General features: G+C 44.2%; 1 protein-coding gene and 1 pseudogene across 1 annotated transcript; one reads left to right on the top strand and one right to left on the bottom strand.

Annotated features, from left to right (window-relative positions):
- Positions 1-41,918: 41,918 nt before the first annotated feature.
- LOC542750 (signal recognition particle protein subunit 9) lies at positions 41,919-50,414 on the bottom strand. Its single transcript, NM_001406480.2, has 4 exons — positions 50,173-50,414; positions 50,018-50,086; positions 42,414-42,507; positions 41,919-42,313 (listed from the first exon to the last, which is right to left on the bottom strand). The coding sequence occupies exons 1-4, from the start codon at positions 50,242-50,244 to the stop codon at positions 42,237-42,239; spliced, it is 312 nt and encodes a 103-aa protein (NP_001393409.1). The 5' UTR covers positions 50,245-50,414; the 3' UTR covers positions 41,919-42,236.
- Positions 49,470-49,649, top strand: LOC111589702 (uncharacterized; annotated as a pseudogene).
- Positions 50,415-72,089: the final 21,675 nt, after the last annotated feature.

Genomic DNA, 72,089 nt, shown 5'->3' with positions numbered 1-72,089 from the left:
TGAAGGTTTATTATATGATATCGTTGAGTGCTATATAGACGATATAGTCGTAAAATCCAAGCATGAGCAAGAGCATTTAGAAAATTTAGCAATAGTATTTAAACGACTTAGGCAACATAAGTTGAAAATGAACCCCATGAAGTGCGCTTTTGGAGTTGCGTCGGGCAAATTCCTTGGCTTCATAGTCACAAAGCGTGGCATTGAGATTGACCCAGCCAAAATAAAGGCAATCGTAAATATGCCACAACCTAGAAATTTGCATGAATTAAAAAGCCTCCAAGGTCACTTGGCTTATATTAGGAGATTTATCTCAAATTTATCCGGGAGATGCAAACCTTTTCCCGCCTGATGAAAAAAGGGGTCCCATTTCAATGGGACCAAGCATGTCAAAATGCGTTCGAGGATATTAAACAATATTTAACAAATCCTCCTGTCCTGTGTGCCCCAATCAAAGGGAAACCATTGATCTTATACACAGCGGCCATGCCTACCTCATTAGGTGCCCTTTTAGCACAAAACAATGACACAGGGAAGGAAGTATCCCTGTACTATCTCAGTCGCACCCTACTGGGGGCAGAGTGTAATTATCCTGACATAGAAAAAATATGTTTAGCACTTGTATTTGCTGCACAAAAGCTTCGCCATTATATGTTAGAACATACGATACAACTTGTTTCGAGAGCAGACCCGCTCAGATATATTTTAAGCAAAATGACATTATCGGGTAGGTTAGCTAAGTGGGCGATGTTACTCTCACAATTTGACATTGTGTTTGTGCCTCAGAAGGCCATTAAAGGACAAGGATTGGCCAATTTCTTAGCTGCACACCCTATCCCTGATGATTTTCCCATTGACGATGATTTGCCTGATGAAGAGGTTTTTGCCATTGAGATACCTGATCATATATGGCAGATGTATTTCGATGGCGCAAGTCGAAAATCTGGCGCAGGTGCTGGGGTCGTCTTTGTGACGCCTGATGATGGAATCATTCCATACTCCTTCACATTAACCTCAGCGGTTTCGAATAATGCCGCCGAATATGAGGCTCTCATCATTGGCCTCAAAATAGCCCTTAGTATGGGTATAAGCACACTCCATGTCTACGGAGATTCTCAATTAATAGTTAATCAATTATTGGGAGTATATACTATTAAAAAACAAGGTCTTATACCATATTTTAGAAAAGCAAAAACGCTTATATCCATGTTTGCCGATTTAAAAGTTCATCATGTTGTACGGAATAAAAATGAAAAGGCAGATGCACTAGCTAGTCTAGCTGCTAGCATGTCACTAAATCCACATGACACAATGGATGTACATGTGGAGGAACGTAGAGTCCTTCCTATATTGGAAGAGGAAGAAGACATATCATCCATCTTTGCAACAAATATAGAAACTTGTGAGATTGAGATGGGGGATTGGCGAACGCCATTCCTCGAATATTTACTCCATGGATACTTGCCCCTCAATTCAAATGAGAGGTCTAGGCTTAGGAAAAGATCAATTAACTACACCTGCATAAATGATACGCTTTATCGGCGTTCAAGTGATGGCATGCTACTTTGTTGCCTTGCTGGAGATGAAGTGATAGAGGCCTTAAAAGAAGTCCATGCTGGAGTGTGCGGAGCACATCAATCCGGACCTAAACTACATTATCAACTTAAACATTTAGGCTATTATTGGCCTACCATGTTCGATGATTGCATGAAATTCGCGAAAAAGTGCCATGAGTGTCAAATACATGGCAACTTTATACACCAACCACATGAACCATTACATCCCACTAACATGTCCTGGCCATTTGAAATGTGGGGGATGGATGTAGTTGGACCGATTCACCCACCATCATCCAAAGGACATAGATTTATTTTAGCCGCCACTGACCATTTCTCCAAATGGGCAGAAGCTGTGGCATTAAAAGAGGTAAAAGCTGAAAATGTAGAAAATTTCATAAGAACTAATCTCATATATCGATTTGGTGTGCCAAATAGAATGATATCTGATAATGGGTCAAATTTTAGGAGTAAACAAATCGAGAGGATGTGTGCCAAATTTAATATCAAGCATAGTTTCTCTACTGGATATAACCCGTCCGCTAATGGTCAAGCGGAAGCATTTAATAAAGTGTTATGCAAATTGCTTAAAAAGATGGTCTCACATAATAAGAGGCACTGGCATGAAAAGCTACTAGAGTCGTTGTGGGCGTATAGAGTGACGACGCGAACGGCAACATGGATGACCCCCTACTCCCTTGTATATGGGGGAGAAGCTGTCCTACCATTAGAAGTACAAATCGCTTCTTTACGAGTTGCCATTCAAGAAAAACTCACAGAAGAGGAAGCGACAAAATTGCGCTTAAAAGAATTAGACAACTTGGAGGAAAAGCGGCTTCATGCATTGCAAAACTTGGAGGCATACCAAGCTAGGATGTCTCGATCTTTTGATAAGCGATTAAAAAGATCATTTAAACAGGGGACCTGGTGCTAGCAGTTATCCGCCCCATGAATATTACTCATCGAATAAAAGGAAAATTTGAGCTAAATGGGAAGGCCCGTATGTAGTAAAGGATGTCTATTCAAGTGGTGCATATCGAATTATTTCTGCCGACGACGAATATTGCCCTCCGCCAATAAATGGAAAATTCTTAAAACGCTACTATGCTTGAAAATATTATTATTATTATATGCTCCATCACTCATAAGCTTAAACTGTTAGTGAGAAATAAATAATAAAAATAAATCCATCATATGCTCCAACGCTTCATGAGCCTAAACTGTAAGCAATAAAAACAAAAAAGTACACATGCTCCATCGCTCATGAGCTTAAACTGTAAGCAATAAAAAAACATGCTCCAATTTTTTTATGAGCTTAAAAATCACATAGTTCATCGATAAAATTCAGATATGATGGAGCTCACTGAGTCTAGATTAAGAAGTGACTAAATATATATAAATTCTATTGTTGTGAGCAGAATAAATAAACAAATAAATGGATATATTACATTACCATACGAACGCCAAATACACACACAAAAGGACACGCCACAGAGTATATTAAAAAAAAAGATGCCACTTTTATTTCTAAAAAAATATATAATAAAAGGTCTAACACGTTCATGATTAAATGAAGGAAAAAAAACAAACAAACAAATGTTTGATAATAATAAAGAGAAATAACATTCATAGATCGTCCCAAACAGTTGGGACCCTAGTTATTGCTAGATCGACAGCTATTTAAATCAATAAGAAGTTGCTCAGCCCGCTGATTCAGTTCCGTTGTTTCCTTCTGAAAAACATCAATAGCCTTCTTGCTCGCGTCTGCAATTGCATCACACAAGTCCTGCTCCAATTTCCTCACCTCCAAATCTGAAGTAGAACGCATTTCTTCAAGTCGCGCTCTCTTTTGCTCTACCTCCATTAAAACTTGATTAAGTTTCTCAATTGTCGTCATGGTTTCTGCCCGCTGCTTTTCAGCAGAGGCCAATTCCTCATCAACAGTGCGAAGAGCTTCCCTTTGAACGTCAAGCGCCTGCTTGATTTCAATAGTGCTTTCTTCGTCTTGTTTTTTTGCCACTTCAAAGTTAGAATACGTCCTCTGCAGCTGTTCGGAAATGGTAATTAATTTGTCCAGCATAGCTTTAATTCTTGCAATGCTAGCAAATTGTCCCGTAAGACAAGACGAAGCGAGGCGCAGACTGGAGCAACGAACAGGATCTCTCAAAGTATGGGCATTTAGCCCATCAAGAACATTTGCCAACGCTTGCCTGGCTGTCTTGAGGAAAAGATCTTCTAGTGTTGCAACGGTGTCCATGCTAGGGTGTATCTCAACAGGAGAAATTATATTCAAAGGTTGGTTTTCGAACAATTGATCGCAACCTAAAATAGAACAACAAAGGATATGGTTAGTACTAATAATATTAATACTAATAATAATAAATATGACGATGATGATGATGATGATGAAGTATTGATGTATTTATAAAATAATACCATCAAGAAAAGAATCAATGTCACTAAAGTTAACAGCAGAGGGTAGGGCGCAGGGGAAGCTTGAATAATCCTCAGCTAACTCTGTTGTGTCGACACAAGAATCAATAAAAGGTGAAGTTGGTGGCTCTCGTCTTGTCAAGCAAAAATTGGTCACATCATCATCACCATCTCCTACTTGTGCAACGTCACAAGTTGGTGGCTCTCGTCTTGTCAAGCAAAAATTGGTCACATCATCATCACCATCTCCTACTTGTGCAACGTCAGAAGACGATGGAACAAAATCCTCGTTTCCGGTAATAGTTGGGTAAGGAGTAAGTGTAGCTGTGCCGGTGTCACCACCAACAGGCCGAGAAAAATCGAGTTTTCTTTTGGTTAAAGATTCTTCACTGTCACGTAAAAGAGTGTCTTCAGATAGTCTCCGCTTTCTGTTGTCTTCAGGCTGCATGTAAACCTGATCATCCATGGAGTCTTTCTGTGATGTATTATCGGTCGATACGTGTTGCAAAGAAGAACCCTCCATAAGATTTATCTCAGAGTGCTAAAAAGGGAGAGTTGGGTACATAGTAAAATAAAATTCATGAACAGTGATATGTATGTATGCTGTCAGGAATATAAAGTAAAGAATAGAAGGTAAATCGTACATTGTCTGGTAGAGTTGAAGTGTTGGCCCTTGTGCGTAAGAAATCATGTAATATTTTTTCCAAGGACTAATTATCACCTTCTTGCTAGCCTTGATAAATGCAATATACTTAGTATGCTGCTCCTCACGCACTTCTCGTATCACCACAAAATCAGATGGAGAAAGACGACGAGGAATAATCTTGCCTGCTGCTAATCTTTTTCTATCATTATAATGTACACGACCACGCGCACAACCACTACGCAAGTTCGTCAATACCGAGATAAAAGGCTCTGAAAATTTTCTATACCAATTTATCCAATATATTGTACAGTTGCCAATACGAGTTTCATTAGGGAGACAACTGAAATCCTGATTTATTGGGCGTAGAAGATGTGCCCAGTAAGAGTAAGCGACCCCAAAATCATCTTCTGTATACACGCTCTTTAGTACAAGATATGGGACGATCTGATCAAGTCTAAACTGTCGAGCTACACGATCTGGATGGTACGGCTCAGCAATGCATATGTTATCACGCCTAAAAGGAAGCAAGCCACGCCGAATGCATAAACAAAATATTTTGTTGATCCAAGACGAAGGTGGTGTGCGTAGATGGTTGGCAGAATTGGGTTTGTATGGGTGCCAAAGGATGTTAGAATCTTTACGCAGAAAATCAGAAGCACTTTCAGGATTGAAATATTTAGAAGTTCGAAATAACATGTTCACTAGCATAGGTTTCCTGGTAGGATGGTCATAATAAGGAATGTGTGGCTTCGTCACTTTGTTAACAAAAGCGTGTTTTAGGTAAACTCCCATCCATCCAATGAGATAATGAACAGGCCAAGGTCTTTTCATATAAGAAGGGCCAACCGGGTCTGTACTAATTAACCTCAGGGAGTAATATAAGGAACACAAAGCTGGTTGTGCCAAGGCAAAACGTCGCCCCAAAGCTATCCATGAAGCCATCACCAATACCCCACGACGAATTCGTGGTCCCCCTCCGATAATAGCAAAGCCGCAAAGCCATATCGCTATGAAAGCTGCTTTGTAAATAAGCGAAAGTTCCATATCATCAGAGTGTGAAAGTCCCCTTGGTCCGTTATGAAAACAGTCGCACCATTCTTGTAGCGATACTTCTCCCCCCACTTGTAATTCATCCCAAACCTCCAAAAGTTGTGATAAGCACTTGGGATATAGTAGCATGGATGGTTCACGCTCATGATGTGAAGGGACATACTCCTCATAAAATTCCCCATCCACTGGTAAACCCATAATATAATGCAAATCTAAGAGTGTTACAGTACGCTCGCCATCGTGGAATAAAAAAGTGTTTGAATCTGGATTCCATCTTTCCAGCAAAGATTTCAGTAGCGAAGGTGAGATAGAATATTGTCCTAATAAAGAACAATAAATGGCCCCATAGATAAAATCCATACCTTCTCCATCTCCTCTTAAATTAAAAGAATGTTTTGCAAGAATTATTGTACCCCATTCCGCATAACCAGAAGGAATAGGAATATGCTCAATATCATAATTCTCCCATCCTAAACCGTGCGATATCATTCTGTTCCCCAAAGTGAATGCTTGCTCAGGCTGTTTCGAGGGCGCATATGGATAAAAACAAATTCCAGAAATGGTTGGCTGAGATCTCCATCCACGAGTACTATTATCCAGTTCTCCAATTTTTAGTTCACGATTTATTATCACTGGGTTGGCTACATCACTATTTCTTGGAGCATAAATTTGACTTTGTGCCACGTAAGAAAGTGGTTTCTTCCCAAGTATTATATGTGACATATTTTCTGTCATCTACAGCAAAAAAAGGTTATGTGGGAAAGTATATGCGATAAAAAAATCATATAATTATCCATGTCAAAAATAATTTTTTTAAGAACCTTACATGTCTCATATTTACCCACATGTAATAATAAAAAAAGGGAATCCATTCACACGATGGGACAAATCTAAATAAAAGAAGAGAAAGCAATGATGACATTGACCGGGAATCCGTTCATACGATGGGACAAATCTAAATAAAAGAAGAGAAAGCAATGATGACATTGACCGGGAATCCGTTCATACGATGGGACAAATCTAAATAAAAGAAGAGAAAGCAATGATGACATTGACCGCAAATTTCAAGCGGATGTTCTTCAAAACCCCTTAATAACTTGCTAGTATAATAACTCCATACAAGAATCTAATGTTGTAGTAAAATCTGGTGCTTGATTGTCCAATAAAAAAAAGTGAGATCAAAATACCTTTCGTGTAGCCAACTCTCTGCTGAGAACCCTTGCACCGAAGAAATGCTAATTGATTCTCAAACGATGACTGAATCAACAAAAAAATAGTGAGATGTTTCGGTAAAGAGAAGAAGGGAATAGAAATATTAATATCGAAAGAAGGTGTACCTTGATATTAAGCCGTCACAACGCCCATCTCCTATATTATAGTTGTGTGAGCATAACGGCAAAACAAGGGATATATTATAATGAATCAAGGTCTTGTTCAAGCCGTACTAGGGTACAACTAGATTATAGGGGTACCGGTCCTATATTATAGTTGGATAAGATATAATTTATAAACTGACATTTGGATCCCCAGATCCATAAAATCCATATCATCCCGAATCCTATGCCTAGTAAAAAAACGCCTAGGAAAATAACAAATTCTCGAGAAGTGTGGTCGTGTTTCAGGAAGTTCTAACTAAATAAGTATGTGAAGACGATAAAATGATTGTGTACGTTGTCGTGATATACCATATTGCGTACACTTATACATACAAAATCATATTATAAAAGAATGTATACCTTCGAGCGGATAAGTATCACGCCAGAATAAATCATAGTCCCTTAAAATATATAATAATTGTGTAATTACTTAAGTTTCGAGATCCGGATCTGTTATTATATATATATATATATATATATATATATATATATATATATATATATATATATATATATATATATATATATTTCTTTCGCATCCGGACCTCGAGGGGGAAACTGTTGACACATATTTTGGTCGTATCAAAATAAATGGCCATGCGGGCCAAATAACTCCGATTAATATGACACATAAATTTTGATGCATATGAAATAAGTAAATATTCTAAAAAAATAAATATACGAATATTTAAAGTGACTATTTGTTTATAATGATCTTCTGTTCTAAAAGTTTAATGCGTCAAGATATTAAAAATATGTACGGCCTCAAGTATATACCCATGTGAATATAGGACTAAATAATCATGTATCAATAAATAGTCATGCATCAATAAATAGTCATGCATGCATTAATTAAAGATTCGTCTAAACAACTATAAAAAATATGAAATGAGCAAATGACCATATAATTGTAAACAAAGCGAATACAAAATAATATTTAATGTAATCACAAGATAGTGTTTTATAATAATAATAAAACAGATTAGATAAATAATATGAAGTAATGAAGAGAGAACATGCGTATTACTCTCATACAACCGTCATAGCCTCTAGCCATGAATAAATTTTTTTTACGGATACGTGCAATAGTGGTGAATGGATTGGTCTCCCATCAATCAACTATGCATTCCCATCAATCAACTATGCATTTGCATGTACGCATGCATGCTGCTATATTCCATTCTTACACACATAGCTTTTGAGTGGACATAATTAAGTATTTCCTTAATCACATGATAAAAAAAGGGAGAAAGAGAAAGCTACTAGCTTGCAGCTTTTTGCATGCTTCTCCCGCATAGATGCAGCGCATGCAGCACGCGCGCACGTTCTTTGTCCCACGCACGTCTAGTAAAAAAGCCTGCCTCGCGCCAGATCTGGGACGACGTGCGCACGACTGCTACACGTCTCTGCATCCCGCACACTCGCTCGTTTTTTTTTCTCCGTCTATAAATGAAAGGTCACATCAACGCAGGAGCGGAGGGGATAGGACCGTGGTAACTGTTCTGCTCTAGGCTATCGCGCTCACCGTAGACGCCGCTAGGCTGCCTCGCTCTCGCGTTTGCCTCGAGAAACAAAAGGCTGCTGGGGAAGTGCACCATCAAGCTGTTGAAGCCTCTCATCTAGGAATTGCTGCTTCGCCGGGCGTCATCGGTAAGAAAATTCTCCGTCAAACAGCTCTCTAGGTCATACCCTAAAGGGAAAATTGTTTCAGAAACCTCAAGGGCATACCCTTGAGGAAGATCACGTCGCCGGGTTATACACAATCTCAAGGGCATACCCTTGAGAGAGATCACACTACAAGGACATATACGCCGTTCTGGCCCGTCGGAAAGGTCTACTGCAAGGTAAGAAGAGCCCCCATGTCGCTATACTGTTCCTTGTCTTCTTTCTCATCATAGAAGAATTACGTTCTTCGACTCATGTTATTGATATGAAATCAATAACAAGTGCTAAAGTCAACATCATGCCAAAAATAATTATACTCCAAATGTCTAAATTATCGCGGATATATGCGGTGAGCTGTACGGCTGAAATCGAATTTCTGTGTCAAGTGCTGTAAAAAAAAATGGTTGCGCAATGCATACAGATATTCAGTTTGTACCTAATTAGCATTTTTGTGCAGAAAATTAACTACCTAGAGTCCACGTATTGCTGTCTATTTCTATGCATTATATCAACGTAAAATTATGCTAAAAAAGTTGCATCTTTTTTTATCAAGGTGCGGAAACCAACAACGCACCCTATAGTAAAATACCGTAAACAATAGCTAATAAATAGATGCATGTGTTGTGCCCGTGCAAGTACATCTTGTAGATTATTCCAAAATAATACTATTTTTATGCATATCACATGCATGGTATTAAATTATGGTTAACTAGCATTATTTATTTAGAGGTTATTATCCCATCTATTCAAATCAAAGTAAACTATATACAATATTATGGTCGAGCTAAATAAAATTCAGGCTATACACGCACGCATATGTATTTATTGCCGCTAATTGATTTATTAAATCCTAGCAAACATAAACAAGCAGAAGTATACATTTGCATATTGCCTTACCAGGTATACTCAAAGCGAAATAAATTGCGGAAACGCTGTTAGTTCATCGCTACCCTAATAAACAAATTGAACAAATAAAATCATACTCCAGTACATGCATGCCTATATACCAAATTATTTAAGTCCACGTCAAAATTATACTGGTGTGTGTATCGTTTAATATAATCACGCATTCACGCCCTAACGTATAACGACCAAAGTATAATCCAAATATTATGCTTAATCAAATACTTAAGTGATAGTTAAAACTCAGCCAAACTAGAGAATTCTGTCATACGTATGAGCATCTTCGCCTTTTGTCCTGATCAATGGCTACCAGGATCAAATAAACAAATCAATGCCAGCCTCTAGTCAAGTCGGCCATATATCACATGGTAACATTTTTAAGAGGAATATTATTATGTAAGTAACGACGATGTTACTTAGCAAGTAAAAAAACAAATGTCATTTTGATACACGACGCTATATACATATATATATTGTGCCATCGTCACGGACACCTATTTAATAACTTATCTAGAGGGTAAATATGGTCATAATGTATTTACCTAAAAGAATATTCATGACTTCAAAATACCAAATAGGAAGCATTCCACCCTTATGAGATACTAGGGTACGTTCATTAATAAATAAAATTGGGCCAAGCTAGTATGTTGGTATAAGTTAATTGTGCTTAATAAATAAATCCCAATCGAGTATGTAAAATATTCGTCTAAAGAGATAATGGCAAATATGATTACACTTGTAAAATGTTTTGCATCACGTCCTAATCTAGACTATATGAGATAAACAAAAGGGTACCATTTTATATGTATGGTGCTTTTATATCTCATAAATTATCCAAGAGATAGAATCAAATGATCAATTCAATGGTTGATGTTCCAGCCAAAATAAATAAATAAATTAATGTTGCTCATATGCCGTTCATCTATACCTAAATAAATTGGTATATTTATGCTAAATCTCAAGCCATGGCTGCCAACGCCAGACGACCTGCTATACGCGTCATGGTTAAAATAACTAAAATGTGTTATAAATATTGGAACAAGCCTAGCAAATAAAAAAATGCATGCTTGGTTCATCAATTATCGTTTCGCCCAATTAATAAAAAAAACAGCAACTCTGTTAAGTATTTAAATTAAACTAAATAGGTTATATATGTAAGCCATGGTCAAATACTATGTCATGGCCATATATCTGGCTATTATAACTAACTACATACACCATGGACGCTACATCATATCTCGCTAAGCCTAAATAAAAGCAAATAAATGATTTGGCTTGGCTTAAATAAATCTCACACCATATGTCAAGTGGATTCATAAACATGCGTCTCAAAACATCTTCATTCGTGATCTTATATAATCCGATAAGATTATTAAATTTAATCCTCAAGGTAAACCATATAAATATACAACATAATGTTTCTTCCATTAAAGAAATAAACGTTGACCAAATAAATCTTCTTGGTCTAACATGCATATGAGTCATATTATATGATTCGGATGCCTACCGCTCAAATAACTAGATAAAGATTGTATGCGAAGTTATCAAGGCTCAACGCCATGTCATAGCTTGAACAAATAACAAAATATTCATAAAAGTATGCATGAATTAAAATACATATATATTTTAGTTCGACAGAGAATTGACCAAGCCAGCAATAAAGAGATATTTGTCAGCTCGTCAACAATGAGATCATGTCGTATCTGACATACGCATGCACCATCCACGACTACATGAGGCGAAGACTTTTTTTTGTTTCTTTTGTAGTTTGTAATAGGCTAGCCATATGATGTAATTTTATTTTTCTTTTATGTATTCATGTTGGAACTCTTAATCAGGGGTTTCCTCTACGGAGATGTAATTAACATAATTTTTATGCAAATATAAGAATTATGGAAGTATGAGCCTGCAATACCTGTATTATTTACTCTATTATATCTAAATTAAAACTTGTCTCTGTTGACGTGGAGACGGCGCTTTTGCCGCCCATTTTCCCGACATCAGAGATCAATAGAAATTAAAATCACCTACGATCATCCAGTGATCTTGATGGGCAATGTTCAATTATCGAGCTAGTGAATAAAATTAACTCTGTCTGGTCCAATACATGGGCCATAAACTGTAGTCAGTTTCCAACAACCAGCATTATTCTTTGATGAGAACTCAATTGTGATGACAAAGTTTTTAATCTCAATCACCGTTCACGAAAAGATATTGTCATTCCACATGATTAAGATTCCACCAAATGTGCCTCTAGGAGGGCTAAACACAAACTTGTTGAAGCGTTTGGGAGTAATTTTTTAGAAAGGAAGTGTTGAAGGACTCCATCTTAGTTTCTTAGATGCAATAAAGGGCACAACAGTTTTTCTCAATTTTTTGTTTGACAACAAAACATTTGATATCCTCATGTAAACATCTAATATTCCAGTTCAAGATATTTCAGTTTTTGTCATGTTACCCATAGATGGAAATAATATCATAAATACCAATCGGAGATCCATTAGTCATAGACTCATGGAAGCAAATAGACCAATATAGAAATCTCGGATGGGACATTGAAAGAGAAATGTGCCTTTGGGCCATTTCTAAATTGTTTTGGTGATTAACTGCCCAACACACCACTATGGACTAACATTCTTTAAATGAGCATAAGCACATGTGTAGAAGAAAGCAAATTGAATATATCAAGTCTAAGAGAGCTCAAACATGGACCCAAATATGCAACCTTGTGTAAAATGGTATAAGTGTATGGTTTGCACTTTTTATTATGTTACATAGGTCCTTAACAATGTTTCTAGTACTTGTGTTTGGGCTCTAACATATTTTGTAGAGAAAAGCACTTTCTGGGTTTGAGTGTGCACATATTGCAAATTCTTGTGAAGAGATGAGAAGAAGGTATGATTCTATCACTTAGTCAATTCTTTTAGTTGCTAACTCTTTTTGTCTAAGTGCTAGGGATAATCTCAAGTCAAGCCAAAAGAAGATAAAGGAGTTTGTCACAAAAGAGGAGAAGGCAGTCTGGTTTGGGCAGCACCAGATAGTCCGGTGCCACCCACCGGACAGTTCCGTGTGCATCGGAGGTTGTACGGTCGAACTGCGCTGTCTCAGCCTTGGCTGGGCCTCGTCGGCTAAAATTGACCAGACAGTCCAGACTGAGCGTCGGACGATACGGTGTGTATGGCGGCCAACGGCTATTCGGCTATGTCAGCAGGCTCCAACGGCTAGGTGGGTCATCACACAGTTCGGTGCCCCCGAGTAGGAAAGCGGCCAATTGGCGATTTTGTGTCCATTGCACGGGAGTTGTACAGTGTGCACTAGAAAGTCCGGTGCACCCGCAGATAGAGGAAGGTTGGGAGCTTCCAAATGAAGCTCCAACGGATCCTAGGCCCCTTGGTGATATAAAAGGACCCCCTAGGCGCCATAGAGTTGTACACCAAGCATTATAAGAGCACACTACAACTCCGAAACTCCGTGACCATGCCTTCGAAGTGTTTGAGACAGATTTGAGTGCTTTTCTGAGTCGTTACTCTGTCGCTTTTGTTGTTGCGCTCTCTTCTTTGCATTTGCGTGTGTTGTTGCTGCGTTGTGCTCGTGTGTGTACTCTACTCCCTCCCTTACTCTGATTTGGATTGTGATCATCTTGTGTAAGGTATGAGAGACTCTATATTGTGGAGATTCCTCACAAACGGGTTTGATATAAGGAAGAATATCGTGGCACTCAACTTTGATCTTTGGATCACTTGAGAGGGGTTGGGTGCAACCCCTGACCGAAGGAGGTCACCACAACGTGGAATAGGCTTTGGCCGAACCATGGGAAAATCGTTGTGTCTCTTGTCCATTTACTTTACTGTGCTTTATGTCTTCCTTTGAGCATAAACTTCACTTATATATTGCTCCTAGTTTAATACACATCTTAAGTGAGCAATCAAGTGAAGAGTCTTTCTTTCTCTCCTCTTCTCATCCGAACTTGGTTTTTAGTCACTCTAACCCATAAATTGGACCAAGTTTGTGTTGTTTGGAATAAGTTTTGCAGGATCACCTCTTCACCCCCCCTCTAGGTGCTCTCAATTGGTTTCGGAGTCGTTCTCTTCGTCAAGGGATTAACCGCCCCAAGAGATGGATCCTAAAGGCAAGGGCAAGGTGACCGATGAGAAGGAGATCCCCTCCAACAAAACACCCAAGGGAGAGACCATCGACTCCGGGTCTAGCAAGAAGAAGGATGGGAAGAAGAAGAAGCGCATCAATAAGATAGTCTACTATGACAACGACACTTCTTCATCTTCACCAAGGGAGGACGACAAATCATCCTCTACAAAGAAAAAGTCGGTCGAACAAAACTATTCTAAGACCTCTTTTAATTGTTATCGGATTCCTTATAATGCCAATGCTTATTTGTTATCTATTCCTCTTGGCAAACCTCCTCACATTGATGGGGAGGATTATTCATGGTGGAGTCATAAAAAGCGGAATCATTTAATTTCACTTCACCCTAGCATTAGGGACATAGTTGAGAATGGAATGCAATGTGTAGATAGTGATGATGAAAACTATAATGCTATTCATGCTCAAGAAATGGTTCATAAAAATACTAGCCTCTTTGTGCAAGGATGAATATAACAAGTTAGTGGCTTGGACAACGCCAAAGAAATATGGTACACCCTCAAGATCTCTCATGAGGGCAACGACATCACCATGATTACCAAGATGGTGTTGGTGCAAGGCGAGCTAGGGAGGTTCGCCATGAAGAGAGGGGAAGAGCCAACTGAAATGTACAATAGGCTCAAGACCCTGTTGAAGAAGATCCGAAGCTACGGGAGTACAAGATGGATAGATCACGGCGTTGTGCGAAACATGCTAAGGTCATCTACTGTTATTGATCCTAATCTTGTAAATCTTATTCGTGAGAACCCCAGGTACACCAAAATGTCGCCGAATAAATTCTTGCAAAATTTGTAAGTGGGAGCACGATGGCAAAGGAAGCGAGGTATGTCGACAACATCGCCAAGGGACCTCTTCCTCACTATGAGTTGCAACCCATTGCTCTCAAAGCAACGACCAACAAGGATGTGCTCCCCAACAAGGTGGCGGAAGTTGAGGCGGTCGGTCTTAATGAGGACGAGATGGCGCTTGTGATCAAGTGTTTCAAGATCGCTTTGAAGGGACGCAAGGACTACCCAATAAGAGCAAATCAAGGGGAAAGCATTCATGCTTCAAGTGCAGTAAGTATAGTCATTTTATTGCTCAATGTCTTAATAATGAAAATGACTAAGACCAAGACAAGAAAGGGAAGAAGGAGAAGAAGTTCTATAGAAAGAAGAAGGGCGAGGCGCACATCGGCAAGGAATGGAATTTGGATTGCTCTTCCTCTAACTCCGAAGATGAAGGACTCACCGCCTCCGCCTTCAACAAGTCCTCCCCATTCCACAACAAATGACATAAGTGCCTCATGGCTAAGGAGAAGAAGGTACGTACTCGCGATACCCCCAAGTACACTTGTTCTAGTGATGAGGATTCCAATGATGATGTTGATTATAGTGATCTCTTTAAGGGCTTAGATAGATATAATGTAGATAAAATTAATGAATTAATTGATGCTCTTAATGAAAAGGATAGATTGCTAGAAAAGCAAGAGTATTTGTTTTATGAGGAACATGATAAAGTTGTAGAAGTCGAAAAATCCCTTACTTTAGAAATTAGAAAGAAGTAAATTCTTGCTTTTGATTTATCTTCATGTCATGCTTCTATTTCTAGCCTTAAAATGAAAATGATGATTTAAATACTAGAAATGAGAAGTTGAATGTTTCTAGTTCATCTTTGAAGCATGTATCTATTTGCAATAGATGTAAGACTTTGATATTGATGCTTGCAATGATAATGTCTCTACAATTTCTAAGTTGAATGATGATATTGCTAAACTCCATGCTCATCGTAAAACTTGCAAAGATGAATGTGAAAAAATAAAATTTGCTAGGGGTGCCTACACCATTGCACTACAGGAAAAATAGGAAAAAACTTGGCTTCCATGGGGGAGCCAAGGACACAAAGAGCCATAAGGCCCCCAACTTCACTAAGGAGAAGGGGAAAGCGCTTATGGCTAGTAGTTTGCATTCTTTTCATGATAAGAAGAACCATGCTTTTATTTATACTCCTGTTAAGAATGCTAAGAATGTCCATCTTGATGCTTGTAATGATCGTCATGTTTTACCAATGTGTCATGATGCTGCTTTATCTCCTCGCACTATGGTTGCTTCATCTAGTAGTTCTTATGTTCATAGTAGGCGTAGACTTAGGCACGGTGCATCTCATGTTGTTTCTCATGTGCCTAGGATAGGAATGCATCTCATGGTCCTTCCATGCTCTATGACACTTTTGATGCATCCTATGTGCTTTATGTAAAAATGATAGAATTGTTGCTTCCAATGTGGGACCAAAATGCTAGAAGGGTAAGACTTGCATTTGGGTTCCAAAATCTTATGTAACTAACCTAACAGGACCCAACACAAGTTGGGAACCTAAACCTCAAGCCTAAATTCCTTGCAGGTTTATACATCTGGGGGCTCAAGCTAGATTATCGATAGCGGATGCACAAACCATATGACGGGGGAGAAGAAGATGTTCACTTCCTACGTCAAGAATAAGGATTCCCATAACACGATCATATTTAGAGATGGGAATCGAGGCAAGGCAAAGGGGATAGGTAAAATAGAAATTACTATCGAGCACTCAATTTCTAATGTTTTTTAGTAGAATTGCTTGGTTACAATTTGCTTTCTGTCAGCCAGTTATGTCATATGGGATATAATTGTCTATTTACAAATGTTGATGTAATTGTCTTTAGAAGAAGTGATTATTCATTAGCATTTAAAGGTGTATCTGACGACAAACTTTACTTGGTTGATTTTACAAAAGAGAGTGCTAATGCATGTTTTCTTGCTAAGACTAACATGGACTGGCTTTGGCATCATCATCTAGCACATGTTGGGATGAAGAGCTTTCATAAGCTTCTAAAGGGAGAACATGTATTAGGACTAACTGATGTCTGTTTTGAGGAAGACTGACCTTGTGCAGCGCGCCAAGCAGGGAAATAGGTGGGAACAAGTCATCCGAGCAAAAATATAATGACAACGTCAAGACCACTGGAGTTGATACATATGTATCTCTTCGGATACGTTGCTTATCTTAGCATCAAGGGAAATAAGTATGGTCTCGTTATTGTTGATGACTATTCTAGCTTCACTTGGGTATTCTTTTTGCAGGATAAATCTGAAACCCAAGGAACCCTTAAGAGCTTCTTAAGGCAGGCTCAAAATGAGTTTGAGCTAAAAGTGAAGAAGATAAGGAGTGACAATGGATCGGAATTCAAGACCCTTCAAGTGGAATAATACCTTGAGCAGGAAGGCATCAAGCATGAGTTATCCACCCCCTACACTCCACAACAAAATGGCATAGTGGAGGGGAAGAATAGGACACTCATCGACATGGCGAGAACTATGATGGGAGAATAGAAGATGCTAGAGCAGTTTTGGTCGGAAGCCATGAATACGGCTTGCCATGCCATAAACCGCCTCTATTGTCACACCCGGTTTTGGAAGGTAAACCGAATGCGAACCATGTATGTGCCAGGATCAGAAACTCACGTACACAGCGATTACATAATTGGACATCATCACACAATGCTCGAAATGAATAGCAGAAAGGTACTTTATTACATCAAGATGTCCAAGACATCCATAGAGTCTAATACATACCCATTGTTCAACATAAATATCAAAGTGCGGAAATGCGAAACGTAGATGCTAAGCCTACACAGGCAGCTGACTAGGGGTTTGCCACTAAGAAAGAACTGAACTCGTCGTATTCCTGGAATTCCTCGAAATCATCCATGTTGCCAGCATCACCTCCTGAGTACTGAGTACAGTGGGGACAACCTGGGGTGGGGTGGTGTGTAAAGCAAGGGTGAGTACACATCAATGTACTCAGCAAATGTCCCATTTGGCTAAAGTGGACTAGTTGTATATGGAGTTGAGGGCAAGCAGTTGCTTTTAAGTTAGTCATGTATTTATTATTATTAGTAGAGCCAGCTTTTAGTAATAAACCCAGTTATTACCCAAAAGTACTTCCTCAAATGAGGAAATACCAAAGATCAGATTTTATAGCATCATTGTTAATCATCATCATAAAAGTATCCAAAGTTCTTCTAATCAAAGAGGATCCCAAGGCTGCTCTTAACCGTGAGCTCGGCTGATATACCAGTTTTTAACACTCTGCAAAGGTTGTACACTTTACCCACAAGTCGTGATCCCTTTATGCCTCGGGTCGATCAAACCCTCAAACACTACCAAGGTGAGTCGGCAAGGTTTCACTACGTAGCCTTTACAAAGACTCCCCTGGTGCATAGCTGCTCGTTAGGTTTCGCCAGTCGTACAAACGCAGTACACCTCCCCAAGGTGGGTGACTAACAAAAACCAAATCGAATGAACCTCTGCACCCCAACCTTGGCAGAGCGAGCACTACGCCCCAGCCCCCATTGACGGCCCTCCGGCAAAGCTAACTACACCCCTAGGTTCATCTAATTAATCAGCTAAGGGCGTCCCATTCCACCCTCATGGTTGTACTATTATCCCGGGTGGTCACTCCACGAACAGGTCCTTACAGAGAGGTACTCAGAAAAAGGCCTGAGTCCCCTAAGGTATCACAAGATCATCCACAATATCAGGATAATAGTATCGTATCATAAATGTTCACATCATGTTCATTGATTAAGTTAAGGCAATAGCAACATGCTAACCATGGTAACCCAAAAGGTAAACAAGGATAAGGTAAATACAGACTAGTCAATCCTTAGGTTTCATAAAGTAATGCGGGACAGTGAATCATAAAGTATGTAGGACATAATAGATCAGAGGACACTTGCCTTCACCAGGTTGTTGCTCAGGGAGGTCTCCAACAACACACTCAGGAACATCAGACTGCTCGTTGTCTAAATAAAGCGAGCATGCATTCAATACATTTGGAAAGTACAAATGAACATCACACCAAACATGTACAAACATTGAAACACATCTTAAAAACACACAATAATACATAAGGGATAATGGATTCAAAGTATAACATAAACTATAACATACATTAACTTTATTTGAAAATAGATTACTATTTCCCCTAAGTGTCACTTACAAGTACATAATCATAGATCAATTTATTTTATTGTGACCTATAATTTAGAACAGAGATGAACTCATGTAATACACATTATTAATCTCACAATCTTACACATGTTTAAATCTCTAAGGTTCTCCTTTAATTTATTTTATTAAATAAATAAAAATAAATCTACATTAGTTCATATTCAATCCTAAACATTAGAGTGTGCAGACAGTAAGTGAAATCATTTTATTTAGACAAAGAATAATTCTATGAACATTTTGCAATTTGAATCACTAAATTTGAAGTTCATATGCAAAAGTTATGAAATAAAAAAGTTTGGGAATTCAAAATATGAATTTAGGGCTAAATCTGTGAATATTTAAAAGTCTGGAGCTAGATCTGCAAGATTACAAGGGTCTGCGCGCGAAAACCAGGGACGGCGGGTTGATTTCTAGTAAACCGAGGGTCTCTAATAAAACAACCACGCGAAGGGGTATCGGGTGAATCTAACCGCCATATCAGAAACCGAGGGCCGAGATTAGATCTGCCGCCGAGGGCACACGCGCGCTAGCGAGCGAGCGCTGACAGGTGGGATAGGGAGTGTCAGCGACGGAGGGGGAGAGCGTGTTGACCGAGCGGGCCCAGCTCCAGAGGGGAAACAGACGGCTACAGGGGTCCGAGGGGGTCCGAGCCGTTCGATCAAGATCAGACGGGGAGGGGTCCGAGGGGGTCTGAGCCGTTCGATCAAGATCGGACGGGGGAAAATCAGACCGGGAAGGATGAGCGGCTGCGGGTGGCGCTGATAGGTGGGGTCAGGGCGTCAGGCGCGCGGGCGTGAAGCGGTATCCCGCGGTCCGGGCTGTTCGATCTGAATCGGACGGAGGGAATCAGACCGGGGAAACATACGGCTGCGGGCGGCGCCGCTCCTCTCCGCGGCGGTGAGGTCACCGGAGTTGGAGCAGGCGCGAGCTAGGGTGGCTCCGGGGTCGTCCGAGTTGGGTAGAGGGGAAGAGGGCGCCACAGCGAACTCAATGGCGGGGAAGAGGCCATGAATCCATGGGCAAAGAGGGGAGAACGGCGGTGAGAGAGTCTCGGGCGGGCCGAAGAAACTCCGGTGAGCCAATCCGGCCACGGGGAGGGGACTTAAGGCGCACTAAGGCCTGGGCTAGCTTCAGCAGAGGCAGGGCTGACACAGGGACCTACTCCGGGGAACTAGACCGGGCTAAATCGGCCGGCCATCGCGCGAGCACGTTGGACCGCCACGGCCGAGCGTCGGCGAAGGCAAAATTGGCCGAGCACAGGGCGCAATAAGGGAAATTGGGCACGGGCAAAGGTGTCTCACCATGAGGCAGAGCTCGGGGAGGCTTCGAGCAGTCTTCGGTGAGCTGGATGGCTGGGGACGCGGGCGCGGGTCTCCGGCGGCGGCTGACGGCAAGGGCAGAGCGCGAGAGAGGGTGAAGCTGCGCGAAATGAGGTGAGGGGGTGTGCGCGGGGCACTGGCAGGGCTCTGTAAAGGGAGCTGGGCGCGTGGGCGGGCGTCGTGGCCGAGAAACCCGGCGACGTGCGCGAGTGCGCACGCGCCGGTCCACAGCGAGCGCGAAGAAGGCGGAACTTACAAGACAGGCCCATGACGCAGAGAGAGAAAAGGGGACGCGCGGGGCAACGGCTCGGCGGCTGGCGAACCGGGCCCGTGAGACAGAGAGACAGAGAGCGCGCGGGTGAAGAAAACCGGCGTCGATAGGTTGGCCCCACTGGGTAGCGAGCGAGAGAGGGAGGGCACGCACGAGGGAGAACTGCCGCTGACAGGCGGGGTCCGCCTGTCAGGCGGCGCGGTCGCGCGGCCTGGCTGGGCTTAGTGGGCCGGCTGGGCTGCTTTGCGTTTTCCTTTTTCTCTGGATTTTCTAATTCCTTTTCTATTTCTTTTTCTATAGGGTTTTCAATTCCAAATTCAAATTATGTTTCAAATTCAAACTAAATCAAATAAGTGCAATAATTCAAAGAATATTTAAGCTCAGCATGATGCAACATGTCATGACTCATAAGGTTTTGGCAAAAATAAATAATTAACCTCCACTAGTTTAAGCTATTTCTAATCAAAAGGGAAAAAGGGAAATAAAGAGGTAGATAGAACTACTAAGAGAAGAGTAACACATGATTTTGGGTGATAATTAGAAAGAAATTTTATACCCCCAAAATCAGGGTGTTACATCTATCTTCATCGCCTCCTCAAGAGGATGGCATATGAGCTCCTAGCCGATAAAAAACCCCAATGTTTCTTACTTCCGTGTAGTGCTACATTTTGGTTAAGAGATATAGACATTCAAAGTTTGCTCCCAAAGCAATTGAAGGGTTTTTACTTGGTTATGATACAAATACAAAGGCATATAGGGTCTTCAACAAATCCTCTAGACTAGTTGAGATCACTTGTGATGTTGTATTTGATGAAACTAATGGATCTCCAAGAGAGCAAGTTGATATTGATGACATAAATGAGAATGAGGTTCCAATGACTGTTATGAGAACTATGGCAAATAGGTGATGTGCAACCACAGGAACAATAAGAATAAGATCAACCTTCTTCCTCAATGATGGCGCAACCTCCAAGTCATATGAGGGACAAGAACCTCAAGATGACGGCATGGATCAAGGGGGAGCGCATGAACAAAAAGACAAGGAGGAAGAAGACGTACCATAGGCACCTCCAGCACCAATCCGCGCCACCATACAAAGGGATCATCTGGTGGACCAAATCCTAGGTGATATCAGCAAGGGAGTAACTACTCATTCATGTATTGCTAATTTTTGTGAGCACTACTCTTTTGTTTCTTCTATTTAGCCTTCCAGGGTAGAAGAAGCCTTGCAGGATCTGAATTGGGTGATGCCCATGCAGGAAGAGGTCAACAACTTCAAGAGGAATGAATTTTAGAGCTTGGTGCCACGTCCAAAGAAAATTGTTGTGGGAACCAAGTGGGTGTTTCGCAACAAGCAAGATGAGTATGGAGTGGTGATAAGAAACAAGGCCAGACTTGCGGCAAAAGGTTATACCCAAGTTGTAGGTTTGCATTTTGAGGAGACTTTTGCTCCTGTAGCTAGGCTAAAGTATATTCAAATTTTATTAGCCTATGTTGCTCACCATTCTTTTAACCTTTTTCAAATGGGCGTGAATAGCACCTTTCTCAATAGGCCAATCAAGGAGGAGGTGTATGTAGAGCGACCCCCTGGCTTCGAGGATGATAGGTACCTCAACCATGTGTATAAGCTCTCTAAGGCGCTCTATAGACTTAAGCAAGCCTAAGAGCATGGTATGAATGCCTTAGAGATTTCGTTATTTTCTAATGCTTTCAAGGTTGGGAAAGCTGATCCTACTCTTTTCACTAAGACATGTGGTGGTGATTTTTTATATGCTAAATATATGTTGATGACATATTATTTGGTTCTACTAACCAAAAGTCATGTGCAGGAGTTTTAGCAGGGTGGTGATGCCAAAGTTCGAGATGTCTATGGTAAACGAGCTGACATACTTTCTAGGATTTCAAGTAAAACAGCTCAAGGATGCCATCTTCATCCCCCAAACGAAAAACACGCAAGATCTGCTCAAGAAGTATGGAATGAAGCATGCGAAGCCTATCAAGATAGCGATGGGAATAAACATGCACCTAGACCTCAACGTGAGAGGTAAGTTCGTAGATCAAAAGGTATATCGGTCTATGGTAGGTTCCTTGATTTATTTATGTGCATGTAGGCCGGATATTATGCTTTCCGTTTGCATGTGTGCTAGATTTCAATCTAACCCCAAGGAATGTCACCTTCTGGTCATGAAGCAGATTCTTCAATATTTAGTTCATACGCCTCACTTCAGGCTCTAGTATCCTAAGGGGTCTACCTTTGACTTGATTGGATACTCAGAATCTGATTATGCTGAGTGCAAGGTTGATAGAAATAGCACATCAACGACTTGTCAGTTTCTAGGAAGGTCTCTAGAGTCATGGAGCTCAAAGAAACAAAATTCCGTTACCTTATCCACCATCATGGCCGAGTATGTTGCCGCAGGCCACTATTGCGTGCAACTACTTTGGATGAGGCAAACCTTTGAGACTTTAGCTACAATCTGAGCAAAGTCCCACTCCTATGTGATAATAAGAGTGCAATCTACTTGGCAGATAATCATGTTGAACACAGGCGCACTAAGCACATAGACATCCAGCATCACTTTCTGAGAGACCACCAGCAAAGGGGAGATATCGATATTTGCCATGTTAGCACCGATCACCAGCTAGTCGATATCTTCACCAAGCCTTAGATGAAAGAAGGTTTTGTGAGTTGCATAGTGACTTAATGTCTTAGATTCATAGAACTTGGATTGATCTATAGCATACATGTTTTATATGCCTTTGATCATGTTCTTTTAAGCTTAATTGTACTTTATTGCTTATTTTGGTGCTCAAGTTGTAGAAAGTCATCCCCAAACCTCACAAGTTGTCACACCCGGTATTAGAAGGTAAACTGAATGCGAACCATGTATGTGTCAGGATCAGAAACTCACGTACACAACGATTACATAATTGGACATCATCACACATTGCTCAAAATAAAAGCGGAAATGGTACCTTATTACATCAAGATGTCCAAGACATCCATAGAGTCATTAACTTAAGTCATAATCATAATCAAAGTGCGAATACGAAACGTAGTACGATAAGGCCTTCACAAGCAGCTGACTGAGGGTTTGCCACTAAACACAACTAGAACTCATCGAAGTCCTGAAACACCTGAAAGTCCTCCATGTTGCCTTCATCATCTCCTGGGCAATGACTGCAATGGGGACAACCTACGGGGTTTGGGTGTTTTAAAGCAAGGGTGAGTACACATCAACGTACTCAGCCAATGTCCCGTTTGGCTAAAGTGGACTATCTATATGTGGAATTAAGGTTAAAGCAGTTGCTTTTAGTTGGTCGGGTATTTATTACTAGTAGAAAGCCAAATTTTAGTAATAAACCTAAGTTATTACCCAAAAGGCACTCCCTCCAAGAGGAAATACCAGAAACCATAGCCATAATCCTCAACATTAATCATCATCATAAAAGTATCAAGAGTAACTCTAATCAAATGAGCTCCCATGGCTGCTCATAACTGTGAGCATGGCTGATATACCAGTTTCTAACACTATGCAGAGGTTGCACCCTTTACCCATGAGCCGTGATTCCCTTTCTGCCCGAGGAGCGCTACTCCCCGTTGACCACTACCTAGGTGGCCTGGCAAGGTATAACTATGTAGCTTTTACAAAGATTCCCCTGGTGTGTAGTTGCTCGTTAGGTTTCGCCAGTCATACAAACAAAGTACTCCTCCCAAAGATGGGTGACTAACAAAACCAAATCAAATGAACCTCGGCACCCACCCTTAGCAGAGTAAGAACTATGCCTCAGCCTCATTGACGGCACAACAGCAAAGCCAACTACACCCCCAAGTTCATATAATCAATCAGCTAAGGGCGTCCCATTCCACCCTCATGGTTGTACTGTTTTCTCGGGTGGTCATCCAACAAATAGATCCTTACGGAGAGTTACTCGGGAAATAGCCTGATTCCCCTAAAGTATCACATGTTCATCCTCATAATCAAGATAGCATCATCGTATCATAAATGTTCCATCATGTTCATTGATTAAAGTAAAGCAATAGCATAATACTAATCATAGTAACCAATTCCCAAAGGGTAAACAAGGATAGGAAAACAGAATACTAGTCAATCATTAGGTTGTTCATGGTATGCTGGACAGTGAATTATAAAGTAAGTAGGACATAATGGGTCAGAGGACACTTGCCTTCAACAGGTTGCTGCTCAGAGAAGTCCCCTGCAACACACTCGAAACCTCAGACTGCTCGTTGTCTACGCAAAACAATTATTCATTCAACACATTTGGGAAATGACAAAAGAACAGTACACCAAACATATGCAACAGAGTGAACACAAGTTCAATAGAAAAGCATAATCACAAAAGTAAAATCTAGGTTCTAGGGTAGATTAATATACCTAGAGGTCTGTTGTTCTCTAAGTATTGCATGTCTTAGTAGATTACATTACTTAACTACATCTACCTTAATCAATTATTTACTTAACTAAAGTTATTCCAGAGGTGTGATCATATATTACAAGGGATTAATTTCACAAAGTTAACCACCTAACTACACATTAGGGTTTCACTTTTATTATCCCTTTAATAAATATTCTATCACTTTAAATTAACCTATAGTCTAGCCATAAAATTAAGACATGCAAATAGTGAATGGTTATAATTTAAACAGATAGATAATAATATTATGAACATTTTGCAATTTGAACCACCCAATTTGGAGTTCATATGCAAAAGATATGAAATAAACAAGTTTTAGAATTCAAAAATACTAAATTAAACCTATTTATGTTATTAAAATAAATACCATGGGATTCTCTGCAAGAAACTAGGGGTCTGAATGCACTAAAATGGGACCACGGGTTGTTTTCTAAGAAACCAAGGTTCTTTTTTATAAAACAGCCAGCCGAAAGAGGTATCGAGCTCCCTCGACCGTTGGATCTTGGATCAACGGCCAAGATTAGATCGGCAAACGAGCGTGCGGGCGCAGGCGGGCGCCGCGGCTGACAGGTGGGCCAAGGCGAGCAGCGACCTAGGATCAGCGAGGCTGATAGGCTGGGCCCAATGGAAGGGGTGAGTGTGGTGGAACAAACCCGAGCGGTTGAATCCCGAGCATACGGTTATGATTAGATCTAGTCTATTTACATGTGGGCCGCCTGATCTTAGGTGTACGCCTGAGATCTAACGGCAAGCCCGGACATGGTTTCTTGGCCGCCATCGATGGCGTCACCCGAATCCATGGTAGAGCTCCGCCGGAGACAAGGGCTTGGGCACGGCCAGGGGCCCTGGGGCGCTGGGAAGGGCTTAGGTGGGTTCGGGGCACTGCAGCGAACACAACCATGGGCACGACACCGGTGCAGAGACACTGGAGGGTGGCGATCCGCGGCGAGGGGGCTCGGCGGCGGCGCAACTCAACTCCGGCGAGCAATCGCGCACACCCAAGGGCAGGGAAGGAGAAATCAGGGGCAGGGCGAGGTTGGTTACCTCAAGAGAGGGCTCTCGGACCTTCGAACGGTATGAGGGACACAGTGAGGCCTTGAGTCGGCGGCGGCGGGATTCCGACTGCGCTGAGAAGGTCCGGTGAGTGCTGGCAGAGAGAAATAGAGGGGGAAGGGGCAAACCGAGGGGCATCCTGGGTTGCTGACGTTGAGGCGAAGCTCACCGGGGCAACAGACACGACAGGGACTCAACAACGACCACGGAACAAGCACGAGACCACGGCATACGACGGCGGGGCTTCCCTGGTGTGCGCACGGTGCGAGGCGAGTGTTGGAGCTCTGCGAGTGCGCGAGTGAGGGAGGAGGGAGAGGGAGTGGGGTGCGAGCAGCTAGAAATGGCCTGGGTGGGGGCGGGCGTGGCCTCGGCGTGCATCGTGGGTGTGGAGTCCACAGCGTGCATGTGGGTCGTGCGTGCGGACGGTTGGGAGGACAGGTCTGACAGGTGGGGTCCATAGGCCAGTGAGAGAGTGCGCACAAACGAGCGGTCAGCGCTGACGGGTGAGGCCCGCTGCGCAGAGAGAGGACGGGGCGCACGCGAGGGGAAACGGTGCCAACAGGGCGACCCCACCGGGCAGAGGGAGAGAGGGAGCAGGGACGCGCGAGCGCGGGCTGGCATCGACAGGCGGGGTCTGCGTGTCACAAGGAGGGCGCAGGCGCGCGCGCGGGCACGCGGGGCTGGGCCAAATGGCTTAAGCTAGGCTGAAAATGGTTTTCCCTTTTTCTTTTGAATTTCCAAATCCTTTTCTTTTTATTTTCTCTATTGAATTCAAATCAAATCAAACCACAAATTGAAATTCAAATATTTCAAACATGTGCATCAATGAAAAATAAAGTTTGAGCTCAACATGATACAAACATTCATATCTCCCCTAGGTTTTGATATTCTAAAGAAAATAATACATCTCCCACATAAGTAACCCAAAATTCTATTAAAAAGAAGAGAGGGAAATCTATAGAGGTGAGAAAGGAGTAACACCTGAATTTGGTAGGTATTAGAGAAGAAATTTTATACCCCCAAATTCAGGGTGTTACAAACCTATCCCCCTTAAAAAGAATCCTGCCCTCGAGATTCAGGGTTGACTAGCAAAGAGTTCGGGGTATTTGGTTTTCAAATCATCTTCTACTTCCAAGGTTGCTTCTTCCTCTAAATGGTGGCCCCATCTGACTTTGCACATTCTGATGGTGCTTCTTTGAGTGACTCTGTCCGCTGTATCCAGAATCTAAGTTGACTTCTCGATATATGTTAAATCTTCTTAAACTTCGAGATCCTCGGTTGGCAATTGCTCTTCTGGCACTCACAAACACTTCTTCAGCTGAGACACATGGAACACATCATGCACGGCTGACAGACTTTCAGGTAGGCTGAGCTGGTATGCCACTTCTCCACGTCTTGCCTGACTCTGGTACGGTCCGATGTATCGAGGTGCTAGCTTGCCCTTGACTCCGAACCTTCTGACTCCTCGATCAGTGACACCTTCTTGTAAACATAATATCCCACTTCGAAACTCAGCTCTCTTCTTCTGGTGTCAGCATAGCTTTGTTATCTGGACTGTGATGTCTCTAGATTCTCTCAAACCATTCTAATATTCTCTTCGGCTTCAAGCAAAATGTCTGGACCGAACACCTGCCTTTCGCCTGGTTTGTCCCAGTGCAACAGAGTTCGACAATTCCTCCCATAGAGTGCTTGGAACGGTGACATCCTCAAACTAGCCTAATAGCTGTTGTTGTAGGAGAATTCTGCATAAGGTAGTCTTTTATCCCAACCTGACTTGTCCTGCAAAGCACAAGCTCTCAACATGTCTTCAAGAATCTTGTTAGTTCTCTCAGTCTGACCATCTGTCTGCGGGTGATAAGCCGAACTGAACTTCAAATGCGTGCCCAAAGCTTCTTGTAGCTGCTGCCAAAAATGAGAAGTGAATTGGGTTCCTCCGTGGGACATTGTCTTCTTAGGAACACCATGCAAGCATACAATCTAGGACATGTATAACTCTACCAACACGGTACTATTGTAGCTGGTCTTGACTGGTGTAAAATGGGCTGCCTTTGTTAAGCGGTCCACTACTATCCAGATGGAGTCATAACCGGCTCGAGTGCGAGGCAAACTAAATATAAAGTCCATCCCAATCGCATCCCACTTCCATTGAGAAATCTGCAACGGCTGCAACAAACATCCAGGACTTTGATGCTCTGCCTTAATTCTGTAACAACCGTCGCATATGGCCACATACTCCACGATCTCCCTTTTCATACCGTACCACCAGAATCTTTTCTTCAGGTCTTGGTACATTTTCTCGTTGCCAGGGTGTATGGAGTAAGCTATCTCATGAGCTTCTTTGAGAATCAGGTCCCGAATCGATTTGATGTCGGGAACACACAACCTATCTTTGAACTACTACGCCTTTCGTGTCCTCCCAGAAGTCTTTGCATTTCCCATCTAAGATCAGCTGCTGAATTTCATTAATCTTCTCATCATTCTTCTGCCCATCTTTGATGTCTCATTCTGGAGTGGGTTCTAGCTCAACTGTCACTCCTTGGGTGCTATTTAGAAATTCGAGACTCAGCCTGTCGAATTCCTTCACGAGTTCATATGACATCGGACGAGCAACCATCATGTTGACTTGACTCTTCCTGCTGAAAGCATCTACAACAACATTAGTTTTGCCTAGTTGATAATGTATCTCCATCTCATAGTCTTTGATCAACTCCAGCCAACTTCGCTGCCTCATGTTTAGCTCTTGTGGTCCATGTAAAGATCACACTTCCGCCCATATAAATAGTGCCTCCAAGTCTTCAAAGCATGAACCACTGCTAATTCTAGGTCATGTGTGGGGTAATTCCTCTCATAGATTTTCAACTGTCGGGACGAGTATGCCACTACTCTCCCTTCTTGCATTAGCACACATCCCAGTCTGGTGTAAGAAGCATCACAATATACTGAAAATGGCTTGTGAACATCAGGTAGGATCAACACTGGTGTTGTAGTTGAGAGCACCTAGAGGGGGGGTGAATAGGTGATCCTGTAAAAACTTAAACTTATAGCCACAAAACTTTGATTAAGCGTTAGCACAGTTTATGCCGAGTGGCTAGAGAGGAGTCAAAACACAATAACCACAAGAATTCAATCACAGAGATGACACGGTGGTTATCCCGTGGTTCGGCCAAGTACAAAACCTGCCTACTCCACGTTGTGGCGTCCCAACGGACGAGAGTTGCACTCAACTCCTCTCAAGTGATCCAATGATCAACTTGAATACCACGGTGTTCTTGCTTTTCTTTTCTCAATCCCGTTTGCGAGGAATCTCCACAGCTTGGAGCCTCTCGCCCTTACAAAAGATGTTCACAGAGAATCACGGAGCAAGGGAGGGATTAGCAACTCACACACGACACAAAGATCACAGCGAATACGCACACACAAGACCCAGACTTGAGCTCAAGAGATTAGCACACTAGAACGGAGCTCAAATCACTAGAATGTCGAACAAGTGCGCAAGATTGATGTGTGAGTGATCAAGAGTGCTCAAGGAATGCTTGGTATTCTCCTCCATGCGCCTAGGGGTCCCTTTTATAGCCCCAAGGCAGCTAGGAGTCGTTGAGAACAAATCTGGAAGGCCATCCTTGCCTTCTGTCGTCGGGCGCACCGGACAGTCCGGTGCACACCGGACACTGTCCGGTGCCCGATTTATTTCCTTAAACAGCGCAGCTGACCGTTGCCGACCGTTGTAGATCTGGCGCACCGGACAGTCCGGTGCACACCGGACAGTCCGGTGCCACTTTCCGACCGTTGGCCAGACCATGTGTCGCGCGCAGATTCCGCGGCCGACCGTTGACTCGGGCCGACCGTTGGCTCACCGGACAGTCCGGTGCACACCGGACAGTCCGGTGAATTTTAGCCGTACGCCGTCGGCAAATTCCCGAGAGCGGCGTCTTCAGGTCAAGGCAGCCTGGCGCACCGGACACTGTCCGGTGCGCCACCGGACAGTCCGGTGCCCCAGACCGAAGCAGCCTTTTGGCTGTACACAGCCAACTCTTCTTCTTTCTTCTTCTCTCTGTTTCTAACACTTAGACAAGTATATTAGTACACAAAACCAATGTACTAAGGCTTAGAAACATACCTTTACTTGTGATTTGCAACTTGTCCATCCATGGGCATGGATTTACATTTAAGCACTTATGTTGACACTCAATCACCAAAATACTTAGAAATGGCCCAAGAGCACATTTCCCTTTCAATCTCCCCCTTTTTGGTGATTTATGCCAACACAACATAAAGCAACTAGAACAAGTGCGAAAACACTTCAAATAGAACTCAAATCTATTTTGATTCACTTTTGGCATATATGGATCATCCTTTGCCACCACTTGGTTTGTTTTTGTAAATCAAACTCAAATCTCTATTTCTAAGTCAAACACACATGTTGAAGCATAAAGAGAGTCATTCCAGAAGAGATTGATCAAGGATTTCAAAAACTCCCCCTTTTTCCCATAATCAACACTTCTCCCCACAAGAAGCTAACTTTTGACAAAAGAGATAATGGAAGAGTTTTGACAAACCAAAAGCTCTACTCTACTATTTTCAAATCCCTCAAGTGGTAGCTGATCCATTTATTGCTTTGGCCTTTATTTTCTCCCCCTTTGGCATCAAGCACCAAAACGGGATCAATCTTGGCACGATAACCCCATTGCCTCACCAAAATCTTCAATTAAGAGCAAATGGCAATAAAAGTTCATGAGATGGACTTGGAATTAGTTACCCTCTTATCGGAGTGCAGTGAAAGTCTTTCATGGTCCAAGTCCACCTTTTCCCTTTCAATTCTCCTTCGAGACTAAATCAAGCAAACTCAAGCATATGGTTAGTCTCAAAGGGTCAAGTTGTAACACATCTCCCCCAAAACATGTGCATCACTTTGCAACGGACTTGTGAGGTCCAGGGAGTGTTTGTACAACTTGAGCACCATAATAAGCAACAAAATGCAGAATGAACATGATCAAAGGCATAAACACATGTATGCTACAATTCAATCCAAGTTCCGCGAATCTAAAACATTTAGCTCACTACGCAGCCTGCAAAAGGTCTTCTCATCTAGAGGCTTGGTAAAGATATCGGCTAGCTGGTTCTCGGTGCTAACATGAAACACTTCGATATCTCCCTTTTGCTGGTGGTCTCTCAGAAAGTGATGCCGGATGTCTATGTGCTTTGTGCGGCTGTGCTCAACAGGATTTTCCGCCATGCGGATAGCACTCTCATTATCACATAGGAGTGGGACTTTGCTCAGATTGTAGCCAAAGTCCCTGAGGGTTTGCCTCATCCAAAGCAGTTGCGCGCAACACTGTCCTGCGGCAACATACTCGGCCTCAGCGGTGGATAGGGCAACGGAAGTTTGTTTCTTAGAGTTCCATGACACCAGGGACCTTCCTAAGAACTGGCACGTCCCCGATGTACTCTTCCTATCGACCTTACATCCAGCATAGTCGGAATCTGAATATCCAATCAAGTCAAAGGTAGACCCCTTTGGATACCAGAGCCCGAAGCAAGGCGTAGCAACCAAATATCTGAGAATTCGCTTCACCGCCACTAAGTGACACTCCTTAGGATCGGATTGAAATCTAGCACACATACATACGCTAAGCATAATATCCGGTCTACTAGCACATAAGTAAAGTAATGACCCTATCATTGACCGGTATGCCTTTTGATCAACGGACTTACCTTCTTTGTTGAGGTCGGTGTGTCCGTCGGTTCCCATCGGAGTCTTCGCGGGCTTGGCGTCCTTCATCCCAAACCGCTTCAGCAGATCTTGCGTGTACTTTGTTTGGGAGATGAAGGTGCCTTCCTTGAGTTGCTTCACTTGGAACCCAAGGAAGTAGTTCAACTCGCCCATCATCGACATCTCGAACTTCTGCGTCATCACCCTGCTAAACTCTTCACAAGACTTTTGGTTAGTAGAACCAAATATTATGTCATCGACATAAATTTGGCATACAAACAAATCACCATCACATGTCTTAGTGAAAAGAGTTGGATCGGCTTTCCCAACCTTGAAAGCATTAGCAATTAAGAAATCTCTAAGGCATTCATACCATGCTCTTGGGGCTTGCTTAAGTCCATAGAGCGCCTTAGAGAGCTTACACACGTGGTCGGGGTACCGTTCATCCTCGAAGCCAGGGGGTTGCTCCACGTACACCTCCTCCTTTATTGGCCCGTTGAGGAAAGCGCTCTTCACATCCATTTGGTACAACCTGAAAGAATGGTGAGCGGCATATGCTAACAAGATACGAATTGACTCTAGCCTAGCCACAGGAGCAAAAGTCTCCTCAAAGTCCAAACCTGTGACTTGGGCATAACCTTTTGCCACAAGTCGAGCCTTGTTCCTTGTCACCACTCCGTGCTCGTCTTGTTTGTTGCGGAACACCCACTTGGTTCCCACAACATTTTGCTTAGGACGAGGCACCAGCGTCCAAACTTCATTCCTCTTGAAGTTGTTGAGCTCCTCTTGCATGGCCAAAACCCAGTCCGGATCTAGCAAGGCCTCCTCTACCCTGAAAGGCTCAAAAGAAGAGACAAAGGAGTAATGCTCACAAAAATTAACTAGTCGAGATCGAGTAGTTACTCCCTTGCTAATGTCACCCAGAATTTGGTCGACGGGATGATCCCTTTGAATCATCGCTCGAACTTGGGTTGGAGGTGTCGGTTGCGCTTCTTCCTCCATCACATGATCATCTTGTGCTCCCCCTTGATCACACGCCTCCTGTTGATGAACCTGTTCATCGTCTTGAGTTGGGGGAGGCACCTTAGTTGAGGAAGAAGGTTGATCTTGCTCCAAGTGTTCCTGTGGTCGCACATCACCAATCGCCATGGTGCGCATAGCGGCCGTTGGAACATCTTCTTCATCTACATCATCAAGATCAACAACTTGCTCTCTTGGAGAGCCATTAGTCTCATCAAATACAACGTCGCTAGAGACTTCAACCAAACCCGATGATTTGTTGAAAACTCTATACGCCTTTGTATTTGAGTCATAACCTAATAAAAACCCTTCTACTGCTTTGGGAGCAAACTTAGAATTTCTACCTTTCTTCACTAGAATGTAGCACTTGCTCCCAAATACACGAAAGTAAGATACATTGGGTTTGTTACCGGTTAGCAGCTCATACGACGTCTTCTTGAGGAGGCGATGAAGGTAGACCCTGTTGATGGCGTGGTAAGCCGTGTTCACGGCTTCCGTCCAAAAGCACTCGGGGGTCTTGAACTCTCCTAGCATCGTCCTTGCCATATCGATGAGCGTCCTGTTCTTCCTCTCTACCACACCATTTTGCTATGGTGTGTAGGGAGCGGAGAACTCATGCTTGATCCCTTCCTCTTCAAGGTACTCCTCCACTTGAAGGTTCTTGAACTCGGACCCGTTGTCGCTTCTTATCTTCTTCACTTTGAGCTCAAACTCATTTTGAGCTCTCCTGAGGAAGCGCTTGAGGGTCCCTTGGGTTTCAGACTTATCCTGCAAAAAGAACACCCAAGTGAAGCGGGAAAAGTCATCAACAATAACTAGACCATACTTACTTCCTCCTATGCTCAGATAGGCGACGGGTCCGAAGAGGTCCATATGCAGCAGCTCCAGAGGTCTTGAGGTGGTCATCACATTTTTGCTGTGATGTGCTCCTCCCACTTGTTTACCTGCTTGACAAGCTGCACAAGGTCTATCTTTTTCGAATTGCACGTTAGTCAAACCTATCACGTGTTCTCCCTTTAGAAGCTTGTGAAGGTTCTTCATCCCCACATGTGCTAAGCGGCGATGCCACAGCCAGCCCATGCTAGTCTTAGCTATTAAGCATGCATCTAGACCGGCCTCTTCTTTTGCAAAATCAACTAAATAAAGTTTGTCGTCTAATACACCCTTAAAAGCTAGTGAACCATCACTTCTTCTACAGACAGACACATCTACATTTGTAAATAGACAGTTATACCCCATGTTGCATAATTGACTAACAGATAGCAAATTATAACCAAGAGACTCTACTAAAAACACATTAGAGATAGAGTGCTCATTAGAAATTGCAATTTTACCTAACCCTTTTACCTTGCCTTGATTCCCATCACCGAATACAATTGAATCTTGGGAATCCTTATTCTTGACGTAGGAGGTGAACATCTTCTTCTCCCCCATCATATGGTTTGTGCATCCGCTGTCGATAATCCAGCTTGAACCCCCGGATGCATAAACCTGCAAGGCAAATTTAGGCTTGGGACTTAGGTACCCAACTCATGTTGGGTCCTACAAGGTTAGTGCAAATATCCTTAGGGACCCAAATGCAAGTTTTGTCTCCCTTGCATTTCGCCCCTAATTTCCTAGCAACAATTTTCTTATCCTTTCTACAAATAGCAAAGGAAGCATTTAAAGCACAATAAATTGTAGAAGGTTCATTCACTACTTTCCTAGGAGCATGAATAACATTCTTTCTACCAGCATTTCTATTATGCACATATGAAGAACTAGAAGCAAACATAGCATGAGAAAAATCATCGTACGCATTATAACTCCTATAAGCATTTCTAGTTTGTCTCCTATCATGATACAAAAAGGCATGGTTCTTTTTAGCACTAGTAGCCATAGGGGCCTTCCCTTTCTCCTTAGTGGGAATGGGAGCCTTATGGCTTGTTAAGTTCTTGGCTTCCCTCTTGAAGCCAAGTCCATCCTTAATTGAGGGGTGTCTACCGATCGTGTAGGCATCCCTTGCAAATTTTAGTTTATCAAATTCATTCTTGCTAGTCTTAAGTTGGGCATTAAGACTAGCCAATTCCTCAGTTAATTTAGAAATTGAAACTAAATGATTATTACAAGCATCAACGTCGAAATCTTTACATCTAGTGCAAATCTCAACATGTTCTACACAAGAATTAGATTTACTAGCTACTTTAGCATTTAAGTCATCATTAAAACTCTTTAAAGTAGCAATGGTTTCATGACAAGAAGATAGTTCACTAGAAAGCACTTCATTTCTTTTAACTTCTAAAGCATAAGACTTTTGTGCCTCTACAAATTTGTCATGCTCTTCATACAAAAGGTCCTCTTGTTTTCCTAAGAGTCTATCTTTTTCATTCAAGGCATCAATCAATTCATTAATTTTATCTACTTTAGTTCTATCCAATCCCTTGAACAAACTAGAGTAATCTATTTCATCATCACTAGACTCATCATCACTGGAAGAATCATAAGTGACATTGTTTTGATTACATACCTTCTTCTCCCTTGCCATAAGGCATGTGTGACGCTCGTTGGGGAAGAGGGATGACTTGTTGAAGGCAGTGGCGGCGAGTCCTTCATTGTCGGAGTCGGAGGAGGAGCAATCCGAATCCCACTCCTTTCCGATATGTGCCTCGCCCTTGGCCTTCTTGTAATGCTTCTTCTTTTCCCTCTTGCTCCCGTGTTCCTAGTCACTATCATTGTCGGGACAGTTAGCAATAAAATGACCAAGCTTACCGCATTTGAAGCATGATTGCTTTCCCTTGGTCTTAGTCTTGCTTGGCTGTCCCTTGCGACCCTTTAGTGCCGTCTTGAATCTTTTGATGATGAGGGCCATCTCTTCATCATTAAGACCGGCCGCCTCAATTTGCGCCACCTTGCTGGGTAGCGCCTCCTTGCTCCTTGTTGCCTTGAGAGCAATGGGTTGAGGCTCATGGATTGGGCCATTCAACGCGTCGTCCACGTACCTCGCCTCCTTGATCATCATTCGCCCGCTTACAAATTTTCCAAGAATTTCTTCGGGCGACATCTTGATGTACCTAGGATTTTCACGAATATTGTTCACCAAGTGAGGATCAAGAACGGTAAATGACCTTAGCATTAGGCGGACGACGTCGTGATCCGTCCATCGCGTGCTTCCGTAGCTCCTTATTTTGTTGATAAGGATCTTGAGCCGGTTGTATGTTTGTGTCGGCTCCTCGCCCCTTATCATCGCGAATCGTCCGAGCTCGCCCTCCACCAACTCTATCTTGGTGAGTAAGGTGACATCATTCCCCTCATGAGAGATCTTGAGGGTGTCCCAAATCTGCTTGGCATTGTCCAAGCCGCTCACCTTGTGATACTCGTCCCTGCACAAAGAGGCTAGCAACACAGTAGTAGCTTGTGCATTTTTATGGATCTGTTCATTAATAAACGAAGGGCTATCCGAGCTATCAAATTTCATTCCACTTTCCACAATCTCCCAAATGCTTGGATGGAGAGAAAATAGGTGAGTACGCATTTTGTGACTCCAAAATCCGTAGTCCTCTCCATCAAAGTGAGGAGGCTTGCCAAGTGGAATGGGGAGCAAATGAGCATTTGAGCTATGCGGAATGCGCGAATAATCAAAAGAAAAGTTTGAGTTAACCGTCTTTTGTTTGTCATAGTCGTTGTCGTCGTTGTCCTTTTGGGAAGAGGAAGATTCGTCGCTGTCGTCGTAGTAGACGATCTCCTTGATGCGCCTTGTCTTCTTCTTCCCTGCCTTCCGTCTATGGCCCGAGCCGGAGTCGGTAGGCTTGTCATCTTTGGGCTCGTTGACGAAGGACTCCTTCTCCTTATCGTTGATCACGATTCCTTTCCCCTTAGGATCCATCTCTTCGGGCGGTTAGTCCCTTTCTTGAAGAGAACGGCTCTGATACCAATTGAGAGCACCTAGAGGGGGGGTGAATAGGTGATCCTGTAAAAACTTAAACTTATAGCCACAAAACTTTGATTAAGCGTTAGCACAGTTTATGCCAAGTGGCTAGAGAGGAGTCAAAACACAATAACCACAAGAATTCAATCACAGAGATGACACGGTGGTTATCCCGTGGTTCGGCCAAGTACAAAACATGCCTACTCCACGTTGTGGCGTCCCAACGGACGAGAGTTGCACTCAACTCCTCTCAAGTGATCCAATGATCAACTTGAATACCATGGTGTTCTTGCTTTTCTTTTCTCAATCCCGTTTGCGAGGAATCTCCACAGCTTGGAGCCTCTCGCCCTTACAAAAGATGTTCACAGAGAATCACGGAGCAAGGGAGGGATTAGCAACTCACACACGACACAAAGATCATAGCGAATATGCACACACAAGACCCAGACTTGAGCTCAAGAGATTAGCACACTAGAACGGAGCTCAAATCACTAGAATGTCAAACAAGTGCGCAAGATTGATGTGTGAGTGATCAAGAGTGCTCAAGGAATGCTTGGTATTCTCCTCCATGCGCCTAGGGGTCCCTTTTATAGCCCCAAGGCAGCTAGGAGTCGTTGAGAACAAATCTGGAAGGCCATCCTTGCCTTCTGTCGTCGGGCGCACCGGACAGTCCGGTGCACACCGGACACTGTCCGGTGCCCGATTTATTTCCTTAAACAGCGCAGCTGACCGTTGCCGACCGTTGTAGATCTGGCGCACCGGACAGTCCGGTGCACACCGGACAGTCCGGTGCCACTTTCCGACCGTTGGCCAGACCATGTGTCGCGCGCAGATTCCGCGGCCGACCGTTGACTCGGGCCGACCGTTGGCTCACCGGACAGTCCGGTGCACACCGGACAGTCCGGTGAATTTTAGCCGTACGCCGTCGGCAAATTCCCGAGAGCGGCGTCTTCAGGTCAAGGCAGCCTGGCGCACCGGACACTGTCCGGTGCGCCACCGGACAGTCCGGTGCCCCAGACCGAAGCAGCCTTTTGGCTGTACACAGCCAACTCTTCTTCTTTCTTCTTCTCTCTGTTTCTAACACTTAGACAAGTATATTAGTACACAAAACCAATGTACTAAGGCTTAGAAACATACCTTTACTTGTGATTTGCAACTTGTCCATCCATGGGCATGGATTTACATTTAAGCACTTATGTTGACACTCAATCACCAAAATACTTAGAAATGGCCCAAGAGCACATTTCCCTTTCAGTAGTTAACTTCTTCTTCAATGCTTCAAAGGACTCTTGGCACTCTGGGGTCCACTTGAACTCAACTTTCTTTGCCCGCAAGGCTGTCATTGGTCTGGCAATCTTGGAGAAACTTTCAATGAAACGCCGATAGTATCCGGCCATTCCAATGAAGTTCTTGATTCCATGGACATCTCTTGGTGCTTTCCAGTCCAGAATATATGCCACCTTCTTCGGATCCACAACTAACCCATCTCGATTTATGGTATGACCCAAGAACAGGACTTCGCTGATCTAGAACTCACATTTGCTCATCTTGGCATGCAACTAACAATCCTGTAACCGTTGCAACACCATCCTTAAATATTCTTTGTGCTCTTCCTCATTCTAAGAATACACGAGGATATCATCGATGAACACCACTACGAAATTATCGAGGTAGTCCATTAACACACTATTCATCAAGTATATGAAGAAAGCTGGCACATTCGTCAGACCGAAGGACATGACTGTGTACTCATAAAGCCCATACTTGGCGATGAATGTCGTCTTCGGTATGTCCGAAGGCCGGATCTTGAGCTGATGATAACCAGACCTCAGATCTATCTTCGAGAACACACTGGCTCCTCTCAGCTGATTGAACAGATCTTCTATTCTGGGCAGGGGGTACTTGTTCTTGATGGTGAGCTCATTCAGAGCTCGGTAATCTATGCACATCCTCTTTGTACCATCCTTCTCCACAAACAACACTGGGGCGGCCCAAGGCGAGGTGTTGGGTCTGATGTAATCCTTCTCTAACAACTCGTCTATCTGTTTCTTGAGTTCCACCAATTCTAGTCCGGTCACTCTATAAGCTCTCTTAGAAATAGGGGCGGTGCCAGGGATAAGCTCTATGGAAATTCAACTTTTCTCTCAGGTGGCATGCCTGGTAAATCCTCGGGGAACACATTCGAGAATTCTGATACTACTTTTATGGCTTCAAGCGGATTGACTGTCTCACTATGGGCAGCGATCTGGTGACAGCTTCCTTTCCTTGGTCCGGACAAAACCAACTCCACCAACACTTCCTCTCCTGACAAGGACACTAACTTAACAGTCCTCTTATCATAACTAAGGCCTGCTTGGTACTTGGTCAGCCAATTCATCCCTAGGATGACATCTATGTCTACATCTCGGGTACCCATTACTATTATATCAACGGGGAACTCTATCCCCTTATTTGAACTCTTGCACTTGGGCAAAATTTATCTGTTTGGGTCCTCCCACCAATTGAACTAACTCTCATAGGCAGGTACATGGGTGCTACTAGTATGTTGTGTGTTTCTACCCATGATGCAGTCACAAAAGAATGTGTGGCTCCAGTATTAAATAACACATTTGCAGAATGAGATTCGACTGAGAACGTACCTAGTGCCACTCCTAGGATCTCCTGAACTGTGTCGGCCTCCAGGTGGTTTACCTTTCCATACTAGGCATGGGGTTGTCCATAGTTGTTTGCTCCTTGCAGAGGTGCATTCTGTCGTGCTATGGCATTGGGAGCTGACTGCTGCTGAGCTGCTTTCTTTGGGCAATGCGACGCCCAGTGGCCTTGTTCCCCATAGTGGAAACATCCTCGACCTCCTCCTTGCGCTAGGGCTATCTAGTTGTTCTGATTGGTTGCTGGGGCAGGAAGGCGAGGTGCCTGGTTGCTCTGTCTCTGGTACTGGTTTCCTCCCGGTTGGTTGTTCTGGCGGTACTGCTACTGCTGCCGAGGGAACTGCCTCTGGAATTGATGTTGATGTGGATGTTGATTCTGGTGCTGGTGCTGGTGTCCCTGAGGGTGGCTTTGCTTGAACTGCTGGGGTGGGTTGCCTGAGAAACGGGGATGACTGCTGCTCCCGGCCTAAGGTCCACCAATCTTGCGCTTCTAGTCTTCCATCTCCCGGCGCTTCCTCTCAATCATTATTGCTCTATCAATCGGGTGTTGAAATGTAGGGAATGTATGGTTCATCAATTGGTAGTGCAGAGGGTCGACCAAAACTCTCAAGAACTTGTACTGCCTCTTGGCATCAGTGTTAACATCATTAGGTGCATAGTGAGATAGTTGCAGAAATTTGTCCCTGCACTCACTGACAGACATGGATCTTGTGTCAAAGTTATAACTCTTGTTAAACCCAACTTGGCTTCTTCAGGGGTAACTGCTTCGTCCCCGAAGAGGAGCTTGAATGGTGTGAAGTTCGTAGATCTTGATATAGAGGTGTTATGGTTCTGCACAACTTTAGTAAGCTCTTCTGTCCATTTTCCCTTCGGTAACCCAACCAAAGACTTTGTAATTCCCAATAGGATTATTCCATTTGCTCTTTCCACTAACCCATTGGATTTTGGATGCCTGATGGAAGCAATGTGTATGTTTGTCCCCACCTGACCGCAAAATGCTCTGAATGCTTCGAAGTCAAACTGGGTGCCATTGTCGAAGGTGATGGACTTTGGCACTCCGAAACGATAAATGATGTTTTGCCAAAAGAACTTTTGAATGGTGGCTGAAGTTATCGTTGCCAGAGCCTTTGCTTCGATCCAGTTTGAGAAATACTCAACTGCGACCACTTCGTATTTTAAGTTCCCTGGGCAGCTGGCATTGGGCCAATTATATCCATTCCCCATCTTTGCAAGGGCCAAGTAGATTGTATCAACTGGGTTAGGGACGAAGGCTGCTTTTGGTCTCTTGCACATCTTTGGCAGTTGTCACACTTCTACACAAACTCTGTTGTATTCGAAGCTACCTTTGGCCAATAAAATCATTGACGATTTTTTTTCTCAGCAGAGCTATGGGACCAATATGTGAGCCACATACACCAGAATGAATCTCTCTTATCAATTCTTGGCCTTAGTCTCTAGAAATGCACTTTAGCTCTTTCCATCAAATCAACTGAAGGTGCCTTTAGTACTTCGAAGAACACTTCAGGGGGTAAAGGGAGCCCCTAAGCGGTAGACTTGGCCAACATGTCAGCATTTTCGTTATACAACCTTGGGATGTTCTTTACTGAGAAACCTTCGAAGGAAGATTCTAGCCTTCGAACCATGTCGAAGTATTTCTCTATATTAGGATTTTTCACTTTGCTCAACTTATCCACCTGGACTGTGATAACCTGATAGTCTGATTTCAATACTGCTCTTCTTACACCCATTGTTTTCAGCTTCCTTAGTCCCAACAACAAAGCTTCGTACTCTTCTATCTTATTTGTACTCTGAAATTGCAGCCTGATAGCATATGATATCTTCACTTTAGATGGTGAAGCGATAACAGCAGCAGCTCCGGCTCCGAATGATCCCCATGAGCCATCACAGAAAATTGTCCATACAGCTTCATCTGATTGGGTTGCTTCATCTTGTGAGACTGGGTTCTAATCAGCAATAAAATATGTCAACACTTGAGACTGAATGGAGGACCTGTGCATAAAATCAATGAACTCATTGAGTTTTGCTGCCCATTTACCAATTCGACCTAAAGCTTCTCTATTTCTTATAATGTCCTTGAGTGGCAATGTCGAGGGTACAATGATATTTGAGACTGGAAATAGTGTCAAAGCTTTCTCGAAGCCATCAGAACCGCATAAAAGACCTTCTCCATCTCTATATAATTTCTTTAGGATTATACATTTTTTTACTGAAGGAAAGCTTAGCCCATGTACATGGGCCCTATTTCATCATAGCTTGAGTTGGTTCCCTAGCATATCGATTGTAGTTGCTTGAGTCGATGAGTGGTGTGCATCATGTGTTCGATGTAATAAGGACATCTAGGTACCAAAACTACCCTTTAGTAATTAATACCAGTATCGCTTGTAGAATAACATAAGGCTATTCACAATAATGGTTTCATGCACATTTAATATTGTCACATTAAATCTTATGATGACATGACATATCATTTAAAAAGATTGGCTTTCATATGATGAAATTAATTTTATGGGGATAAAATCATGTCAACTCATTTACAAGGTCTTAAAAACTATGTGAAACCTCCATTGAGAATGATTTATTTCTATTGACTATTGAGTTGCAACATTTAATTGGTATGTTAGTGTATAAAACAGTGTAGTAAAATATTACATTGAGAGACATTGTTTCATTTATAGTTTTATAGCACTTTTGGTAATGTGGTAGAGTTGAAAAGAGTGCTACGAAATTCATTCCCATTGAGAATAGCCTAAAATCGTATGGCCCAACCCCAACAGGCAGTGCGCAATATAAGATCAGGCAGAGTATCAAGCTACATTCCTCTACCAGAAAACATGGATGAAAACGCTTCACGTGCATTAAAACGAAGCAGGGTTGAAGCCTTGGGCGTTTCTCAATCATGCATTCATTCATGATAGAGTGCATTTAGTTTGTTCTCGGTTCTGTACTGGAAAAACTTTCTTCAGAGTACAAAAAGTCAATGAAATGTTAATCCATCATTCCAGTTGTGAATTTTCTGTAACAAATAAGGATCAGACCGCATTATTGCCTCCTTCCCCGACCTTTCTTCGCTTGCTGTTGCTCTGCCTGTTCCTTCCCTGAAACTTCACTGATATCAACTGCACGTTACAAAGAATAGGAACCCAAATTAGTGAAACAAAAAAAATCAGTGCTTTATCTTCAGTGATTGTAAATCCTAGAGAAAACAAAGCATGATACCATCAGGCCCACGTGTCATGAGAGCAAAAAAGATGTTGTTGAGCTTCTCCATCTTCTTTGCGTCTTGAGCTTGATCTGTCTTGAACTTCAAGCACTGCAGACAATAACTTCAGTCAGAAAAGAAGGGGTGCCATTTGGATCAAACTTCATAGCATGAGCATTACACTAGAATATTATACTAGCTAGCAATCGATGTGCCCAAACAAGTAGTTTTGATGTTCTATATACTTTTTTATCAACATAGACTTACAGGGGTGTTTGTTTGGGATTATAATATGTCTAAATTATATAATCCAACAAATTTTAAACTAACACTTACTTCAAAATTTATTGGATTATATAATCTGGACAGACTATAATCTCAAACAAACCCCCTCTACATAAGATGCTTGCCCCTGTAACAAATAAACAAAGAAACAACAAACATAGATTTTGATATTCCAGCTTTTCTAGTAAAACAATAAGAGATGCATATTTACTAGTGCTGCAAATATAAAACAGCATAAGACAGAAGCTAAATGAAACAAACATGACAGCATTGAAGGCTGCACAGGTTATCTCAATTGACAACGGCATTGTAGGCCATGTTTTAGCTGCAATATTTACTTAGAGCATGTGAATGGAAGATATAACAGGAATTACAGGGATAGCATTTCCAAAAAAAAAGGAGCTCCAGAAATTTATTTACAAAAAGAAATATTCTAAGTACAAAATGAACCCACGTCTTAATGAATGACAATGGTATAGCCAGTTTAGCGATGCAATGCTATCAAATACATCATACGGGAATTTCCTGCATTTCCTGCTAAATGATATGACCACACGCCAAAGAACAGATAGCATCATGCTTAATGATCTTTCTGATCTTATTTTCAAGAACAGACATCCAAATTCATTTGTTTATAAAGAGACAAATGTTAGACATGTCATCTGAATAATGAGTAATACTCTACACAGCTAAAGGCAGATAGCAAGCAACCACTCCACCTTGCAGCACTACTGCAACATGCTGCATTAAAAGTGGTTTACTAAACAAGCTATGTGACTAAAACAGTAGAAGGGAAGTTCCAAACACAATAAACTACACTTGCATCATAATGAAAGGGGCAACATCACGCTAGACATCTGTAATCTATCTTAGGCCCTGTTCCAATCTCGCGAGATAAACTTTAGCAGCTTTTTTTTAGCTACTTTTAGTCATTTGTAATCTAAACAGGAGAGCTAATGGTGGTAATTGAAGCTAAACTTTAGCACTTCAATTCATATAGCTAAAGTTTAGCAGGAAGCTAAAGTTTATCCCGTGAAATTGAAACGGGGCCTTATTCTCTTTTTTTTTCTCGAAAAGTGCAGGAGACTGCGCCCCATAATATATTAAGAAGAGAGAACAAAAGTCTGAAGAAGACCCAGATACAAGCCCCTCCTTACGGAGGCCACGCACAAGCATACACAAAAGGATCCATAAACACACACTGCTACATCAGCCTACAGACCGGCAGCCAAAAAGGATAGACCTTTGGCTCCAGCAATCTCCCATCTTCTTCTTTCCTCATCAACCTGCTCAAGGAGAAGAGGAAGGTTTGGAGCTCCTCCATCGAAAACCGCTCTATTTTGGTGTTTCCAGATCATCTGGGCCCCCAGGATGATAAGGGAATCCAGACCTTCCCCAATTATTTCATTTACACCAGCTGAAATCCTCTCCCACCATTCCAAAAAGGAAGCACAACCTAGTTGTGGAGCTAAGCCATGCAACCGAAACTTCCTTAGCAGATTATACCAGAAAACTCTCGCAAAAACATAGGACACAAGCAGGTGATTCAAATTTTCAGGTTCCTGATCACACAGGAGACAACTAGTTGGATGATTCAAACCTCTTTTTGCCAATCTATCCGCAGTCCAACATCTGTTCTGGGCCACCAACCATATGAAGAAGCGGCACTTGGATGGAGCCCAGGATTTCCAAACCCTTTGATAGTGTGCAAAGGAGCAAGACCCGATGAAGAGGCATTTGTAAGCTGACTTTGCTGAGTAAACGCCATCAGGTGCTAGACTGAAAATGTACCTGTCTTCTTGTTGGAATGTAACTGTGACAGCCCATATAGGATGCCTGGCCCATTAGGCCCATGTACTCTGTAACCCTAATGTAACCCTAGCCTACGGGCTATATAATGAAGGTCACCCCACCTGTTAGTGGTGTGCGGTGTGTTTCTTCTTCCGCCGCAGTTTCCCGCCGCAGGTGCTTCTTCAGGCGGCTGGAATACGGCCAACTTGATTGCTGCTCTTAATCAAATGGCGGTGCAGGACTCTCCTTCTTGGGTTATGGACAGCGGAGCAACATCCCACATGTCCTCCAACGACGGTATACTCCTTTCCCGTTACCTTCCCCACCGTGCTCCGTTACGGTCGGGAACGGGCAGTCCATCCCTTCATCTGGCCGTGGCACATCTCTCTTACCTATAGCTGATCGCTATTTTCATCTTAATAATGTTCTTGTCGCTCCTCAGCTTGCTCGTAATTTGTTATCTGTTCGACAGCTTACTCGCGACAATAACTGTTCTATTGAGTTTGACGCTTCTAGTTTTTCTGTTAAGGATCTCTAAACCAAAACAGTCCTCCTTCGGTGCAATAGCAACGGGGATCTCTACACCATTCCACATCGTCTGCCGCCTCGCTGCCATGTTGCTGTCGTTACTCCAGAGTTGTGGCATGCTCGCCTCGGTCATCCAGCGCCAGCCGCCGTTCAAACCCTAAATAAACTTTCAGCTATACAGTGTAATAAAGCAGCTCGCCGCATTTGCCATGCCTGCCAGCTAGGCAAACACGCTAGGCTGCCTTTTGATAGTTCTGTTTCTAATACATCTACACCTTTTGAACTCGTTCATTGTGATGTCTGGACCTCTCCAGTTTTGAGTATTTCGGGCTATAAATATTATCTTGTCATACTTGATGATTTTACTCATTTTTGTTGGACATTCCCCCTACGCCATAAATCTCAAGTTCATGAACATATTGTTCAGTTCACTGCTTACGCTAACACACAATTCAGTTCTTCTGTGCGCTGTTTTCAGACCGATAATGGGACTGAGTTCATTAACAGTGCCACTGCCGCCTTCCTGGCTGCCCGCGGCATCCTTCTTTGCACCTCGTGCCCCTACACATCCGCCCAAAACGGCAAAGCTGAGCGGATGCTTCGCACTCTGAACAATGTTGTTCGGACGCTTCTGATTCATGCGGCCATGCCTCCTCCTTATTGGGCCGAGGCTCTCTCCACTGTCGTGTTTCTCACAAACCGGCGGCCTTCATCGTCCATACATAACGGTATTCCCTACCATCTCCTTTATCGCAAAATGCCAGATTACTCACTCCTTCGAGTTTTTGGTTGCCTGTGCTATCCAAACCTCAGTGCCACGACCCCCCACAAATTGTCTCCTCACTCTGCGGCGTGTGTTTTTCTCGGCTACCCTCCTTCTCAGAAGGGCTACCAGTGCCTTGATCTATCCACTCGCAAGATCATCATCTCTCGCCACGTTGTGTTTGATGAGACTCACTTTCGGTTTGCGGCTTTAAAGCCTCGACCGGATTTTTTTGATTTTCTGCTACAGGATCTACTCCCCACGCCAGCCTCATCTACCTCAGAGGTACGGCAAACGCGAGCCTCAGACGACGCCAGCGATCCTGTCGGGCTGGACCCAACCATCCTGTGGCACGGCGCTGCCTACAGGCTGCCCCAGGTGCCCCGGCAGACGGCACCTACTAGCGCCAGTAGCGGTGCCTCCGCTGCCACTGCTGGGTCACGATTTGACATCCATTACAGTCGGCGCCCGCGTCCAGCACCGGCTCCAGCGCCGCAGGCGGTGGTGCCTCAGCCTGCGGAGCCCCCTGCGCGGGAGACTCGTTCCCGGACGGGCTCCCTGCCGCCCCCCATACAGCGATATGGGTTCACCGCGGTGGCCTCCAGCTTGGCGTCGCCGCTGCTAGGCTCCACCCGCGTCGCGCTTGCCGATGCAAATTGGCGCGCGGCGATGACTGACGAGTACAAGGCTCTTGTTGACAATGGCACCTGGCGTCTCGTTCCTCACCCGCCTCATACCAACGTCATCTCCGGCAAGTGGTCTTCAAGCACAAGTATCGTGCTGACGGCTCCCTAGCTCGCCATAAAGCTAGGTGGGTTGTTCGTGGGTTCTCACAGCGGCATGGCATCGACTACGACGAGACGTTCAACCCGGTTGTCAAGCCGCCCACCATCCGGGTCGTCCTCAGCATCGCCGCTTCTCGCTCCTGGCCGATCCATCATCTGGACGTGAAGAACGCCTTTCTCCACGGCCACCTGAACGAGACCGTCTACTGTGAGCAGCCGCCCAGCTTCGTCGACCCGGCCGCCCCCGACCACGTGTGCCTCCTGCAGAAGTCCTTGTACGGACTCAAGCAGGTGCCTCGGGCTTGGCACCAGCGCTTCTCCAGCTTCATACAGCGGTCCGGCTTCACTGCGTCAGCCTCCGACATGTCTCTTTTTATTTACAAAGAGGGCGCTGACATCGCCTACCTGCTACTCTATGTCGACGACATCATCCTGACAACCTCGTCGACCCGGCTTCTTCGTCACCTCACCGAGCTCCTTCACTCCGAGTTCGACATGACAGATCTCGAGGACCTTCATCACTTCCTTGGGATCTTTGTCACGCGTTCCAAGGACGGCCTCTTCCTCTCCCAGCGTCAGTATGGTGTGGACCTGCTCCAACGGGACGGCATGGCCGAGTGTCACCCTATGGCGACTCCTGTTGACACTCAAGCCAAGTTGTCTGCTACGGATGGCGCCCCGGTGGCCGATGCCACCCAATACCACAGCCTCGCAGGAGCTCTACAGTATCTCACGCTGACTCGGCCGGATCTCGCCTATGCCGTTCAGCAGGTGTGCCTCTTCATGCACGACCCACGTGAGCCTAGGGGGGCAGAGGGGTGGTCGTTAGGACCGCAGTGGTATGCGGCGAGGCGTTTCAGTGGAGGGTGTAGGAAGGGGAGGGGTTGGAGCAGGGAGAAGGGGCGGAGCTAGGAGGTGGAGAGGCCATAATTTATTCTGTATTCTATCTTATTTCACAAAATGTAATGCTTGCAAGATTCTAGTTGTGTGACAACCATCCAAATTATAACAAGTTTCTATTCTAAATTATATCTAGTTCTTGACATGTAATAATCTCTTTTGAGTTCTAGTATAACCAACAACACCTGAGCCACTGCACATCAAACACATGTCCTCTTACAACTTCCACCATCAACGACCACGTAAAAGAACATTTCTCATTCCACTATGAAGACTATTATTTTGAGGGATGCAAAACTGCTTCATCTTGACATCTGACACTGTGAGCTTTGTAAGCAACCAAGCTCATCATGGTTGCTATTTAGAACAGTGAGTTGATATTGCCTAGACGCATAGTAGCAAAATATAGAACATAATGAGCAATCCAAAAAATAGTTTTCCAGAATCCTAGTTACGTGTAACAGATCTATTAGCATGCAAAAAGTAAACAAGGTATAGGCTCCATAGAAATCCTTTAAAAAGTCAATAATCAATTAATCATGTCAAACAATGGCTATTGCAAGATGTTGAGTGATGACATTGCATTGGGTTATGGATCAAGATGTGTAAAGAAAGCATCCATCAAGTAGCAAAATTCTTTAGTTAAGCATAAGAAAACATTGATAATACCACACAACATGGCAGCATGCAGATATTTGGATGAATTATAGGCAATCAAAAAATGGGGCAGACCCAGTGCCGGAAGCGCTCCCACACGAGTGAGATCTAAGGAAGGGATAAACCGAGGTAGGCCTTCCCCTACAAATGCAGAGAGGCTGCTTCGAATCGGCGACTTAGTGACTCCGTGAGATAGCTCTCACCACTGCACTGCGCATCAGGCCTGCCCTTCAATCAAGATGAATTATAGGCAATCAAATGCTTTTAGTTGAAAGCATGTTTTACCATGAAGCACACATTATGTGGTTCCATGATCAAGAAAAAACACAAGCAAGAAAACATTGATAAGAAAATTTGCAAACCAATGGTGTGGCTTGATCAGTTGATCTCCTCAATTTACTTCTAACGTACTCTCTATCATGAAAAGAATCCAATTCTAGCATAGTACTAAGTCAAACCATTCTATGATTGACCAAGTTTACACAAAAAAGTATAAAAAAAGAACCATTGCCACTTATATAAAATAACAAGTGAATCAGAGAAGACTCAGTAGCTGTAAAATGCTAGCGAATTGTCAAATATGTTTGGTTACAAGCACATCTATTCGTTGAAAAATGTTTCCAATAAAAATATTATCTAATAAAGCATTTAATCTGAAAGTGGACATCTCTCATGTAACTATCATAGTTCAATTTACATATAACTGGAGATCTATCATACAAAGGCAGTGTGTAGGGATGAATTTCAGCTATGAAACATATACCTACGTGGCTCCAATATATATTATTTAACTTTCAGCACAATTTGCTTACTAAATACTTCAAACTGTTGGGAGCAATCAGTTGTGCAACCGTAATGCATATTGTTACAAACATTACTAGATATACAAAAGAGTCACAAGATTTTTTTCATATAATCTTTCAGTAGCAAAATATATGAGTACTTGAAGTTCAGACAGATCCTTATTACGACAAGAGAACTTATGATCTAAGTCCAATGGCAACACAGCAATACTAATCTCTACTCCTTTAAAGCACAAGTTTCGTGCGTCGTGTGCCATGCGTCACATGCGAAGCAGCTTAGAGTATATTTGTTTTTCTCCGCCACGTCTCGCCTAACAACCAGGCTATTACATCCCAGATAGGCCGTGAGAAAACACCCAATCCCAACATGACATAGGGTAGATCTGTTTTGTCCCCCACGTCTTGCCTAACAACCAGGTCGTTACCTCTCATATGGGTCGTAAGAAAACACCCAAGTGTAACATGAACGAAGCCACGCAGTGCAGCTCTCCCGAATAGTACCACCTTGTTAGCTGAAGGAGGACAAGCGACCGAGCAAGGGGTAGCTCTCCTTTTCAACTCATATCTTTCTTGGTATTTTGGCTAAGATAAAGTGCAGTATCTGCAGTTTGATATCTGGTATATAGGTCATATGTCCACTTTAATTGTTTTTTTTTTGTAGAGAGGGTCCACACTGGCTTGTCACTGGACCCTCGGTTGTCGTACAATTGTTGGACTATAGCATTAAATATGATTTGGGTACCTTCGCAGCGCACGGACATTGTACTACTGTTCACTAGCAATGCACAATTCTCAGATTTGTCATACTAAAGAATCAGATAGAGCCTATTTTCTCTTTCATATGATTAACCAAGTGTCACTGATTGCCCAATACATTTTCACACTTGCTGCTATATATCCGACCATCACATTTAAAAAATCACACATCTGACGACCTCTCCCGGGACACACAACATAGATCAAATGATTGGAGCACATATCCAGGTGTGTGATCTATCTTACCCCCTCGATCACCCCAATTCTAAGCTATAAATAACAAGTGTACCATCGATCAGCTCCTAAGCCAATCTAATCTGCTCTGAGTAAATACAGCTTGGACAAGGTAGTACCTCGCGGTCGTCGGTGACCTTGAGCACGAGCTTCCCCTCGCAGTGCCGGTACTTCATCACGTAGCGGGTCTGCAGAGAAACGCGCAAGGATCGGACACACGGACAAGCAGGAAGAAACTCAGAGAAGAGGAGAGGGGATCCGGCGACGGGCGTACGGCGTTGGGGTCGCCGCGGAAGAGCTGCACGGACCGCTCCACGAACTCGTCCCAGGAATCCACGTACACCATCGGTGTGGCGGAGAAGAGGAGCAAGTGGCGTGGCCGGATCTGGATGGGAAACCTTGCTGGACGAAGAGTCCGCCGCGGTTTAGATAGGGTTTGTTTTGCTCCTCTTCCCGACGAGCTTTTTGAACCAGGTATCATCAAGACAAGACTGGGCTTCTAAAAAATAGTATCCTGAACATTGTAATTGGAGTTTTATTATTATAATCCGTTCAACATTGGTTTTTTGCTATCGGAGTGTGATTTAGCCGATGTCCAGCTACTAGTACGCGTTGTTATGGCAGTCCATCTTATTGCCCCGTTTCTTAGAACGGATCGGCGCTGGAGCTCCTCTCCCGACGCTCTTCTCTCCCGGCGCTGGAGCTCCTCTGTGGTCTTATCCGACGGCGCTCCTCTCCCTGGTCCTCGGCCCTGTCTCCTTCCCTGCCTAGGTATCCTCTCGAGCGCTCTATCCTCTCTGGTGCCCCTGTTCTCTTCCCATTCCCAACGACCCCCGTTGTAGGTTGCTTCCCCGCGGCCATGGAGAAATCTCCAAGATCCACTCCTATCAGATCAGGACCTGCTAGGGCCGGCACACGCAAAGATGTCGCAGAAGCTGCAAATGGGACTAGGCTGATTGATGGGAGTAGGCGCACAGGCATCGTCGACACGAGCAACATTGATTATGGCACTAGTAGATTACGTCCGCGCCATCGATTATGTAGGACACATGATCCAGTATGTTTTAGTGTAAATAACATTAAATAGTAACAGTCAATACTATAATGTGTTATTGAATCTCATTATTCATTTGGTTGTAGGCGCAGAGATATAATCGAGTTTGGGATGGTCTTTTAGACGCCATTAGACAGATGCAATCATCTGCCGATGAGTTGAGGAGGTTGAGCGGCCGCAATCATGTGCCTGAGTATTTAGATATGGTGCACAAGAATTGCCTGGTTAATGCCACGAGTGATGTTACTGAAATTGCAAAAGGTCTAGACACTATGAGCGGGGATTTGGAGGAAGTTCTTATTGGTCCGCAACCTCTACTTGAGGATTACGAAGCCCTTGGAATCTACGATGATTTCAAATCTGATGTTCATTGTGATTGTACTGAGTAGTGTGGTTCGGATGAAGACAACTCTTCTTTTGACTCGGATGAGATCAATGATCGTCGTTTATCACATATGAACGAGCCTATCTGAGCTATTTGTTTGTGATAGAGTTGCCTCCTCGACAATAGCCATGTATTAATTTGATGTAGTATTCTATGGGCAATGTATTTTGTGAGACTTGTGGTTCATGATGTATTTTTAGTTCAACTTTGTTTCGGCCATGATTGTTTTGGCCATAATGTATCTTCAACTTGTAGTTCATGATGTATCTTCAACTATGTGTGCCCAGTTCAATGAGCTATCCCTGTGTTCAATTGCTATCCCTATGTTGAATTGTTTTCCATGTGTTCATAGAAACATCTGCTGATTGGCTGTATAAATCAGAAGGATTTTCTAAAGTAGAAGAGCCCCCTTGAGCTAGCAAAACAGTAACTGCTACTGCCAGCCGTGATGTCCCCAGTTGTTTCTGTTTGGTTCACAGAAACTGCTACTACCAGGAAATAAGAAAAGAGCAGAACACCACTAAACCGTCTAAACACTTATGTAAGGTTACCCATTTTTTTGGAAGCATATCAAAGTTCGTGTTACAAAATCCAGAGTCTGATGGGTCAGCAGACTCCACAAATGACATGACTACATAAGACGAAGCCTTTGAAGCAAATCATCAGCATTCAGATCCAGAAGATCAATCAACTAGTCAGGCATTTCTGTCGCTGAAACCTCTCCCCACGCCTTCTATTGCTGAAGAAGGGTAATGAGCACCAACAAATCCAAATACTCACATGCCATCATACTTTTCCTACTCTTGATACATTAATATAGAGAACTTTCTTATTTCATGCAAATCATTAACTTGCAAATAGAAATTGTTCACAGAAACAAAAATTGTTCACAGAAACTGCTACTGCCAGGATTCATAGACATTGTTCACAGAAACTGCTACTGCCAGGATTCTTAGACATTGTTCACAGAAACTGGTACTGCCAAATACATATAAATTGTTCATAGAACTTAAGCTGCTACTCAGAAACAGATCTTCTACGGAGTAAGCTTCTTTTTGACAGCTGTCCGAAGTCTCCTAGGTGGTGACCATTGGCTTGATGACAGCTAAACAGTAGAAGCCTCTTCTATTATTGGCAGCGAGGAAGAAGGGATGTTGTTAACAGGTTCTTGTGATGTTGTTTCCATGCCAACAAGCTGATGATTAGTATCAGCCTTTGGCGGTGTTGGAAACCATTTCTTTGTTATGTTTTTCCTCGGCCTCCGTTTCCTGTGATGATATAAGTTAGATAAACAATAATAATGTTACGAAGAAATTTGATGTTTACGTAGTACCTTTTCTTTGTACCATTAAGGGGACACTTGTAGCTGCTCTTCCTATGCCCTAACTCCCCACAATTTGGACACTTAAATTTTCCTCTAATTACTTTGTTTGTTTTCTCGTTGTCATTTGAAGGCTTCTTCTTGCTGCTACCACCCTCGAGACAAGTCTTGATCCTATTTTTCCTTTGACGTCCGACACCTCTTTTACCAAGGGGTGCACCAACCTCTTTTGCAAAGTCCACCTTAGGCCAAAACAACTTGTTCTCAATTGGCTCCACCAATCTTGAGTATGCTTTCATATACATCTCTACAGAGTAGTAATCATCAACAAACTCCTCCATTATCGCATCTCTGAATTGTTGTGTAGTTATTAGACATAATGCATGGTGGCAAGGCTTCCCGGTATGTTGCCACTCTAGGCATGAACATTCTCTTAGATATGCCTTCACCACATATCTAGAAACACAGTCATTGTTGTCTCTCACCTCGGCAACATAGTCATCACCTTTTATGACTTCCAGGTGTCCGAGCCCTCGAGTACGTGCATTTAGTTGGGCTATGATGGAGGGTAGTATCTTTCCTTCTAACCTCTGTCCAATTCGCCTTCTCTTATAAAAAAGTTGCATGATCATCAACCTTATTTTGTTAGCAAGGTCGCATACTGGAAGGTCCTTGTAGTCCTTAATCCAGTTGTTGAAGACCTCCGCAATGTTATTCGTCACATAGTCACATTTGATGCTAGGGTTAAAACCACTATGGTACCACAATAAACTATGAAACTTATCCAACCAATCAGCGATGGCAGGGTTCTGTTTCACGTTCGCAATGTACATATCATAAACTTCTTTCCTGTACGCCCTAGCAGCAGGGTACATATATTCAGAACCAGGAAATTGTTTGACAAAGTTGTTCATTAGATGCTTGAAACACTCTCTTTTCTCTGCATTGGGAAAAACATCCCTCATTGTGTTGGTCAAACCTTTGCAAGCATCAGAACAAACTGCTAGTACAGGAAGATCTCCAATGGCCTTCCGTAACTGCTACATGAACCATTTCCAATTGTCCTCCATTTCAGACTCGAAGAATCCAAAAGCAACGGGGAACATCGAATTGTGCCCATCAACTGCTGTAGCAGATGGTAGGTGACCATTCCATCGACCATTCAAAGCAGTAGAATCCACACTCAAGTAAGGTCTGCAACCCTATAAGAAGCCTGTGATACATGGTCCAAGAGCACAAAAGAAGCGTGTGAAATAGAATCGACCATCTTCTACTCGAACATCAATTTCAATGACACTATCAGGTGACTTCTGCAATACTGCATCCTTCCAACTGTACAAAAGTTGAAAGCTCTCTTCCCAAGTCCCAAACAAGACTTTCAAGGCTTTCTCTTTTCCATACCAGACTGTGTCATACGCAATTGTGCATTTGTAGGTATCTTGAAGTGCAGTTTGTAATTCCTTAGCACCAATATGTGGTTTCTTAACAATAATAGGAAGAGCTTTGGAAGCAACCCAAGCACTTGTTGGTGTGCTAGTCCTCCTCCGTCCACTAGAAGTACAAGTGTGATGATCATTCAACACAGTCACCTACAAAAATAGCAACAACAATAACACTCTCATTGGATTTCTTCGAAGGCCACAACAATATAAATAAAAGTTAAGTTCTTGACATAGAAAAACATACAATTATGGTCGGCGAACCATCCCTCTCAATTCTTGCATTTATGCTCCAAGGACAGCCGCCTCCACGACAATAGCCTCTATATTTCTTCGGGGTACTAGCCTCAATACCTAACTCGAACTCTTTGTCTATGGCATGTTGTCTCATTGCCAGCCTAAATTCAGTCATAGATGTATACAAGCTGCCAACCTCCATCACTAGATGATTAGAGTCATAGACAACTCTGGTCTCGTGCTACAAAAAATCAACACAAGGCAAAGCTGTGGAACCATCGCCACCAAGTTCATATAGATTATTTCCATCACCTCTACGATTGCAAGCATCCTCTCTCTTTATTTTCTCATTCATCCTCGGCAGCTAATCCAAGTTCGTGGTACATAACACTCTCATTGGGTACATGTTGAGGTCCTTCTTCCCATTGCAAATCCGGTAAAATTCCCTCAAAACAATTTCCTTAAGTTGACGAATCCGCTACCGAATGACCTTGTTTTACAACATTAATGGGAGGGGGTGCACTGATATCCTCAGGCGCGGCTGGTGCCTCAATCAACAAGTGCTCAACATCTTCAATGGTGAGGAACCAATTTGCATCTGTCGCATTGTGCTCAACATCTCCATTGCTGCCGGGAGTGTCCATTGCAGTACCTGCCTGGGTGGAGAGCGATAGTTCAAGTTCAGCACGGCCGTGGTAACCCGATAGGCTCGCCAACCAGGGCGCGGGTGGCCATGCGCAAACATGATAGCTCGGGGGAGGATGGGAATGGAGAAGAAGATAAGGGAACACGTACCTGACGAGGCACGGGGAATAGATGGATGGGAGTGCCGCCGGTAATGAACGGGACCGACTCGCCGCCGGGAGGGAGCTCGGGCAGAGAAGACCGTCGGGCCAGGAGCTCCAACCAATCAGCGATGACAGGGTCGAGGACCAGGGAGAGGAGCGCCGAGGAGCACCGTCGGACAAGACTACAGAGGAGCTCCAGCGCCGGGAGAGAAGAGCATCGGGAGAGGAGGTCCAGCGTCGATCTGTTCTAAGAAACGAGGCAGTGAGATGGACTACCGTAACAGCGACTGCGGTGAGGCGAAATCACACTCCGATAGCAAAAAAACCGAAGTTGAACAGATTATAATACTAAAACTCCAATTACGGTGTTCGAGATACCATTTTTCAGAAGCCCAGTCTTGGTGATACCTTAGTTCCAAAAAGCTCCTTCCCGACCGGGGGCATGCTGGACATGCGTGCCGAAGATGAGTGGAACGGTCATGGATGGCATATTGGCATCCGTCTGGTCTTCTCTCACGCTCCAAGTACCACAAGGGATAAAATTGTCAAACACACACAAGGGTTTCACAGCTAGAAAAATCTTAATATTTTAAACTAATTTTTTATGTTCATAATTTTAAAAATATAATGTTCACTAGAAAATAGGTATGTGCATTATTATGTAGACAAAAACTATATTATAGGCTAGTTTGGAAACTTAAATCTCCTCCAGAATTTCCGGAGATTAAGAGTTTGAAAACTTAAATCTCCTCCGTAATTCCCGGGGATTGTCACCGAAAATCATGGAGGGAATTTAAGTTTTCAAAGTAACCCTAACATTAGCATTTATCCTAATAATTCTTATCTCTTCTCTACTATTAACAAAAACATAGAAAATCGTCCTCATTGCTCAATCGTTCAACGTGTCTTACAAATTCATCGACAGACGCGTTATCTGTGCCCACTATAGATAGCCAAATGGGTCATGTCTAACAGGCTGGCTCGAAGCACGACCCAATTAATAGTGTCGGGCCGGGCCCGGCACGACAGCCGTGTCGTGCTTGGGCCGCTGCCTCGGCCCGCAGTGCCAATCCGGCCCGGCACGATTATATTTTTTATTTTACAAAACATAGTATATATATAAATATATATAGAGAGAGAGATTTTATATTCACTATTTACATCAAATACACTATAGGTTTACCTAGCCTTCTTCATGTAGTGTTTTCAACCTTGAAGAAGGAGGTCGTGAGTTCGAAACCTCACTCTCGCACAGTTATTTGCTATTTTTCTTGATTTAATGGGACAGCGTGGACATATTAACGGGCTGGACCGACACGGCTACCAGGCCGACGTGCCATGCCTGAGCCGCGGCTGCGGCACGCGGGCCAGTCGCCCACAACCCGATTAGTTGTCGGGCCTAACGGGCCCAGGCCGGGCCGTCCATTTAGGCAACTATAGTGCCCACCAACATTTTGGCCATACACCACCACATCACGGCCATCTCTCCCCACTCCCTCCATCCCTCCTTCAGGCCTCTTAATCGTTGTTCCTCGTGTCTAGGGTCGCTTATCTTCCCTCACGTTAACCTCACTATATGTTGGAATCTGATATTCCTTCGGCCCTCTTAATCGTTGTTCCTCGTGTCTATGGTCGCTCATCTTCCCTCACGTTATCCTCACTATATGTTGGAATATGATATTTCTAGTTATATATAATCTTATCCAAACTCATATTTTCTTTTATTAAATGTGACATCCCTTAGCTGATTAATTGGAGAAACTTGGGGTGTGGTTTGCTTCGTCGTTGTGCCGTCAATGGAGGTTGTGGCATAGTGATTTCTCTGCTAAGGGTGGGTGCCGAGGTTCATTCTATTTGGTTTTGTTAGTCACCCACCTTAGAGAGTACTATGTTTGTACGACTGGCGAAACTTAACAGTCAACTACACACTAGGAGAATCTTTGTAAAGGCTACGTAGTGATACCTTGCCAGATCACCTATGTAGTGGTCAATGTGGAGTAGCGCTCCTCGGGCAGAAAGGTAATTACAGTTCATGGGTAAAGTGTGCAACATCTGCAGAGTGTTAGAAACTGATATATCAGTCGTTCTCACGGTCATGAACAGCCTTGTGAGCTCTTTTGATTAGAGATACTCTGGATACATTTATAATGATGCTTAATGGTGATGAATATAATTATGGTTTTCTGATATTTCCTCTTGGGGGAGTGTCATCTGGGTAATAACTTAGAATTACCGCTAAAACTTGGCTTCTAGTAATAAACACTTTTGTGAATGTTTTGGACATCATGATGCAATAAAGTACTTATTTTCGCTATTATTTTGAGCAATGTGTGATGATGTTCAATTATGTAATCGTTGTGTACGTGAATTTCTGATCCTAGCACGTACATGGTTCGTATTCGGTTTACCTTCCAAAACCTGGTGTGACAGAAACCAAACTAATTTGGGTCAAAATCCAAAACTTCTAGCGTGAATAGAAAATAGTCTTTTAGTACCGATTCTTTCCAATAATCGATCATAAAGGCGTCCCTATTTTTTGTGCCAGCTTGAGGATCTTAACTATCGGTTGGTGTTTTCAACCGGTAGTAAAGAGTTGAATATTAGTAGCGGTTCAATGCAAGAACCGATATAAAAGATATTTGTGACAGTAGTACCAGTTGGTATCTTTAACCGGTAATAAAGACTTGACATATACCAACTGATACTAATGTCCTCCATATAGACCCCACATTTAAAACTGCTACTGATGCTTATATAAATACTGATTTTGAAACAACAGTAACAAATATTGATGGACGAAAGCCCCATTCTCTAATAGTGAGAGATCACAACTTTGTGAAATATAATTATCTTATATATGCTAGAATTTAAGATCACGATATATTTATTGTATCATTATATGAGTTGTTGTTATCTTATAACTCATAATATTTTATTTGTAGTTTTGACTATAACATTTTAAAGAATTGCGAGTTAACAGTCATTGTATATATTGTCTAATCATATTAAATTACATAATATTACTTGAGATCAGCACCCATGTCGATATAATTTCCCTAAGTACATGTTTCTAAACTTTCGAGTCTATGTTAAGTTGAAGAATACATTTTTTCTTCTAATCTAGTTCATTTTATTTGTTTGTTACACCCTCTGTCCCAAAATAGTTAAAAAATATTAGTTATTGCAGCTCTTGATTTCTATGACCATATTCAAATGGATGATGATAAATCTAGACACATATATAGAACATATACATTAATTATTGTATGAATCCATTAATAAGACAAAATGAATTTTAATTGGGGATGGAGGGAGTATTGTTTAAACATGGCAATAGTGGTTGTTTGCTAGATGAAATTTACAAATCCTCGTAAAAACTTAAGTTAATCTTATAAAAATACTTTTCCTAATAAAAATATATCACTAGGAATCCATTTTTGGCAGTGTGGCACTTGTGCAGAGTGATTGTTAGGGGTGTGATCGGATTGAATACGGACGGATATCATCAAAACCATATTTTTCAAATTTTTATTCGGATTTGAATTCGAAAATGGATACCTTCGGATACGAATACAAATACAGATCTTTTCGGGTGTAAATATAGGTTATCGTGTATCGAATATTGTTGGGGGAATGACCCCCAAATCCTAGGACCCACCGGTCAGTGAGCGCGCTCAGGAAAGAGCCCCTGATCGTTGGGGCCCGTTAGTCACTCAAAGAGGCAGGTGCGCCAACCCTGGAAGGACCCACCCACGGTCGAATCTCATGGCATCGAGCCCGGGGTTGGGCGTGGCAGAGCTTGACAAGGGAGGATGGGTGTGTCGGAAGTGAATCACTCGAGTGGATCCCACACGCGGCCCTGAACTAACCTGCCATAAATGACTGGCGGCATTAACCATGACTGACACCGAGCCACAGCATGGCTCCACTCCGCTTCCCACTCATAACCTATGGACCCCTTGGGTCGCATAGCACTCATGACCTACTAATCCCCGGACTGCGACGCATTAATGACCCACGCGCCCCTTGTCCTGTGGCACACTTATGGCCTATAGGACTAGGTCTGAGTGTGCAGACCTCTCACAGGGCATTACACAATGGGCCGTGCCGAGCCCAAGGCTACGGAAGCCAGGGATCGATGTAGCCCAGATGATGGCGCTAAGGACCATCTTCGCACCCACATCATCCATCACGATAAATAAGCGACAGCTAGATAGCCCCGGGCCCTACGAGTATGGCTGGACTCACCGGGGGGTAAAGCACTGGTTTTATCCCTGCCTTATGGCTCCTTCCTAGAGAAGACACCGATGGACGACCCCTCTCCCGACCTATAAAAGGGAGAGGGTCGCCTTAGGGCAAGGGGCGGAGAAAGATCGACTGATTGACAAAAGAAGAAGGACATGCGGGGAGACGACCGGACGCCTTTAGATGGAGACGAACCCACTAGGCCAACGAGGACCAGGAGGTCAGAGCCCCGCCATGCCAAGACATATATAAGACTCCACCTTACATCTTATAAGATCCACTTCTACCCGATAAGAGATTTGGGAGGCTCTCCTCCCTCTTTCGACTGCATGTTACCCCTACTACGAGTTTGATCATCAACAATGTTAGTAGTGTAGGGACGTTCTGTCTGAACCAATATAAATCTTGCGCTCTCCGCGCACACCCTCTAGAGCTCGGAACGCGCACAGTAAATTTACTTGTCGGAGTGAGGTACGAAACACCGATATTTGGCGTGCCAGGTAGAGGGCTTGCGTGTTCCGCGACGAGATCATCCAAGTTCTGGATGGCTGGCAATGACAATGGTGTGGTCCGGACTCCTGGGACGACCATTCGCTTCAGGATTCTGGATTTCATCGTCAACAAAGAAGGAGAGATGGTGAGGGCCTCGTAAGCCCCGTCTACCTTGGCAATCGACTTCCCCAACATAGCCGGAAGTCTCGACGACCTCTGACTCGACCCACCATAGGAGTACCATGGGTCATAGGGCTCGCCACCACCCGCTCGTATTGAGGTAGTAGGAGTACTGGATCACATCCGGGACTCATTCCTGGATATCCTCTTGTCAGGGATGGTAGAAGGACTCATGTCCCTACCTAGCGAGGGAAGATGAGACCCTGGTCATGAATGCCTTGCATCCAATACCACGAGAGATCACTTCCCCCGCGTGGGGAGCCTAGGTGAGAACTCGTGCAGCATCATGGAGCGCACCATGGTGTCCGCCCCGCCTCAACTCAATCTGCCTCCCCAGGAGCTGCCATTGGGCCCTAGCCTCTTGTGGAGCGAGCAGCCCGCGCGGCGAAAAGATAAGGAAACCTATGGGGGTAACGAGGCGACCACACCAAGTGGTGGGACGACAATGCCCCACGATGACAAAGGCCCACCATTGCCTGGTTTATGGCAGGGGCACAACACCGCGTTTCCCCAGGCGAGCCAAAATGTTGCAGCTACTGTCGCGCTTCTGGACAAGCTCCCCAAGGCGGAAACACCAAGCGAATGGAAGACCCACCAGGAGATCTGAGACCTCCTTGGTCTTGTTATGCAGTAACAAGCCGAGAGCTCCATGTCTTGGCGTCACGAACCATAGACTAACCGCTACATCACGTCCATGCCAACAACAAACGATGCCACGTTGTGACAACCTATCGAGCTTGAAGGAAGCGTGGCGTGGGTCCCACCTCGCCAACCCTAAAAGGCAAGTCAAAACGCGCGGAGCGTGCCTGGCCATGGGACTAGGGAGGAGGGATGTGATGGGTCGGGTGGCTCCTATCGATACAAACAGCGTCGTGGAGGCCGTTTGGACACCGATGGGAGCCGGAGCCCGCCGCCACTGGGGCCTCGGGCTTTCAGCCATCGTAAGCTTCGAGCACTGGTATCGCAACGATACAGGGCACCCACCAATATCACGAAATATTCAAGAGAGTCAAACCCTAGTCTCTAGCTAGGGGATTATCGACTAGCGTGCCATGCAGGAGGAGTGAATCACAATGATTTCATAATCTGAAACCTCCCCCTATGTCTGGCAGACTCGGCGCGGGCGTGGTTGGAAAACATGAGGCCTGGCTGCATTCAAAACTGGGCTGACCTCAAAGAGATTTTGTGGGGAACTTCCAAGGCACCTATCATGATAAGGCCATATGACATCGATCCTTCGCAGTGGGAGACTTGGTCCTTCGCTGAATTCTAACGGGGGAAGGACGACACAAATTGTCGCCACTATGGGAAGGGCCATTCATGGTAGCAGAAGTCACTCGACCAGGATCATATCGACTTACTCAAATGGATGGCACGGAAATAGGGAATTCATGGAATATAGAGCATCTCAGGAAGTTTTACCCCTAGCTAGATTTCAAAAGCTATCGGGGCAGCATTGTGTTCTGTAATCAGAAAATACATCATCAATAAAAAGACTTCATTCTCAAGGGCACTCGAACTATTTATTATCAATCTGCATGCTTACTCGACTTAGGGTTACCACTATACCCTACTAACGGAGCAATCGTTTTAAGTCGGCAGTGACTTAAGACGGTGAAACATGCTCACGCTTACTTAACTTAGGGTGACCACTATACCCTACTAACGAAGCAATCAGTTTAAATCGGCAGCGACTTAAGACGGTGCAACATGCTCACGCTTACTTAACTTAGGGTGACCACTATACCCTACTAACGGAGCAATCGGCTTAAGTCGGCAGCGACTTAAGACGGTGCAACATGCTCACGCTTACTTAACTTAGGGTAACCACTATACCCTACTAACGGAGCAATCGATTTAAGTCGGCAGCGACTTAAGACGGTGCAACATGCTCACGCTTACTTAACTTAGGGTGACCAATATACCCTACTAACGGAGCAATCGACTTAAGTCGGCAGCAACTTAAGACGATGCAACATGCTCATGCTTACTTAACTTAGGGTAACCACTATACCCTACTAACGGAGCAATTGGCTTAAGTCAGCAGTGAATTGAGACGGTGCAACATGCTCACGTTTACTCAACTTAGGGTGACCACTATACCCTACTAACGGAGCAATCGGCTTAAGTCGGCAATGACTTAAGACGGTGCAACATGCTCACGCCTGCTCGACCTAGTATAAACATGCTTACGACCACTCATCTTAGGGCGATCTCTATGCCTCATTAGCTAATCAATTAGCATAAAATAGGAAAAAGTTTCAAAACCAGTACACGACATTTACTTCTGCAATCATAACAACTATTGAAATCCAACAACAGAAAACAAAAATAGCATTCAATATTCGGACACATTGATCACACACACATATAGCTCACGAATGTATTCAATATTTCTACTTGGCAATGTCTTTCTCAGGAGCAACCGATGAAGAAGGACGACTCGAGGAGTCAGGAGCAGCTTTGACATCGGCAACTATATCATCAGGAAAAACTACGCCCGGCCTTCTCATCAAGATTTGCCCCGCGCGAATGGCTTTATCCATAGCCTTGTCGCGCTGAGCCTTCAGAATGGTGGAATTGTCTTCTGCAACCTTGGTAGCCAGTCGAGCGGCTTCTAGCTCCTGGACGACTGATCTCTTGGAGGCGCGCAGATCCTTGATGACAGAATCTTTGCTCGACACCAACTTCCTAAGACGAAGGACCTCATCCTGGGATACTTGCAGCTTGTGACGGTGATGATCCAAATCTGCCATGGTAAAACGGTGGCTCCTCTCCAAGACGGCCAGAGAATTGCTAGCGTCACGATACAACCTATCAAGGTTACCGCGAGAAGCGGCAAGTACCCGTTTCTCCTCCTACAGACAAGAATCAGCTCTCAAGCATCCAGTAAGTAGTAAAAACACAACAGAGAAAGTCAAGTAAGCTTACCTCGTTAGCCGCCCTTTCAGAGTCAAGCTGAGCACTAAGAGAGGATTTCAAAGAATTGGCATCGTCTAAGGAAGCAGAAACCCGAGCCAGATCAATCCGACCTTGGGAATACTTCTCCTCGGTTTCAGAGTACTACCGAGCCATATCTAACAAAAAACAGTTGAAGAAGGACACACAGTTAAAAACAGACTAATCAATCAGCCAAGGAAGAAACAAAGACACTAACCAGCATTTGACATTTTCAAATCAGATATCTGCTTCTGAAGCAGCAACAGATTCCATTGCGTCAGAGACAGAGCTCCTTCTGGGATAGAGGCACCTTGTGATCTCAATTGACCAGCCATCCCGTCGACCAAAGCCTGATATTAAAAACAAATGAGTACAAAGACAGTAATTTGCCAGAAGTATTGCCAGAACAGGAAAAGCCAAATTACCTGAAGATTAGAGAAGAACGAAGGAAATCCTAAGTCACGAGAAGCTAGGTGGTGGCTCGATGAAGGAATATCAACCGGGGCAATCTGAAGAACATCACCAGGGATCAATTCAACACCACTAGCAGGATCATAACTCTAGCATCCGGTGCGCCGACCTCTAAGGCGACTTCCTCATTTGAAGCATGCGCTGCTATTATGCCATCAGAATGTGGTGGAGAAGACCCGACATGGACATCCATGGAGGTATGAGAAGAGGAGCCCGCTCGGACACCCTCGGGGGCTGGGTTGCAGCCCGCACTGCCCATCGAAGCCGGATCATCACCAACAACACCCTCGGGGGCTGGGTTGTAGCTTGCGCTACCCACCCGAGCCGGATCATTACCGGCAACACCCTTGGGGGCTAGGCAACCGCCAGCACCACCCTTGAAGACTGGGTTCTCTGCAACAGCCACCTCTAAGGCTGAAGGATTCTTAGTCACCTCCATGGGAATTGAGCGACCTTGACCAACCTCTTGGCTCCGAAGACCGCCTTCCAAGGTCGATGATGCACGAGACGCTTCCCGGGATACCTCTAATCCCACATCTGGAGTGTTAGAGCAGACATCCATCATATCACCATCAGTTGGCTCTAACAGCAGATCTTCAGGAACAACATCCTCGAGAGCCTGATCAAAATTTGCTATGGATAATTGTTGCAGACCAACAAGAACAGACAGAGCTGGAGAAGGAATATCGCTACTCCCCCCGCTGACTCTGTAACGCCGACTGTTCTTCCGAATTAATGGGACTTCCTCTTCTTCTTCTTCGTCCTCGTCAACAATACGGATAATAAACGACACAGGGTCACACCCATTGGGTTCAGCTCTGGTAGGGTCACACCCATTGGGATCAGCTCTGATAGGGTCACACCCATTGGGATCAGCATCAGCAGGGTCACACCCATTGGGATCAGCTCCAGTAAAGATTTCCACCAGTACTTCTTCAGCAGCAGGAGCAGAAGGGCCAGCATCCTGGTCCAAGACACTCGTCGAAGTCGTCTCTTTTTCTTTTTCTTCCCCTCGGCAGGTGCAATTGGATGACTGACCTAGCGGAGACGTTTCGGGTGAGTACCCTCAGGCCTTCGAGTATCTACGATTTTTTCAAGCTCTAGGATAGTTGCAACAGCCATTGTTTCAGCAGGGACCGAGTAAGAAGAATCCCCAGCCAACATGTCCAGCATAGCACTTATCTCTGCATCACCTGGACTCGTAGGCATTTCAAAGTGAACTTGCCTCTCATCATTGGGAAGATCACCAAGTGAAGCAACCAGGACCTCAATATCTTTGGGAGAGGGTCGCACTCTAAAACCCAAACCACTATCACCAACAGGAGGATTGGACACAAAATTGAAAAAGGACTTATAAGCTGGCAAATTCCAAGTAGAATATGCAACAGGAGCACCAATATTTGATACTTTGCCTCTCAGGATCATCTATAGTCGGCTCACCAAATCCACAACAGGAATCCTCTTGTTGGTAACCCGGGTTGAGTCGGTGACACCGCTATACAAATAAGCTGGGTATGCTCTGTTCTTCAGTGGCTGAATATTCTTAAAAACAAAGTCTGCAACCACAGCTTCAACGGTCAGACCTCTCTCCTTCAATAAACAAATTTCAGCAAGCAGAACCTTGGCTTCTGTTATCTCCAAGTCTGTAGGAGACTCAATCCAACTTGGAGTACGAACATCCTGCTGTCTCCCTGACCGAGGGGAGGGACTTGCCATAGTTTTCCACAATGAACCACTCCAAACGCCATCCTTTAATGCTATCCTTGAGTGGGATATCAAGGTATTCTGTCTTCCTCCCGGCCCGCATCTCCAGACTCACACCGCCCACGAGCTGGTGCTGCCCCCAGCCATCCTAGGACGACAGTGATACAAGTACTTCCACAAACTGAAGTGAGGAAGAATTCCAAGGTAGGCCTCGCACAGATGAACAAAGACGGAAATTTGCAGAATAGAGTTGGGATTCAGGTGAGTCAGATTTAGATTGTAAAAGTCAAGGAGACCGTGAAAGAAGGGGGAAATGGGAAGAGCAAGGCCGCGGATGAGAAAAGGGATGTAAACAACGGACTCGTGGGTATCCTCTGTCGGGACAGTAACCCCACGGCAAATCCGCCAAGAGCAAAGCTCCTTCGAAGGAAGAACTCCAACAACGATAAGGTGGAGAAGATCCGACTCGGAAACAACAGACATATGATTACCTGCGAAAGGCAATTGGCTGTTGAGATCAATAGGAGGAATGACCGCAGCAGCAGAACTCTGGTTCTTCCGCTTGGGCGCCATCGCAACCTCGTCGGTGGATTGAGCGGAAGCGGAATCAAAGGAAAACAGAGGATGTTCGGAGGCAAAAAAGTGGGGCTAGGGCTCAAAACGCAGAGCCGTGTGGTGACGTGATATAAATGGGGTAACCTCTGAAGACACCGGCCATAACTCTGTCGTTTTTTTCTCTACATAAATGCAGGCAGAATTAAGTACGACGCATCAATTACAAGTCATTACTCGAGCGTTATCTCTGAGAACAACGGCTGCGTTGGGCACAAATACAAGTTGTCGATCGACTATAAAGGAACGATGGAAAGGGCAAAAGATATGCACAGAACAAGCCGAAGTTTTCTTCATTATATAAAAGGGGAAGTCCTTCCACAAACTTAAAGACCGACTCATTATGAGATGGTCTTCTTCCCATTTTTCGATACATTACATTACTACATTACATTACTACCTACACTACAGTATACTACTAACTACTACTACATCATTCTACTAATACTACTTCTACTACTTATCTATACTAATATTTAAGCCAGTGGCGCTTTGCCACTGGCCTTGCTACTTCCACTGCCGCTCTTACCGTCGCCACCATCGTCGTCGCCCTTGTCGTCGCCCTTGCCACCGTCGCCGTCGCCGTCACCACCACCGTCGCCTCCATCGTCGCCGTCACCGCCGCTCTCCTCCTCGGACGAGTCAGAGGAGTTCTCCTCGTCCGAGGAGACCTCCGACTCATCCGAGCCCTCGAGCCCGGAGCACTCGACAGCCCGGATGTATGTCCACACCTCGGCGGCGATCCCCTGGGAATCGTCCGAGTCATCGGACGATACCGGGGGAGAGGTGTAGACCGGCGACCCCTCGGACTCGGAGGAAAACTCCTCCTCCGAGTACTCGGAATCACCGAAGTCCTCCGAGGGAGGGCTCGGCTCGCGCTTCCGCTTGTCGCCAGAGTGGTGCGACGAACTTCCGCCTTTCTTGCTCTTGCCCATGGTGGAATAGAAGAGAAGAGAAAAGAGGAGAATAAGCAACAAACGACATAGAGGTGTGTGAAGACGCCAGTGAAGCAAGCGCTCTATTTATAGAGGAAGAAGGCAACCGCTCATCTCCTACCACGGTCACTGAACAGTCGCAAATATTCAATAAGCAATTCAATTCGTCTGGAAACAAGTCAGGCAGCTAACGCCGTTTCACGTAACACGACACCTATTGGGACTCAAGTCAATTGCTTGGACGATATGATTACACCCGCGGTTATAGGTGTACATTTGGGCCGGGCCTGATGGGTCGGCCCGAAGCACGAAAAAAAAGCACGGCCCAGGCACGGCACGACCCGAAATAATTTAGTGTCGGGCCGGCACGACCCGTTATATCGGGCCGGGTTTGGGCCGAGGTCACGGCCCATGGGCGGGCATGAGCACGACCCGTTTAAGGCAGGCACGAAAAGGCCCATATAGAGGCACGAAAAGGCCCATATATTTATTAAAACCACACTTCATTTCGCACTTTCATATACTTGATAAAGAACACAAAGCTAGAGATAATGCTAGTTAGATGTTTTTTTGTATCTTTGAATTAGATTGTGTGATGTAATTTTACTTTTGTTATGAACATTAGACAATAAACTGAACTTACGAACTTTGTATACAGCTGATTATACTCTTTTTCCTTCTAACAAAATGCGAGGTAGTCATTGCATAGCTGTGGTAACTTTAATACAAATATTAAGTTTGATTTTGTACAAATTTATTTGTCTTATCTTTTATTTGTTTTATTAATTTTTTGAATTTAGGGCTCTAATATGAATTTTGGGCCAAAAACTGAATTTCGGGCCCTAATGTGAATTTCGGGCTTTTATAATTTCGGGCCGCCCGAAATAAGCCCGGCACGTTTAAGCAATTACGGACCGGGCCGTGGGCCGAGGGCTAGGCCCATGGGCCGGCCCGAAATTCAAACAATACGGGCCTTTTCGGGCTTGGCCGAGCCGGGCCGGGCGGCCCGAATGTACACCTATACCCGCGGTCACATCAAGTTACTACTCAGGGGCAGTTTGTTAAACGCTCAGCGCACCAAGCCGTCCCTTGCCTACACCCATTGGGGGGATGTCCAGGAATTTTCAATAGATTTTCCCAAGCAGTCACATCCATACAGTATACGCAATGAATGTATCAAGACAGAAGGAAGATATCGATGGAGATCGGAGGAAAGCCAAAAATAGCTGCTGAAGTACAAGTCTAATCAGCAGAAGCATTGAAGCACGAAGCGAAATGAAGACCAGCCAAGAGCCATCTACCGGATGTCCAATCTGTCGCAAATCAAATAAATTTCAAACCTAACACGACATGGGTAGACCACGTTGTTGATCTCAAAGGCAAAATCGTATGCTGATCTCTAAAGCATAAAGCTGATGATATAATGCTGAATTCTAAGGCATTTGACGAAGATAAAAGGATGATTTCTAAAAGCATGAGATGAAGACCTTTGAGTGGATTATTTTCAGTAATCCACTCAAAGCTCGGGGGCTACACCCATTGAGTGCACCTCCGGTGCACCCAATGAATCATTAACCCCAAAAGACAGAATGCTGATCTCTAAGGCATGAACTAAAGATAAAATGATGATTTCCAAAGCATGAGATGAAGATAAAACAATGCTGATTTCTAAGGCATGAGATGAAGATGAAAATGATTTCTAAAAAAGCTTGAGATGAAGACCTTCAAGTGGATTATTCTCAGTAATCCACTCAAAGCTCGGGGGCTACACCCATTGGGTGCACTGAGAGTAGAATGCTGATCTCCAAAGCATAAGCCCGAGACAGAGCACCGATTTCTGAAGAATAAAGCGAAGACCGATGAATAATGACAGGAGAGGATAACAGAAGATCGTATTACCGAGTTACTCAGAGTTCAGAAGCAACACCTCGATAGGCCTATTTTCAAGGCATTCCTTATCAAAATCAAAAACTGCAAGCTGGACCTAGAATCTTTGGGCCGATTGTTTCAAAATCAACTCAAAGATTGGGGGCTTGTGGGGGACAGATATCCCTCGGGTCCACTAGAAGGCTAGAAGACCTCGCGAAAGGCTTTGGGCCCAATATTTCGCAAGACCATCCCTTTGTGGGCCTGGAGAGGGACGTCTGGCGAAGTGGATCAACGCGAGATTGGATCAACTCGAGCCTAGACGGCCCAATGGATTTGAGCGTCATCCACAGCAGTGACCCAACTTTCCCGCGCTGCGTCCTCAAGCGTCGGAACTGAATAGCGATAAGTCGGCAGAATTATAGGAAGATAGGCTTAGTCGGTTCACTATTACTTAGGCACACGTTGTTATCATATCCGCATGTAATGGCCCACGGTCGAGTATATAAGGCCTAGGGGGCACCTGTCGGTGTTTTGGGTCCGACCGCACACCCGGGGTTGTCCCTCAAGGTGTTTTTAGGAGTAGGACAGTGTCGACGACTGTAGCAAAATGGTTCGTGCCGATCACACGAGGGACAGTGGACAAGATTTACAGGTTCGGGCCGCTTAGAAATGCGTAACACCCTACGTCCTTGTGAGTATGTGAACGAGGTTACAAGAGGGCTCTCTGGGTTGAAGACACGGAGAGTTGAGGTGGGTGGCTAAATAAGATAGGGTCGATCGATCTGAAGGGGTGCCCCCTAGGCCTTATATACTCGACCGTGGGGCAGTACATGTGGATATGATAACAACAAGTAGCTAAAAGGTAGTGAACATCTTGAGTTTATCCCTACGTAACCTTCGCCGACTTATCCTCGCATGGCTCCGTTGCATGAGGGCTCCAACGCGGGAAAGTCGGGTCTCTATTGCGATTTACTCATTCGACGTTGTGGGCCGTCCGGGTTTGCACCAATCCGGTCTTACGTCTTCTCTGCTTTGTTGGTTGTTTCTCCCCAGGCTCACGAAGGAATGACCTCATGATTTATTGGGCCTTTGGTCCTTTCGTGAGGTCTTTTACTCCTTTAGTGGACCTGGGGGATATCTATCCCCCACAAGCCCCCGATCTTTGGGCTAATTTAGAAGTAATCAGCCCAAAGATCCCAGGTCCAACTTGCAGGTGTTTTGAAGAAGAAAGTCTTCCTGCTGTCTTCTCTTGCTCCGATCACTCATTTGACCGAGGCTTAATTTCATGCTGGTGCCTTAGAGGTTGGCATTTCAATTTGTAGGATTCTGAACTTCATTGGGTGCACCGGAGGTGCACCCAATGGGTGTAGCCCCCGACCTTTGAGTAGATTTTAGAAAACAATCTACTCGAAGGTCTTTCCCGGAAATTATCTCCATTTGTGCCCCTGCGTCTTGGTTGAGGGTTGGTCTTTTGATCTTGTCCCTCGCCTTAGAAGTTGGCGCTATCTCGGCTTGGAATGATAATCCATGGGGTGCACCGGAGGTGCACCCAATGGGTGTAGCCCCCGACCTTCAAATGGATTTTTTAAGGATAATCCATTCGAAGGTCTTCCTTTCGTTTGTAAAAATCGGCATGAAGATATTTGCATTATGCTTTGGAGGTCAGCATTATGTCATCAATATTTTGCTGCAGAGGTCAGCATATATTTTGTCTTTAGCAGCCGAGTTTGCAATCCATCCATATCTTGCTAGGTAATGCAATTTATTTGCTTCTGCGAGTGATTGGACGTTCTCTGTCTAGTCTTTGCGTCGCTTCTGTCGGCCATATCTTGTACTTTGCTGGCCATATTTGGCTTTCCTCTGATCCTTACTGATATCTCATTTTTGTCTTGAGGTATTTACTGCGTGCCCTGCACGGATGTGACCGTTTTGAAAATATACTGATAATTCCTGGGCGTCCCCCCCAATGGGTGTGGGCAAGGGACGGCTTGGTACGCTGAGTGTTTTATCCGGCTGCTTCTGAGTAGTAATGTGATGGGACGGCTAGTGTAATCATATCCTTTGCGCTGTTGACTGGAGTCCCAATGGGTGTAGTGTTGCATGAAACGGCGTTAGCCGCCTGACGTGTCTCCAGACGGGTGGAAGTGCTTATTGAATGCTTTGCGACTGTTCAGTGACCACGGTTGGAGGTGAGCGGTTGCCTTTCCCTTCTATAAATAACGCCGTTGCTCCTCTGGTTTTTTCACATCTCTTCGCTGTTCTTTACTGCATCCTTCTCTTCCCTTCTGTCTGCTTCCGCCATGGGCAAGAGTAACAAACGCAAGCGTGAGCCGACTCCTCCGTCGGAGGACTTCGGCGACTCAGAGTACTCGGAGGAGGAGTTCTCCTCCGAGTCCGAGGGATCTCCGGCTCCCGTCTCTCCCCTGGCGTCGTCTAATGATTCAGACGACTCCCAGGGGATTGCCGCGGAAGTCTGGACGTACATCCGGGCCGTCGAGCGCTCCGGGCTCGAGGGCTCGGATGAGTCGGAGTTCTCCTCGGACGAGGAGGACTCGGACGACGGCGAGGAAACGGATGACGACGACGACGACGACGGTGGCGACGGTGACGGCAGCGGCAGCGGCGGGGGCAGCGGCGACAAGGGCAGCACCAGAGGCGGCAGCAGCACAGGCAGCACCAGAGGCGGCAGCAGCAAGGGCAGCACCAGGGGCGGCGGCGGCAACGGCAGCAGCAGCAAGGCCAGTGGCTAAACGCCACTGGTCTTTAGATATTAGTATAGTGTAGTTAGAATAATGTAGTAGTAATGTAGAGTAGTATAGTGTAGTATAGTAGTAGTAGTAATGTAGTAATAGTAGGGAAGCACCAACTCGCAAAGAGTTGGTTTGTAAGCTTATTATCTTCCCTTTAATGAAAAAATGACGTTGGCCCCTTCTCGATGACTTGCTTTCCCTTATTATAGAACTGATTCTTTTGAGACAGTAGATGAATAACTTATGCATCATACTGACGCCTCCAGAAGTAGCTGCCGAGTAGTCTTGCAGTCGGTATCGGCGTTTTAGAAACAACGCCGAACGATTGAAGGTCGACGTCAGCTTTTTAGAAGTAATACCAAGCAACCGAACACGAGATCAGCGTTTTAGAGGCAACGCCGAGTGAGTGAAGGTCGACGTCGGCATTTTAGAAGTAATGCCGAGCGATTGAACACGAGATCAGCGTTTTAGAGGCAACGCCGAGTGACTGAAGGTCGACGTCGGCATTTTAGAAGTAATGCCGAGCGATTGAACACGAGATCAGCGTTTTAGAGGCAACGCCGAGTGACTGAAGGTCGTCGTCGGCATTTTAGAAGTAATGCCGAGCGATCGAACACGAGATCAGCGTTTTAGAGGCAACGCCGAGTGATTGAAGGTCGACGTCGTCATTTTAGAAGTAATGCCGAGCGGTCGAATACGAGGTCAGCGTTTTAGACGCAACGCCGAGTGATTGAAGGTCGACGTCGGCATTTTAGAAGTAATGCCGAGC

The sequence above is a fragment of the Zea mays genome, chromosome 6 (assembly GCF_902167145.1).
Source record: "Zea mays cultivar B73 chromosome 6, Zm-B73-REFERENCE-NAM-5.0, whole genome shotgun sequence".
In the NCBI taxonomy this organism is placed as follows: Eukaryota; Viridiplantae; Streptophyta; class Magnoliopsida; order Poales; family Poaceae; genus Zea; species Zea mays.
Note: the sequence above shows the minus strand (reverse complement) of the source record. Positions and strands in the feature narration are given on the sequence as shown.

Bases quoted from the DNA above. Each gene is read 5' to 3' on its own strand.
- LOC542750 (NM_001406480.2), bottom strand. From the start codon at position 50,244: ATGGTGTACGTGGATTCCTGGGACGAGTTCGTGGAGCGGTCCGTGCAG. The intron at 42,508-50,017 runs GTACTACCTTGT...TATTGTCTGCAG, and splicing joins AGGTCACCGACGACCGCGAG to TGCTTGAAGTTCAAGACAGA. The intron at 42,314-42,413 runs GTATCATGCTTT...TGTAACGTGCAG, and splicing joins CATGACACGTGGGCCTGATG to TTGATATCAGTGAAGTTTCA.